Here is a 72,089-nt window from a genome sequence, read left to right on the forward strand (position 1 = left end):
CAATGGCACCTTCTCTAAACAGAGAGAGGTCACAACAAGCGGAGTGCAGCAAGGTTCAGTCCTGAGCCCCATGCTCGTTCCCATTTTTATTAATGATTTGGATGAGGAAGCACAGGGAACGCTTTTCAGAAATGCAAATGACACAAAATTGGGTGGAATAGCTAACACCCTGGAAGACAGAAACAATTCAAAGTGATCTTGATAGTGCTGGTTTGAAAACAACAGATTTAAATTTGGTAATGCACAGATCTGCACCTAAGAAAAGGATACCAAATATATAGTTACCAAATATATAGTTACCAGATAGAGGATACTTGGCTCAACAACATAAGTGAGAAGGATCTTGGAATTGTTATAGATGACAAGCTGAATGTGAACTAACTGTAATGCAGCTGCAAAAAGGCAAATGCTATATTGGGCTGTATTAATAAAAGTATCACTTCCAAATCATATCAAGTACTAATTGCTCTCTATTCAGTACTGGTTAGGCCTCATCTTGATCACTATGTCTTAAACTGGGCACCATAGTTTCAGAAAGATGCAGACAAACTTTAAAAGTTTCAGAAGAGGACAACAAGGATGATCCGGGAATGGAAACAACACTCATGAAAAGAGATTGAAAGAATTGGACATGGAAAAAAGAAGACTGAGGAGAGATATAATAGCACTCTTCAAGTGCATGAAAGGATATTCCAGAGCAGGGAGAAAGGATCTCCTTTTGATCATCCCAGAGTGCAGGACAATGAATAATAGGATCCAATTACAGGTAGCCAGATTTCTGCTCAACATGAGGAAAACAATTCCTGCCTCTTGGAGTAATGCAACAATACATTACCTGGGGAGGTCTTGGCCTTCCCACATTGGAGGCATTCAAGATGCAGCTGGCCAGCCATCTGAGAGGAATGCTTTAATTTGGAGTCCTGCACTGAACAGGAGGTTAGACCCAATAGCCAGATGGCCTCTTCCAACTCTACTATTCTATGATTCTATGACATTGAGGGTGGTGGGATAAAATATACATGAACAGAAGCTCTCAACACTGCAAAATCTTATTGCAGGTCCCATTTGACCTACCACTCCCCATTACATATTTAGCCCCCTCATTATTAATAGATATTATCTATTATGTTGCGAATTTCAACTCCCACAAGCAACAGTCAGCACGACCAGTGGTCTGGAAGGCTGTGAGGTGCAGTCCAAAGCATCTGGATGGTGCCAGATTGGGGAAAATTGGCTTAAATTGTGGATTTTCTTTGAAGGTTATAGGTGGGCCACTTTTATTTGAGAGCTTTCATTTCTGTCAAACTAGGACTGTGTGGAACCAGGTTTAAACTCAGCCATAAAGGTCATTGAGTAGGCACTATCTAAACTCAGACTTTCCCAATCTGCATCTCTCCAGATGTTTTTGGCTACAACTTTCATTATCCTTGACTGCTGACTATGCTGGCTAGGGCTGATGGAGGTTATAGTCCAAAATAGTATAGTAGGCTTAAGACTAGGACCGAGTCTTATAATTTAATGTGTTGGTGTGGTTGGCAGCTGGAGGTCAGCACTTCAGTTTGAAACTCTGTCAGACATCTAATTTAAAAAATAGAAATATTGCAGGGATCAGAATTGCACTGTGTGTCTACGGACATACTAGAGAGTGTGAAAAGGAGACTTTAGGGAGAAAATTGGTTTTGAACTGTGAAACAGAACTATGGCTTCAAAGGAGTGGGTTTGTGTTTTGTCTTTCTGTAAACTGGGCATTTGTTATTTCCTGATAACAAAAAGCACACAAATAGTTGTCACATAAAACCAGGCTGCAACATGTTCTCTGTCATCTAAGACTTTACAGTACCTGAAATAGCAGGCTTAATTTCCAGAAAGGCAGATTTTGGGTGAGCATCTGGAAAACCTTCCTAATGGACAGAGTTAATAAAACCAGCTGCCTACAGAGGTCACTGGACATATTACAGCTCTTACAGTGGTACCTTGGCTCACAAACGTAATCCGTTCCAGGACTCTGGTCGTGACCCAAATTGGTTGTGAGCCAAGTTAAATTTCCCCATAAGGTTCAATGTAAATAAGGTTAATCCGTTCTGTAACCATTTTTTAAATCAGAAAAATGTGAAGCAAAGTTACAACAACAAAAATCACAGCCATCTCCCTCCCTCCCCGCCCAGCACGACCAAGATCATGCCTGTCATCCCCACAGGCGCCCATCATCCTGGCACGTGCCCATCGTCCCGGCGTGCTGGGGGGTGGGGGGGAGAGACAAGCGTGATCGTGGGTGCACTGGGGGAGGAAGAGACGGGTGCAAATGGCGTGCTGGGGGAGGAAGAGATGGGCACGATCTCGGCCATCTCCCCCCCTCTGTCCCCAGCACGATTGTGGCCATCTCGCCATTCGGGGGTGGGGTGGGGAGATGGCCACAATCGTGCTGGTTGTGGGGGGGGGGCGGAGATGGCCGAGATTGCACCCGTCTTTCCTGCAGGAGCATGCCTCTGATCACGCACGCCTTCCCTGCACGAAAGCAACTGCGATCATGGGCATCTCCCCACTCTGGGGAGTGGGGGAGATGGCTGCGATCTTGGTTGCCACCCAATGCGGAGTTTGCGATCCACATCAAAATTTTCATGAAATTTTTGTTTGTGACCTGATTTGTTTGTGAACCAAGGTGTTCGTGAGTTGAGGTACCACTGTACTACCAGTAACCAAGACCTGGGGGAGGCATTTCAACCTTTCAGAATGGAGAGAAAAAAATCACAAAAGCTGAAGACCACCAGTATTGGGAGGGGGTATGGATTTCTGGGGAACTCCAGAGGGTCAGATTTGACCTTTAGGCTAAGGTCCTCTTTTCCTTATTCAGACATTAAACAATATTGGGGCAAATGGTATCCTGCAGAATCCATTGGAGACTTCTCAAGGAGAGTACTATTTACCCATTTTTTCCTAAAAGGAACCCAAGATGACTTACATTGTCTGCTTTATCTTCTTAAGAACCCTGTGAAATAAGTTAGGCTGAGTTCCAGTATTGGCATAAAGTTACTCAGTGAGCTTCATGACTGAAGGGGATTAGAACCACTCATTTAACTGCCTACGAAGAATAGTTCCGCATTTTTACCTTCTGAAACCCATCTCACGGGCAGAACTATAACTGCAGTAACCAACCCATGGAATCTGTCCAGGACTATAATAGAACAGAATTAATGGGTTTACACATTCCATGTCCTTTTGATAAAAGTCATCCATCAGGGTAATCATAGCTGATACTGAATAATGCAAATCTACAGAAACTTGGCTAGGTGTGCCCTGGCCTATATGTCCCAGAAGGGCTTTTTTTTTGGTCATAGAATGCACCGGAACGGCGTTCCAGCACCTTTTTTTTCAATGGATTTTACTAAGTGATTTTGAATCGCCTGTCGGCATAGCAAGTCAACAGCAAATATAATTAACATAGTGCCTGCTTTTGTGTGGTGCTGATAGTGAGATAGTGAGGGTGCTGTTTGGCTTGGGATTGGTATATGTGGTTGCGCGCGACCATTATGTTTATGTGTGTGACGTGAGTTTCGGCACTTTTTTTTTTTTTTTTACAAAAACACTGTATGTAAGTATCATTCATATTGCAATACATGCAGTCCCAGATTTACATATGAGCTGAGCAGGCTGTGGGGGCAGGGTCAGCCTCCTGCAAAAAATAATTTTAAGAATTTACCATTAATTTTATTTGATTTGTAATGAAAAAAATCTAGGGTGTACCCAGTGGAAAGATCATATTCTGGACTAAAAAGATAAGATAATGAATGATCTATAGTTAACCATGTCCCAAGATTAGTTGTCTGATTTGAGAATTCTCTGTATAAACAATTATGAATGGCAACTTACTGATTTAAATGATATAACTGAGAAAATTGCATTCAAAAAAGCTTGAAACTGTTCCGACTTTGAATATAGCGTAATGTTATAATATAGGTATAGTTGCCCTATGAATGTTCTGTGTCTTCACTAATTCCATACTTTTGTAAACTTATTAAAGGATATAAATTTATAAACAATATTTTATGCATGCTAGAATTTCAGCAATGTTCTACTTTCATTGACTAGATAAAGAAGGGAGGAAGTTTTGTTTTTCATGATCAGATGCTCTTAATTTGGGCCTCCTAAGGTCTCCTAGCCCAGGGCCTACACTTGCTTTAATGCAGGACTGAATACATGCACAGAAATTTGTAGGGATGTTGTTCCAGACATAATTAATAACCTAAGAATTAAAGCTATAATTTGAGGTTATTGCTCTATTGTTTGAAATAAATAGAGTGGTGTATGAATGAAATAAATAAAATGAGTTCTGATCCTTTCTGTTCATTTTTTAAAATAGCCACCTAACTGAATTCACCTCAAAGAAACTTTACATCTCATAAAATCTATGGCATTATAGAAGTTGACATCAAAGGCAAGAGTTGTTTGGGATGCTACTTTAGCACTTTGCAAAGTAGGTTACATTGTTTTGGATTGCTTTCAAATTTCAGTTTAGACATTGGAGGCTTTATATTGATTAACATGGGAAGATGAGTAGTGCTAACTTTTACAAACCTTTAAACTTAATTAGATGAGGATGATATTTGCAGTGTGTTAATTAGCCTATTTCCTTGGGATTATCAAGTTTGAGAAGGGTTGTTCTTTTTAAAGGGGATCCTAAATTAGTAAATCTGGATGAACTTACTTGACATCAGTGCAGTCCTCTACATGTTGACTCGAGCTGGCAAAGCCCCAGGTGAGTGAGTGAGTAGAGGAATGTAGCATAGATTTGTAGAAGCTTGTAATGTAAGTATTCTACCTGAATTATATCTCTAGAAGCCAAGGAATGTGTGGGGATTAGCAAAGACAATTGTTATTGTTTGATCTGGTTTGCCATAAATAAAACTTAATGTTAAATATTTGTTGTGTGGTGAATTTTATTCTGTTATCCAAAGAATAATATAAGCCAAAGTCCTAGTAAATTACTTTTTTAGTTCCTTTGTCTTGAAAAATAATTTTGTATCCTACAATGTGTCTCAATTTGATTATTTAATCATAATTATCTGCACTTCTCTGATGTGCTATTTATTATATTGATATTCTGCCTTTTTTGTTTCAAGGAACTCAGGATGGATAACATAATTCTCCTATCAATCTTACCCTTACAACAACAATCCTGTGAGGTAGAATGGACTGAGAGTCTGTGACTGGCCCAGTTAGCTGTGTATAAAAATTGGTTTGCAATTTTGCAAAAATTTGACCCGGTGCCATTCAGAAGGGTATTGGCCATGATAGGAAGTTGGAATTCAACACATCTGAAGGGCTCTAGGTTGGAGAAGGCTGCTCTGCATATTTATTTTAAAGACATGGTTGCTCCTATACTACCATCCTCAGTGTATGTGTATTGGAAAAAGAAAAAAATTCTACTGATTCATAAAGGAAGTTGACAAGGTACATTACTGTAGTTGCAGACATAACAGTTATGGAATAAACTTCTAATAGGTTTAATTAGTGTGCAATGCAAAAATCCTACTATTAAAGGTAATTATGCAATGACCAAAATAACATGGAATATGAAATTCAGCAGCACGTGTGAAAGCAGGTTCCCTGGTGGTCTAGTGGTTAGGATTCGGCGCTCTCACCGCCGCGGCCCGGGTTCGATTCCCGGTCAGGGAAATTTGTTTTGACATATCGGTTTAGAATGTACCTGACATTTTCTTCAATGACGAGGAAAGAGCCTTTTTTAATGAAAAAAGGGAGGAAGAGATTCTTTGTGCTTCCCTGGTGGTCTAGTGGTTAGGATTCGGCGCTCTCACCGCCGCGGCCCGGGTTCGATTCCCGGTCAGGGAAAAGGTGTTTTTCTTTCCGCATATTCAATGAATGGATAATTCTGCACTATTCAAACTGTGATTTAAAACTTTTCCTACAATACAGTGATATAACCCAAATAGTTCTAAAGGTTTTGTGCTTTACTACCAATTACTTTAATTTATGTTAGTAGACTTTATGTTAGATTACTATAAACTGTCTAGGGATTTCTGGTCCGCTAACCACAAGGGATTCAATACCCGCAAAACAAGGTATTTAATTTAAACTGTTTCATATTTCAATCGTATTACAGCATATGTTTTAAAAAGCATATGATTACCCGTTAATTTTATACACTGCTAACACTTACCCTGTTTTGTAACGTTGCATAAAAACAACACAGGGAATCTATTTTACTTTCTGTTGGGTAAAGAGGTGATAACGTAGTTAAATGTTATCTCCCAATGAGTTCCCCGTGTTAATCTGTTGCAGATTGCCGGGCTTTAGCAATTGAGAGGCGGACTAAACTGCCTTTTTTTAAAATCCATTTTCAGGTGCACACGCTGCAATTCTAAACTGCATCTTAGGGATTCTGTCTCATAACAGTTGCATGACAGGCAGGCATTCCACAGGCTGAGTGTCCTCCACCTTGGGCCTGCGCGTGGATGCCCAAGAAGCCTTTTTTGGGCCACGTGTGCTTTGAAGTGCCAGATCCCCTTCAGCTGGCAGTTTCACTGCTTTCATGGAAACGAAAGCGAGACAGTCCGTTTCCACTTTCTGAAGTATTTTTGTATTTGCTCAGCTGCAACCTCCCCTGATATCCTTTGCATTAGATAAATAGTATGGCTTGTCGATGGTGGTGATACTCTTTTTAATCATAAAGGTAGTTGCCCTTTTCTTTAATTTTGTCTTACGCAGGAGCCCTCATTTAAAACAGATTAAAAGCACTTCCGTATTCAGGTGCGACTCCTAAAACCAAGGGGTCGTTAAAACTGAGGCTGAATGGGCTTGTAGCCCCTCTTAGTCATAACTAAGTTAGTCTTAGACTCTACGTGGGTCTAACTTAAATTCCAATCATTTCCGTGGCCCTACTCTAACCAGGATTAATGCGCGACACAAGTCTTTGGCAACACACCTAATCGCTAACCGACGGGCAATTTTACGCATCCCACAGATGGGCGGAAGAGCTCCCGCTGGTGGCCACCTGGAAATGGTCGAAAAGAAAAGCAGAAATCAAGGATCTGTCGGAGCATTCTCCTTTATTTTTGGAATGAGAAATCACAGAAAAGAAAATCGTCCAAATTTACGGTTTTCATAAATGTTTTTCCTCTCCCATGCCTTTTACAGGAGCGAGAGAGACTGCTGATCATAAACTTCCAGGATTTTACTATCGCTGCAATTTTCGGTCGCAGGTGTCTTGCTTCTCCTAACCCTGACCTCATAAAATAGGGGTTAAGTAAAGATAGGAGTCTACGCTCGTCTTGGTAATCTGGTTTTATTTCTTGCAGACTTTAAAAAATGTTTAGCATTTCGAAGTGCAAGGCAACGGTGCGCAAGTTTCTGCTTCCAGCTAGGAATCCGGCTGGAACGGAGTCCGACGGGGCATTTCATGTAAATAGCGTTTCTTGCCTGGCGGGGGACGACGACGACTGTTTGGCTGGAAATGCAATCCCGCCTCATTCTCGCTTCCGGGCTACAATATTAATAGTGCAGCTAACACTGCCATATGCAAATATAAACAGGCTGGGGCATGCTGCAACGCATAGGCCTGTTTTGCTGTCTCAGCTTGCAAAGGGTTGTGACTAAAGTATATTTGCACTGGAAACAAAGGAAAGGGGACCTTCTGGCATCTTAAGGGGAAGGCTACTTATAACAGAATGGTTCTGTTTTAGATATCAAAGACGCTTCTTGGTAATTCAGGCTTGGAAGTTATAGTTGCATTACAGATAGCATCAGCTGGGTGACTTTTTAAACGATAGATGACTTCAAAAAAAAACCACACAGGACTTGGGTAGGAGCTCTTGCCTTTGCGTTACTTCTTCGGATGGTGTCCAAACACAGCTACGGTAAAATCCTGTGTTTTCCCTTTGATTTCTATGGGCAGCACGGCAGTTACTTCCTTGTCAGAGAGGTTAAAATTCTTTCCAGTGTGACTCGGAATTCATTATCCAGCAATGAGCCTGTTCTCTAATTTTTTCAATCTATGTGGAAGAGATCCTCTCGTGATAATCGCGCGAGTGCCGCGCGGTAGAGTCGCCTTTTCTGGGCCCTTTAAACCAGCCGTTGACGCAGCCACCCTAGCCGCCTGCCTTCGTTCGTTTGCCAAGCAGCCTCCTAGATGGGGAAGGCTTAGGGACTGGAGGCCACGCCGATAGGTGGATATGCACAAAGAAAGAATGACATCTGTCGGTAGGTCCTATGCAAATAAAGAGGGAGTAGACGAATGGAAGCCTTCCTCATAAAGGAAAAGAAGAAGTAGTTTTTAAGTTCCCTGGTGGTCTAGTGGTTAGGATTCGGCGCTCTCACCGCCGCGGCCCGGGTTCGATTCCCGGTCAGGGAAGTAATTTTTTTGTAAGGCGAATATTTAGCTTTTAAAATACAAAATCTTTAGTTTTGCTCGCTTAGATTTGTTCTGTTGGAAGAGAAAGTATCATACTCCGTACAACGGAAAATAGGCTCTTTTGCAGCACGTTTTTAACCCCTCCCTGGAGGTTATGGAGATTTCCTTCTGTCGCGTACGTTCTCTCACTTTGCAACGGCGATTATTAAAATAGAACAGCTGAAGTTTCCAGTACAAAGTTAGAGTTTGTGAGGAGCGAGGTAGTGTCGCCTATCTAATATTTACTTGTCTGCTTTTAAAGATGGAGAATCTGCAATAGGAAAAATAAAGTAATGAAAGCGCTCAGTGCAAAAGTATACATTGGGAAGTTATCTTTCTACTATTCATGCGAAGTACAGGTTTCCATTTACTCAGCGCTGCTTATTGGGCTCATCTGGAATATCGTATCGACCTCTGGGCACCACACTTTAAGAAAGATGCAGACAAGTGGGAAAAGGGCTCAGAGGAGGACAACAAGGATGGTCCAGGGACTGGAAACAAAGTCCTATGAGGAAAGATCGAAGAATTTATACTGATAATTTTAATCTTATATTTGTAAATCAATGTTTTTTTGTATTTTTGTATTTAATGGTAATTTATTATGTGCTATTGTATTTCAATGTATTTTATCGTGTTGTAAGCCGCCCCGAGGTTTCGGCAAGGGGCGGCATAGAAATGTTATAACAATAATATAATAATAATAATAATAATAATAATAACGTGTTCAGCCTCTAGAAGACTGCAGGGTGTTATGATAGCACTCTACTAGAAAGGCTGCCAGCAAAGAGGAATTCCACGATCTCCTCTTGATCTTCCTGGAGTGCAGGCATGACATAGAATCGTAGAACAGTAGAGTTGGAAGAGGCCATGAAGGCCATCAGGATCCAACCCCCTGCCTTAGTACGACACCGATTTACACCATCCTACTCGGATGACTGTCCAGTTTCTTTTCGAATGTCTCTAGTATGGGAGAGCCCACCACCTCTCTGGGCAGCTGGTTCCACTGTCTTATTGCTCTGACAGTGAGGAAGCTTTTCCTGATATCTAGCCTGAATCTGAGTCGTCGCAGCTTGACTTGATTATTCTGTGTCCTGCACTCTGGTATTGGTGAGAAAAATCTTGTCCTTCCTCTTTGTGATGACCTTTGAGGTACTTATAGAGGGATATCATGTCCCCCCTCAGGCTTCTCTTCTCAAGGCTGAACATGACCAGTTCTCTCAGTTGCTCCTCTTAGGGCAGTGTTTCCCTAATAATGGACTTAAGCTACAGAAAGGATTCCAGCTGGACGTCAGGAAAAAAAGGCCCAGACTATTATAGCAGTATGGCAATGGAACCAATTACCTAGGGAGGCCGTGGGCTCTCCCACACAGGAGGCAGCTGGACAACCATCTGCCTGGGTTGTTTTAACTGGAAGCCCGCATTGAGCAGGGAGTTGGACTAGATGGCTTTGCAGACCCTTTCCACTCTACTATTGTATGATTCCCCCCCCCCCCCGATATTGCAACAGTGCATACAATTGGTAAAGGCATATGCTGATGACCAAGCTGACCAGCAATTCTAACTTCAGTCATGATTGAAGCCATTAGTATTTTTGTTCCATGATGAAAAAAAAATATCAAAAACAAATGTGGAAAAAGTATCTGGAAACAAAATGTTCCAATTAGGCTGCAGTTCTCTATGCACTTGACTGAGAGTAAATATCACTAAATGCAAGGAGGCTTACTGTTGGACAGATATGTACATTTATTTATTTATAACATTTATATACTGTCCTAATACTACAGTCTCGGGACAGTCTACAATAAAACAGAATAAAATGAAGCACAACATCCGATAAGTCTAATAAAATAAAACCTGCATTAAAACCTGATCAGCCTTAAAATAATGGGCGAATAAAAAGGTTTTAGCCTGGCACCGAAAAGAGTATGGCGTCCGTGCCAGGAGGACCTCTATGGGAAGCGCATTCCATAACCCTGGAATATTGGAGTATATCTTTGGAATATTGGTGATTGCTTTTACTGGTCCAGATTCTATGGTTTTAATAGTTGAAACCTGAATATTGGTGAACTATTGGTTGACACCCATTTTAATAAACTACATGCATGCAGTCAGCACGCACATGGCTTCATTATATATTAAACGGCACTCCTGAGCAGCTGTCAAAGGAAGCCCAGTGTCAAAAGCATTGCACTGATTACTAGTGCATGGGAAACAGAGGCCCACTTTCTCTCAACCCAGAATAAGATGCACCTGGTGAATCTGAGATTTTAAGTTCCCCAAAGCAATGAATGAGACCTTTGTGATTTGTAAAGTAGAAACATAGAAACTATCAAGTATTGTGCATATTGATAGTTCTGTTCCTGTTATGTGTTGTCATCTCAATTTATGGTGATTCTATGAGTGGAGGCTCTCCAAAACGCCCTGTCCTTGGCAGCCCTGCCCAGCTCTTGCACACTCAGGGCTGTGGCCTCCTGTGCAGAATCAGTCCATCTCATGGTTGGTCTTCCTCCTCTTCTTCTGCCAATGTCTTCACTGGTGAGTCTCAACTTCTCATCACTTGCCCAAAGTATGACAGCTTCAGTTTTGTCATGTTTGCTTCCATGAAACATTCTCACTTGATTTGCTCTAGGATTAATTTGTGCATTTTCCTATCAGTGCATTTTTCTGTAGTCACAGAGCACACCTTACCTTAATGTGGTGAGGCGTTTGGAAATGTCGGAGAACAAGAGCAGAACAAGAACAAGGCCAAAATATCTCACTATGGTCCCCTAGCAGGGTCACCCAAAGTAGAGACACCAGACTAATATGCTGTTTTGCCAAAGGCAAGGGCTCTTTTTGAATCCAGAAGCAATAAGCACACAGGTACTTCCCAGAGAGGTATGCCTGCCACTGAGCCGATACTCTTTTCAGCACCAGGTCAAAACCATTTTATTTAAATGGTATTTTAAAGTCAATAGTTTTTAACGTTTAGTTGCTCTTGTTTTGTTTTGTGATTTACTGTTAATTGTTTTGTTTTATACATTTTTAATTCATTTATTGGAAATTGCTGTCTTTTAAATTGTTCTTTTAAAGCATTGTAAGCTGTCCTGAGATTCTGTATAATAGGACAGCATACAAAAGCTTTTAATAAATAAATACATACATAATGTAAGCAGAAGAATAATATGAAAAATATACAATACCAAGCAAGCTGACTTTCCTCAATCAGTTGTTGGGAGCTCCACTAGATGGCAGCAAGGATACCCCAAATCTGCAGCCGGTATGCAGCACCTTCCGGGTTAGGTCTGCATGGAAGCTCACCTTGGTGGAGCCGTGAGGCTTTTCATTGTAAATTTTGGAGTGCTGCATGCCATGGAATACTACATGCTATCCAAAACAGTTAATTAGTCATACCTGCTGTTTGCAAGTCTCACAGTAAGTTCCACTGTTTACGGTATTCTCCTGCATTCCAAGGCTGTACCATCCTAATCAGCAACCGGCTTACAATAACACATTTTTTCATGCCAGAGAGCCTCAACTGGGCCTTAAGGAGGCCTGTTCTTAAGGTCTTCCCAGGAGATATAAGAATAGAAGGAGCAATTGTGTCACACCACCCTATCTCCTCCATATACAATAGCCTTCGGCTGGTTTTTCTCTACATGTGCACCCACCATCAAGTCAGCAGAAGAGAATGATATCTGGGGCAGAGAAACTGCTGAAGGGCAGCTACTGGGCTGGAGCAGTAGTTGAAGGCAGCACTGGGAGAGGATATTTCACAAGCAATGGCAGTGATGCTCAAGCTAACGGGCTAGTACAACACAGGAGAAGGCAATGGCAAACCACTTCTGATTTTTTTTTTACCCTGTAAACCCCATGATGAAATAATTTATAGCTCCAGATTATAATACAGACTTTAAAACCTAGCATGCAGTCCTGAGCCTATTAAAGCCGAAGTGGCCTTCCAGCTACTGTGGTGTTTGCTCTCAACAGCCCTAGCCAGCACAGCCAATGTTGAGGGATGCTGGGAGTTGTGGCTCACCAAATGTTCTGCCCTGCATGTTGCCCAGCAGCGCCATCAGGGCAGAGTATACACAACCCCCTGTGGTCTCTGCTGATTCTCCTCTGTGGATCACACCACATCCCTGTGCCCCCGCAAGCTGTGCAGCTGTCCTCAGGTGCAGTGGGTGCCCTTAGCATTGATGTGCACAGTTCAACTGCCAGTCCAGTTTGCCTCTGCAGGGTGAGGACCAGATGCTGTCTTGCCTTCTGCCCAGAGCAGGCAAGTAATTCCAGTGTCAGTGGGGCTGTTTATCCTTGCAGCTTAAATGTTGAGCTTCATAGGAGCGCTCTGTGGTGTAGAACTCCACTCCCAAAATAGCTTCATTGACATGGCGCCCATTGGATCACTCTTATAAAGGTCAATGAAAAGCTGCATTGGATGAGGAGCCCCATGGACAGAAGCATTGCCCAGCTCTGTTGCCTCTTCTTCAGGCAGCAAAACTTCTTGGGCAGGCTCTGCCTGTTGTAAAGGGAGCAGGCAAGATGGGGGTAGGGGACAGAGTACGTATATATGTAATAATATTGTGGTCTACTCTGACTGGTAGTGGCTTTCCAAGATTTCGCTAGTCTAGAAGGAGAAATCTTTCCAGGTCAGTTTACATTGCAAGCCAATCGCTGCATCCTGAGAGCAGCTGGCTCTACCTTTACTGCTGAAGCATTGCCCACACTGAAAAATATTGCAGAAGAATTCCACAAGGGGGCAAACTAGTCCCATGACCCCAACTTTTACTCTTGTTTGCTCTCACCTCCCCCCACCCCCGCCAGCCCTGCAAAAAAATAATAAAAAATGAAAATCTTACTGGTTTCACTTAATATGGAAAAAAATGTGCCCAAATGAAAAAGCCAGCCTGCCCAGACTAGCTACAGGGGAGCTCTGAGATTACCATATGCTTCATGTGCTGGAGGAATTCCAGGCTGCGCTTGTTCAGTCCGGAGTGGCTCGAGATGTCATGGCTACTGTGTCAACCATGGACCTGTCCCGGTTTGTATCTGGCCTCACACAAGCAGCAAGGGGCATGCTTGATTCGGTTTTTTATACAGGTGGCCACAGTGCTCTGGGGGTGGAGAATACGTGACTCCATTGTCTAGGTCGGATTACTTCTTGTTTTGCTTTAAACTGGCAGCTGCCATACAGCCCTGCAGCAGTGGTTGACTGGTTAAAGGGTTTATATGATGGGGGTTCCTGCCTTATCTGTTGGCAATTCTGTTGAAGCCCTGGGTCATCTGTGAGATGGTCAAGGCAGTTGGCACTATTGCTCCTAAGCATCCATTCTCACCTGGGAAAAATAAGTCAGCTCTCTGTTTTGGCGGGGGGGGGGGGGGGGATGAAGTCTACAGTGCTGTGGGAGGAAAATCCCCAATAAATCTGACTGAACAGTTACTGGAATCCAATTGGATGTCTATTCCATGGCAGTGAAGGTGAGCAAGAAGGACTCCATCCCATCCGCACAGGATGGACCAGGGATGTTTTTCTGTGCTGCGTGTAGCCTTTACCAGCATGCTGGAGAAAAGGAGCCTGAATAGTCTGAAGCTCACAGTGAATAATTTGCCATATTCTTGGTAGGTAAGTTTCCTCAGATTCACCTTTACTAGGACTTGGGGTAGATCATGTGGATGTGACTTTAGCACTGGAAGACATTGGCTTGGATTTTCTTCACCTTGTGGATCTTTAGGACATGGACAAGGTGCTTAGAAACATGAAGACCACAACCTCTTTGCTTAAGCATTGCCCATACTGGCTAACTATATCAGCCAGGAGAGGACTAGCCACTTGGCTGATATAAATGATTAATACCTCTTTTGCTCTTCCCTGAAGCTGTAATAAGACTTCTGTTGAAGAAAACTTCTCTTGTTTCAACAGATTTGGGAAGTCACAGGCCAGTCTCAAATATTCTATTTGTGGTCAAAGTGATCAGGGAGAGGTGGCCTCATAGCTCCTAATGTATTTGAGTGATACTGATTTCTGTACCCATTTCAACTGGATGCTTAGCTAGGATATGGGACTGAGACTGTTTTGGTCACCTTAGGGGTTTTCTGTGCTAAGTACTTGATATGGGGAGTGCAGTTCTTCTGGATCACTCAGCAGCTTTGAGTACCATTGACTGTATTGTCCTTCTGGGCAGCCTGACAGGTCATTTCAAGAAGGTATTGCTCAGGGACTTCTGTTCAGCACTGCAGTTTTTGGCCTGCAGCCTTCTGCAGGATTCTTTCTTGTCCACCAAGTTATTTAACAAACCACCGGGAGACGTCATGCAGAAATTTGGAATGAAATGCCAGTGGTATGTTGGTGATACTTAGCTCTGTTTACCCCAGGGGTTGTAAGATGGCATGTCAGAGGTGCTCACCAAAATTGAATTTTATACACTCAGTTAAAAGCTTTTCAAAGTTCAGTTTGTTCATCTGCAGTACTCTGTGTTCAATTTGTGGTTCAAAAATTAGAAATTTGACTTCTTCATCTTCAAATGTGGCATTACTTTTGTAGGAGGTGCGAACATAAACATTTTCTAAGTATGCAGGGTATAGAAAATCTATATCAGTGCTGGGAACCACTGATATAGATAAATAATATCATTGGATTCTATATTGATTTTAACAATTAAAATACTGGGAAAATAAGGAGGTTTTGACCTGGTCCCAAAAGATATAAATAATTGGCACCAGGTGCAGCTCTCTAAGAAGCTGATTGCATAATCGGGGCACCACAGCTGAGAAGCTTCTTCATCTCTCTGCCACCTTGTATATGGGAAGAGATGTTTCTTTAGATATCCAGATCCTAAGCCATTAAGGCTTTATACATTACTATAAGCGCCTTGAAGTGGGCCCAAACTTCAAATCTGAATTTTAAAAAAATCCATTTTTTTGAAAATTTGAAAAAAAAAATTTAAAAAAAATGAAAATTTGAAGAAAAAAAATCCAAATTGGTAGCTGATAGAGGCCAGGGCTTATAAGATCAAACCTGCCTGTCCTTTTCAACAAGTGACTGCCCTATTTCATACCAATTGAAGTCTCTGCACCATTTTCAAGGGCAGCCCCACGTATAGAGCACATTATAGTCTAAACGCAAGGTTACCAGACCATGGATTTCCTTTGCTAGGTTCTGCCCATCCAGGTAGGGGCATAGTTGGTATATCAGCTGCAGTTGGTGAAATGCACTCCTGGCCACAGATGCCACTTGAAACTCCAGGCACAATTCTGAGTCCAGGAGCACCCCCACACTTGGCACTTTAGGGGCAGTGCAACCCATCCGGGACAGGGTAGATAGCCTCCTTCTGGACTAAGGTTCCACCTACCAATAACACCTCCCTCTTGACTGGATTAAATTCCAATTTGTTAGCCCTCATCTAGTCCGTTACCCTGGCCAGACATTGGCTCAGAACAGGCACTGTCACACCTGGCTTACATGTAAACTGATGACACTCTTCCAATGGCTTCATGGAGATGTTGAACAGCATGGGAAATAGGATGAAACTCAGGGCACCCTATGACGTAACTGCCAGGGGGCCATCAGTGGAAAGCCTGGATTGAGATTTCACCTGTTCTGGACAGGGCCATGATCCTTTTAAAGATCAGAGTCTGCCCTTGAGAGTGCTTGGCCTTGGTAGGAAGGAACATTTTTTGTCTACTTCCCCTAGTCCAGGGGTCGGCAACCTTTAACTCTCAAAGAGCCATTTGGACCCATTTCCCACACAAAAGAAAACACCGGGAGCCGCAAAACCCTTTTGACATCTAAAATGAAGATAGCACTGCACATATCATTTTTTACCTTAATGCTATGTATATCTTCATTATGATTTAGCTGCAGCTCTTGTTCATTCACTAAAACCTGTTATTTTTAATCTTACATTATACACTAGTAGGACTCCTTTCATGTATTTTGAATAGGAGAACAGCTTCCTGAAGAGTCAAAGTCAGTGCTAAAGGGCTGCATGCATTAAACAGCAAACCCCATAAGTTCATCAGCAGTAAAAGCAAATGAATCTACCCAGGTATCATTAAACGTTTGGTTTTCTTCAGAAACTTTTCTTCGATTTATCCATGGTTGGCCTACGGAGCGGGGGTGGGTAGCTCAGTGAATCTGCCTTTGAGATATAGGTGTGTTTAGTGACTGATTAGCAGATAAACAGTCAAGTGCTGTGAATTGTGACAAGTCTGAAGCGCAGCTTTTAACATTCAGATGAAGGAGATTACATTGGGACAAAGAGAATCCTTTCAGCAGGGTTTCGTGTAACATGAGAGCCTGCAGGAAGCTTGTTTAGCAGAGGAATGTAGTGATTTTCTTAACTAGCTGATTTACTTAACTAGCTAGTGCTGCGTTCCTGAGCTTCGAGTAGATCAGTGGCTGTGCCGGTGTGTGTTTTGAGCGATGGAGCCGCAGCAGAGGGGTTCAAGAACCACGTGTGGCTCCAGAGCCGCGGGTTGCTGACCCCTGTCCTAGTCCATCTGCTGCTCCTGAGTCAGTCTTCTCTGGTATCAGTTATCTGTGCCTTTGTTCTACCAATGCTAGATGTTCGTGATGTGCTCTCATGGGCATCTGGAAGGTTCCACTGCTCCGAAGTGTAGCAGCTAAATTACTAACTGGTGCATAACATCATCATATCACCCTGTTAGTGAAAAAACAGAATCAGTTCCTGCCTCAGCTCAAGGTGTTGGTGTGTAATCTCATGCATATTTAGATAGAGATAAATCCTCCACTTCCCAGCTGGGGATTATGGGACTTACTCCTGTCTAAACTTGCACAGGATTGCACCCTAAATGACTTAGGTATGAACCTACTTTGTTCTAAAGATCAGCAGGAGAGGCCCTTCTGGCACAGAGGCCTGTTTTGTCAAGCACATGGGTGAGGATTTTCTTTTCCGTTCCTCCTAGTTGCTGGAATATACTCCTGCTGGAATTGCAGTTTGCTCCCAAACTCTTTAGTCACATCTTTTAAATGTGACTTTTAAAATTGCTTTGGCTTGTAAGGTTTTTAAAATGTTTTACTGTGTTTGTATTTATTGTTCTTGTCTGAATTCTTGTAAAATGTCTTGGCTAGTTACAGAAAAGCAGAATGCAAATTCAGTAAACAGATGTAGTTTTTCAGCATACATCTGTGGATAAAATTGCATAAATCCAGTGGGTTGAATCTGCAATTTAAGAATTGCACCACTGAAGTCAATTGGATTAAACACACACATACTGTTCGTACCACCTATTTTTGTTACATTTTAATTGAGAATTTGTTTTTAATCTTATTTTATTGTTAGATGTCTTGAGTACTATTTTTTGTGGACAGCTGAAATTAAAAACAATCACATCCATGCTGGAAGCTAGACCGGTAAAGATCTTTAAGCACTTGGAAGTGCCTTATTTCAGGAGGTAGGATAAACTTTCCCAACCTGATGGCCACCAGAGGGTCCAAGGAACAAGTATGCTAAGTAGGCATTCTGGGAATTGTAGTCTAACACTAGCTTGGGAAGGCTGCACAGAGCAATGCTTGTGCCTTATTTAGACAGCCTTTTTCCCATGGTGTAATTTCCTTTTCAAGAAGAATTTCCGGAAGTTGCTATTCTGAAGCTTTAGGGAAGGGCCCTTAGCTACTTAGCTGACCATGTACTTGACATGCAAGAAACGACTGAGTCAGGCTGTAGCATCTCCAGTTGAAAGATCAGGGAACAGCTGATGAGCAAATCCCCTGCCCAAGAAGTTTTAGTGAGCTTTGTGTGTGGGGGGGGAGGGGTTGGGGGGGAGCAAATAAAATCTTTGTTAGACCTTCCTCAATCCAGTTTTAAAATCCCACAGGGCTTAGAAGCTGCAGTAGTTTCCAGTCCCTTCACAGCAGCAGGATCCTTGGGTTTTGGGAACACTGTGTCCCAACAGTGCCTTCAGTTTTGCAAGAATTCCCAAGAGGCTGCATCTTAGGAACATTCATAACTAGCAGAGATCCCATATATGAGATTCACTATTGTCAGACGAGTCAAAGCAGGAGCTCCATTTTTAAAGTGGGATTTAGAAAGGATTACCATTTTCTTTGGGGACTGGTAACTATACAGGTAGAGTCTAGAACAGTTTCCAGCCAGAAGGCAATTTTAAAGCCCTTTAAAAACTTACTTTAAAAACAGCTGTTTTCTATTGCCAGTGGGAAGTCTCCAGACTTTCCATGTCTCCAAGGTAAAAGAATCTGAGGAACAAGTACAAAAGTAAGGGAATCCTTAGGAGAAATAAGATCCCCCTCCACAGAACCCTCAAGGGTCATGTTGAACCATTTCTGCCATTTTGAAATCCCAATCTAGCCCTCCTGGGTTTCTCCACTTTCTATTCTGAAAGGTTGAATTGCTCTCCTGTGGCTTGCTTACTTGCAACAAATTTTCTTGAGTCTTTCTTTAGTTTTGCAGAATTATGAATGTTATTTATTTATGCTATCTTCTATCCTGGCCCCACCCACCCATGGACCAATGGAATGTAGACTCTGAGAACCCCAAATCTGGGCTGAAAGAAGTTCCCCAGCACTGTTGCAGATCATTTATGTATCTCATTTATTATCTCTTGATAATTCACACAAAGGGGATTTCCCACTGTGCAAACAGGCTGGCTCTTTGAGACTTCTTACTTCCTTAATTTCCATAGGATTGCCACAGGATCATTTCTTCCTAAGGAGATTGAACTGTAGGTTCTGGAATCTTTGTAATATCTGATTGTTTAACACGTTGAACAGAGGAGAATAAGGAAGCACGCAGACAAGACTGTTCCAGAAAGCATCAGACCGCCAAGCACAAACGTCATGCAACAGCACAATTGCCCCAAGTTCACAAGGCTGCCACTCGCAGTCAGCTGCCAAAACCCAGACTTCTGTTTCATTTGCTGGCAGCATTTCAAACCCAAACTCTTTCCCTCCAGGCCCCAAGCAAGGCAGCCTGGATATCCTGTAGCTAGCAGCCACCAGCCATTACGCAGCATCGGTGCTCGTTTCAAAGTATTATTTATTGTCTATAAAAGTAGAAGACGGCCATTCAAAACATGATGATTTCCCCTTACTCTGCTAGAACCTTCATAAGTACATTAAAAAAGATGTTTCCGTGTATGTTTTCAAGCATGCATTGGATGTGTGCAGCAAAGGGGATTGTGTCCCTGTCAGCCATGTGTTTGGCATTGTGAAAAGGGCCTGGTATACTGATGCACTCCTAGAATCCATCTTCACATCAGCGTCCACAGAACCTGTGAAGGTGCTTAGACTCTCCTAGATGTGGCTCTGTAGGCACGTAAGGCCAGTTCCCGGGGAGGGGCCCCTGTTGGCTGCCTCAGCTTCTGCCGAACCACTAACTACATCCATGTTTCCAGGATGGCAAGGAAGCTGGGTTCTGGCATGGCATCTGCTTCTCAGCACTGTCTCCAGAATAAGGGCTGCTTCCTGTGTGATGCATTCCCTCCCCCAAAAATGTCTCTGTGTAGATGTGTGTGAAGAACACCCACATAGCATGCAAACATCCTTGTACTTAGCTGCATTATGCGTGAAAGGTAGAGCAGGAGACACAGTGTGCCTCTACAGTGAATATCCAGCAAGATCCAGAGACATTAAGCCCTTCAGAAGTGTTGTGGTTATTTTCAATGAGGGAGTTAAGTAGGTGTGTAAATTTCTCCCTCTATCATCCATAGGACTTAACAGTGCTTAACTTTTGGTAGGATTATAAACAATATTGATATTACATATACAAGTACAGCAACAGCTTTTGCTTTACAATAATTGGTCAATTCCATGGAACAGGACGAAATGATCCAGACTGCAACGATTACTTGGAAAGCAGGCTTTGCATATTTCAACTGAATTAACTTTTTCTTATTATTTATTTGCGTATGGCTCCCACTACTGCTTTTGGGCATCTCTGAGCTTTGATGGTCACATCAAAAGAGCTGTTGTGGCGTGAGAACTGGTCAATTTTGAGCCAGATAATGCCTGGATTTATTGCAGAGGTCGGTTCCCATGATTGTCAGTGGACAGCAGGCACCGGGTGTCGTAATCCTCATTCTCTTGGAAAAGCACATTGTGGGCTGAATAGTGATTTACTAATGTGACTCATTCTTGCAGGTTTACCGGGTCCTGGAGGAGGACATAGTGGCACTTAAAGGTCATGCTCCTTGCAGTAGCCAAATATGCTTTTTCTTTATGATTGCTGCTCCCTGCTGTATTTTTTTCTGGAATCAGTTGTTGTGGCGTAATCCAAAAAATAAATACATGTTATTCATCTAAGGGATCTGTCATTTGGAAGGCTTTATTAAAGAAAGCATTAGATAACAATTAGGGATATTGGGCATTTATTGAAAAATAAATGTTCTGTGAATGTCTTTAGAAAAATTGTTTGTAAACTCGGAGTAAAAATATTTCAACATTTTATCCAGTAAGTTTACATACATGTCTAGATGACATATTTCTGGACAGGAATGGTAGTGAAGGAAAATTAACTGCCCACATTTTTTTTTTTACTGAGCACATCAGCATGGTCAACTCAAGTCTGGGATGCTAGATTAATATGGTGACAAAATGCTTCCTTCCACTTAAGCTGTTGGGTTCAGCCATCTTTGCATGCCTCCAGATAAGTCTTTGATGTCCCTATACTGCCCTGATTCAGTCATGGAATTCGATGGAAGGCCCAGATGTTGCTGTTTTCCATTGGCAGCTTTTCCATGTTTTATTACTACCGCTTCTGACATTTGTTCTGATAGGCTGTTAGAATAACAGCACAATGCCTTCTGACGGTTAGTGCTCCATCTGGAAGCACCCCATTTTTTCAGAATCCACGTCTGCTCCCTGAACTGTCATTAATGTAAGTGAGAGAAGGAGGATTCCTTTCTGTAAAAGTGGTTTAACTCATCCATGTCATGTTCATTCAGCACTCAGGTGTAATAACTGCTGTAAATAAAGCTTTCAGGAGCATTTTCTTACCTGTGCCCACACACTGGCTGTTTTTGCTGGCCTAGGGTCACTTGGTACCAACAGCTCAAGTAAGACTGCCTGTATATCTACCATTTCATCACAGCTGCTCTGAAGTTAGCAATGATCCCTGAATCCTTCTTGGGAACATGTTCTTCCTGGAAGCAGTGGTTGACCAGCGGCTGTCTATGGGCACATGTGTGTTTGAGTACCTTCGTGAGGAGATAGGTCTGAGCTTTATTAATGACCAACTGTTCCAAGCCATATCTGCAGTGATCCTTATAATCTTTAGTGCAGTCTTCCAGGTAAAACTTTAGAGATAGGATTAATGAGATACATGCTGCTTTCTGCTGTGTGGGGAAACATAAAATGTGGTATACATTCAAACTAAAGATGCTGTTCTCTAACCTCTCTCAGTGGAAACATAGTGGTCTTCCTTGACCACTCCTAGAGAATTTAAATGAGCCAAGAACCAGAGTGCTAATCCATGACAGGAGAAAACTGTGTGCTTACTTTGCTAGCATAGAGCCAACAGAATATAGGTGCTGGCACAGGAGCCAACAGAACAAGGGTTATTTAAGTTTCTATGTCTTTGCAACCTTCTATCTCCAGAAGACCTCTAGCCCAGCACCCTGCACCATCTTTCCCTTTTGATTGGCTTATTCTCACTTGAAATACAAATGTGAGGACTGCAAATCAGCTCCTTTATTTTTCATCATGGTTGCCTTTTTGGAAACTGTTTATTGAGAATCAAACTGAACAACTGCAGTTAATCAGCCTCATCTTTTTATCAAGAACAACTATCAGCAAACAATTTGACCCAACATTCTGTCTCACAAATGGGATATAAGCATTGGTTTTAGTTTATCAAACAGTAACTTTGGATGAGGTCAGGACTGGGACCCCAAAGGGGACGGAGAGGACATTAACCCTTCCAAAACCCTGATCCAGATGCAGCTGTGTGTGCAAAATTCATACTGCTAGGCACTTCCTACCAAGGCAAGCAATAGTCAGGGGTGGATGCGGAAGGGATAATTGGGACCGGTGGACCTAAATCCATTTCTTCCCCAACTCTATGGACCCGATCCAGATTGGCATCCCTGTAGCTGCTGTTTAGTACACAAGAAATGGAACGAAGCATACAAGCACTAATCCTGTATTTATCAACTCTAGTTTGGTCTCAAGTTAGGCCAGGGTTTGGGCATGGGCACTGAATTTTTAAACAAGGGGCACACATCCCACCATGGCAGTTGTGTAATATGCTACACGCACGTACAATAAGCAATCCCTATATGGGCTCCGCTTAAGGTTCAACACATTCTGACTTTTCACATTTGCTTCCAGTCGGCATGCCAAAACAAACAATCTCTAAAATCAGTCAAAAAGGACTTCATTTAATTAGTGATATGTAAAGACTTTTGCATAGAAAAAAAAGGTTAACAAAATAATGAACAATTTCCCCCCTTCCAACTAGGAACAGTATTTTTAAACAAATATTTTAAAAGTATATTTTGCATAATGTTTAACATTCTCAATGTTTATTGCTTTCTCCACACAGCAGAGAAATGAAGTGCATAATAATACATGCTGTGCTTTTCTTTGACTTGCCCCGCCAACATAAACTCTCTAGCCTTTGAGTCAATGAATTAAAATACTTGTTATTTCATAATAATTAAAAAAGCAAAACTTTTTTTTAGCATTTCTGGTCTGGGTAGTAAGAAAATAACTTATATTTTCAGGAAGTTTGTTTGCGTTGGAAATCAAACCCATACAGAAACACGGCCAGTTGCCTATCTTATAGCTATTCATCCATGTCTATTCCTGACAGTGACCATGTAGAGAGGAAAGAACTTATATTCTGCTAGAAAGAAGCTGCGCTTTAGCTTGAAACAGAACCAAAACAAGTCATCAGTGACTACAGCCAAATCCATATTCTCTTCATATAGAACTGTCCTGATGTCCATACATGAACATACTTAAATAATGTCCATCATTTTAAGCCCTTTGTTTTAAAGAAAGGGCCAGGAGGCTTGACGTTTCTTAAAACAAGCACTGAACAGACCTGTGTTTTCAGCATTATGCTGCATGTCATCAGCATTGGACAAGTAAACAATTAAAGTAAATGATGTGAGATTAGATTAGCACATATAGCCTTGAAACCTGTTTGGTTATTCCTAGCCTGCAATTCCATACACAGTTTGCTTGGATCTGACTGATGTTAAAGGTCTGAAGCCGTACAGTGTGCATTTTGTTCAGGAATTCTAGTCTTACTCTGGATCTCATCACATGATTCTCAATCGCCACTCTTTTCTCTCCAGTATAATTTCCATACTTGTACAGTATTATTTACCTTTGAAAGGAAAAGGCATACCCATGCACACAAACACACCACACATTGGGAAGAGGGCAGGCACTTGTGCATTTTGGACTTAGTGTTCACCTTTCATGAAAGCATTTTTAAGCTATGATCCATCACTCCTCTGACAAAATAAAAATGCATAGCAAGAGGATTAATTCTACAGTCTATGTTTTTCAGAAGAGGCCTTTCTGGAAACACGAGAGTCACCATTTTGAAGATCACGGCTGTCTAGCATGGTGCCTAATTCAAACAAAGACGAGATACCTTATTTCTGCTTTGACCAGTCTTAAGGCAGCATTAGTTAACTCCTCCCCATCTGTCTTTTAGGAATGCACAGGGCTACTTGACCAGTTCATGAGCTATGCTTTGTGTGAACTTCCGTGGCAACTGCAAAAGTCCAAGGAAGGCTGGTGAGGAGGAAATTTAGAAAGCTCCAACTTCAGTCCCCCAAGGCCGGTAAGGCTTACTGTTTCCATTACCACTGGACTGCTGAGGGCTGGCAGTGGCAGATACTGACAAAGGTGGACTGATTGCTGTTGCGGCTGCCACGGCTGCTGCTGCAGCTGCACTGGGTGGGAGCATCGGGAATGCCCCGGCAAAAGACAGAGGAAAACTCTGAGCAGCTGCTGCGGCTGCGGCATGCACAGTAGCTGAGAGCGAGAGAAGAGAGGTAGAAAGTGGCGGGATGCAGGGAGCAACACTGCCAGCAGAGGGCACTCTAAGTGTGGAATCGGCGTGAGCAAATGTCGCCGTGAGAAGAGCAGATCCGTGGGGAGGCACCTCTGAGGCTGTTGAAAGTCTGCAAGGAGAGATGTCGGAGGAGTGGAGTCCATTTTGCTGCAGCAAAGCCGTAGGGAGATGGTGGAAAGCTGCTGCCCAGTGGTGAGGATGCAAAGGATGGTGGTGGTGTGCCATCGACGAGGTCATTGCAGCAGCTTCCCTCTGAGAAGCACAGGAACTAAGGTGGGAGACTAATCTAACTCTCAGAGGATCGGATGTGTCCAGACCTTCCACCGAGCTCAGGTATCTTGCAACTTCAGCTAAACATTCTCGGAACCCAATGCTGATGAAATCCATGGCAAGGGCATGAGCATCGAAGTAACCTGCAACACAGCAAGACATTAAAGCAATGATTAGATGGTCACTTGGCTCATCTTGAAAAGGGCACAGCTAGTATCATAGGCATTTCTGGATTTAGAATCACAAAACATTAACAGCTTGTGTACTTTGTATGGTAGGCTGCAGTCATACTTAAGACTAGAACTATTGTATGATCGCTACATATGACAACAAAGTCAGGATCTGATTCAACTCATCCCCCTCATCAATTATTATGATTAGCATACATGGACTGACGAGAATGCAGTGTCCTAAATTTGTCCTTGTAATCAGGTATCACAATAGAAAAGAGGCCAGGCCAAAATCTTTTTATTCACCCAGTATTTTAATGGCTGAATGGTTTTTACAGTATGTTTTTATATATTGAAAACTGTGTTTTATTTTACTGACTTCTATCAAACTTGGGACTCTTTTTATTATTGGCTAGAGAAATGGGACTTCGCACAGATTTAAATATGTTTTTAAGTTATCATAAATGGAAAAAGAAGGGTGTGGGGGCTGACCCAGCGGGCTCGATGTTTTTGATGATGGATGTTTTTAGTTTTTTTTAAAGATTATAATTTCAAATAAAATGTATTCAAAAAAAGAAAAAAAATCATGTTTTATTTAAGTGCTGTTTTGGTTTTCATCTTTTGTAAGCCATCTCAAGATCCATCTAGGATAGAAGATGGGACAAAAATGTTTTAAATAATAAATGAGTCAGTGTCAGACATGTTAAAATTATCTATTGTTTAAGACTGAAATGCTATTGCAAGATTTTCCTCAGCATCTGTGTCATACACATATGTGCAGAATAATCGGCTGAATTCAAAGACCTGGCTGTGAAATCCTTCACCTTTTACAGTGTCAGTTAAATAAATTACCTAGAGTATTTTGGATTTGCTCCCAACTAGATTAATGATGTCCTTAGTTTTGTTTCATTTTTCAATCACAAGATTAAAACAAATTTGATGCAGTCCACCAATAATTTGCCTTAAGCAAGGCTCAGTTAGATTATTGAAACCTGGTGCAGCAATACACCAAATTTCCTTAGACAAGTGTGGTCCATTTAACCAGAACTTGTAGAGGAGAAGCACGTGCAACGCACTGTGTCTTTTTGTTAACAACACGATTGTCTGAACAGAGAAACACAAGCAGCTTTCATTTAGTTATGGCTTACTTCAAGTCCATATGAAAATTGTGGTGAAATATTAAGTGAAAATACAAATCTACTCATAGTGATCTCGGACATCTAAATATGGAAGATTTTAAGAGATATGGATTCAACATACTGTAGCCTGGAATGGTAACATCCTGATCTTGTAGTTTTTATTAGTCTAGGAGCCATGACAACCATGTTATATGCTATAATCAAGCCGCGTTCCTGTCCATCAGGAAATGGCAGTTCCAGCATGTGGGATTAATCCAGCCTGTGAGGTTGCCCATTCTTGCCAGGGGAAGCTGTGGCAGACCCCATGGGTCCCACCTGTCACCCCAGTTCTCACACCCTGTCCTTGAAAGAGGAATCTCTGATCTAAAGTACAGTCCCCTTTTTACATCTCTGACCAGAGACAACAAGGGTGCGGCCCCACACTTGGTTGGCTTATAGGATACATACATGCATAGCTAGATTAATCCCTACAGAAGATAATAAGGCTTACTTCTGGATAAATATGTATATGACACAACTGTTAACGAATATCTGGGAGCGAAAGAAACAGTGGTTTCTTATTTTAAAGGAGTGAAGCGTGGTTTTGCTTATTTGAGGACAAATTCCAGACGAACAGACATTCTAGTCTGTTGTAGCACAAAAATATACAAAATGTCAGCATCTCAATTACTGCCAAGAAAGTGACAATTAGAAATAAAGCCTCAGAGGAACATTTTAAAAAGCCATCACCAGAGGTCATTTTGAAAAAGTGACCTTGCATTCTTGCTAAAAAAAGAAACAAAAGGTTCTTGGTGGCTTTCCTTCACAAACCACAAACTCCTGTAGGTAAGCCCAGTTCTCTCTCTAGGCAGCATCCAACAGGGCACTGCACCCCCATCAGTTCTGTCCCAGAAACAAGACCTCAGCACGATGGAGATGTAGTGCTTTCCAGAGTAACCAGGAACAAGAAGCAATACTAGTTTGTGCAGTGGGGCATGTCAGCCGACCTCGCCTAAGAGAGTAATTCTGCTCCTTTAGTAGTATCGGTAAATCTCCATTGGACATGCAGTGCTTTCCCCTTACATAAGGGAACCAGCAGGAGGCACCACTTATGCAACAGCTCTATTGCTCCAAGTCACACAGTCTAGCCGCTCTGGCTGTACAGCACTGAACGAACAGCCTAATTGCCTTTTATGGCACTGGCAACCCAAGTATTATCTATCATCAATTGGACTATTTAAGATTTCGTAACTGCAGGTAGTATGTTCCACTGCAGAAAAGATGGCTGTCAAATATCATCCATCATGATACGGGCTCTTACTAACTCTGGTAAAACTAATGTAAAACGCCTCTCCCCTTCATCACTGCAAAAGTATAGCACACATTCATATACAGAAATAAACCCATTCATCTCAATGGGACTTACTCCCCGGCCAGTCAGTAGTGATGGATTGTGGGAGCTATGGTCCAAAAGAACAGGAAGGCCACATCTTGCCCACCCCTGAAATGTGGAATTACAGCAGAAATACTGAAGTCAATGTTTGTTTTGTTGGCTCAGTAGTAAATGGACCTGGCTTGGCAGGGGGCAGTGGGGCTGGCTAGGCTGCAGAGAAACCTGTCCAGCTGTTGTGCTCACTTGAGAAGAGTTAGGCCATGCTCACTGGCAACCTGGGCACAGCTCATCTGCCGAGATGCTTCTCTAATTCCCTGAGGGAGGATGGCCCACAGCAGGGAATACGCTATCCTTGCAGCCACTCCTTGCTGAATTCAAACTGTATGGACTGCAAGGCTAAGTGTGGGTTAAGATGTTTGCCACTTAGTGAACCACAGTGGTATGGCAGGCTTGGTTGGAAGGAAGGTTTGTTGAATTAAATGGAATTTAAGGCAAACTTTGCATGGGATTACGCTTCAAGAAATGTCTTGCCCTATTATAGGCTAGCACGGGAAGCATTGCATCTCAAGAAAATGGCCCTAAGGATGTTACATTGCAGTAAGAGAATAAATGGTGAGGGGCAACAATAATGCAAAATCTTCAATAGCCATTATTTCCACAGACTGTGCTTCAAGTTGAAAATGGCCGTGTGGCTCCCAAGGTTCAAATAAACAATTTTCTCCCCCAAACAAACTATAGTGTAAAAACACATTCCTAGCACTACTTTTGGTGGCCGGGGCTGGGGGAAAGAACCACAATTCTTGTGGCCAGCTTTCGCTGAAGGTATTTTTTGAAAAATCCCACAAGAGCCAGTAGTGAGAGATCTAGTCCCTCCCCGGCCATGAATCTCACTAGGTGGCTCTGGTCCAATCACAGACTCTCAACCTAGCCTACCTCACAAGGTTGTTGTCAGAATAAAATGGAGAGAAGGATTGTGTGCAGTGCCCTGGGTTGCTTTCAGGAAAAAAGGAGGGCTATACATACAATAATTACAATGAATTATATGATCACTCAAGAGACAATTCTATTCTTCACAGAGTATACCTTATATGAACTGTCACAGAGATATTCAATATACCTCACTTACATACAATATTTTGATTTCTGAACAATTTGGAATAGTTTGGCAAGGACTCTTCTGGCAGAAAGTCAGGCAAGAATAAGGCCGTCATTTTTAGCATCCCAGTAACTCTACAAGATAGGTTGGACTAAAAAGATGGCATCTTGCACAAGAACAGGGAGAGCCAACTTTGTTTGGCCCATTCCCTGATCATTATGTGTCACCACATGCATTATCTCAGGAAATCTCATTGCAGCCCTTAAGGTCAAGGCTGAGTGACAGTGGTCAGTGAAGTCATACCCAAGGAGATACTTAAACTTGGGAATCCCCAGTATACATTACAACAGCATGCAATTAAGCTTTCTCCCCTCTAACTAGTGCATACAACTCGTGGTCTTAAATCACCAGGCACCTATTCTTTTGTTGCCAAAACCAAAAATGGCACCATCCACACAGAAGAGGGAGTGCTCAGAAGGCTTGGGTGGACACCAAGGTTAGCAGAAGCATGACCGATATAGGGGGAAGGAAAGCCAAAGAGCCCAGTGTTTCTGCCCAGTGACCATGGAATGTGGATTGATTAACTGGGGTGGAAGGAAAAATAGGGGAGAGGAAGACTGGAATAAAATGCTTTGGCAAAGTGCATGGTGAACTGAGGAGCTTGACTTCATCATATTTTGTTGCTGGTCCAACGTGTATCTTTATTCACATCATAAAACAAGGTATAGTTACCAATTCAAGTAATAAAAATTAATAGGACAAGAATTAAAGCAATCCACTACAGTATTTCAAAATAACCTTTTGGCTTTTGAACAGCCCCTTGGTATACTCTCCTCAGTATGCACTGTAGTTTCTCTAAACCAATGAGAGCAAAATCCTTTCTTTAAGGTAAGAGAACAGAAATCACATTCTGTACTAGATTCTCAATTCCACACGCAAACATACAGGCACACAAGATAAACACACACTGTGGATACTTCTTTTCCTAGTAGTATTGGGTTTCCTCTTAACTATCCAATACCCATAAGATCCAAGCTTAGATGTCCTGGTAAATGAATGGCACAGACTAATTTTGCAGGGAAAACATTCTTTCTAGAACAAAGGGCAATACATAAACAATAAGGAAAGCTTCCTCTAGATCTACTTCCCGTGGTATAGCAGCTGCATAATGAATTTTAACTTTGGTTTTGTTTCATGCTGCACAATTGTTGCCGCAGCCCTCCCTGTTTATGTTTGGATGTTTGGGGTATTTGTTTTGTCTCCCTTGTGCCGATTTCAGTGCTCTTTGGAAACCCCAACAAATCTCTGACTGGGCTGCCTGTGAATGAAGCCTTTACTCTCCCACAGTGTTATGAAAGCAAACACAAGCCCAGGGTCAAGTGCTTCTTTTGTCCCAGTAGTTCTTTCCCACGAGTTCGGCCCTGCCTTTAGCACTGATTTGCACTCCTTTAATCTAGAACTGCCTATCCCAGCTTGTCAAAAGGAGCATTTGCTAAGGTTTCGCTTGCTAATATTAGAAACAGTCCAAAAATCAATTCCTTACCTTTCCCGCCTGTTGCCTGGAGCATCTTCAAATGATCCACTGTCATTTGCAGGATTTCTGCTTTTTCTAATTTGGCAGATCCCTTTGAGATAAGAAGCACAAACAATAAAGGCTTAAAAGTATTGCATGCTTTGATTTGGTATACTCTCTTTTGAGCTGCATCTTCTGGTTTTAATTTTCCCAACCATTAGAGCATTCTCAGCTTAATTCTTCCATTGTGCATCTGCATCCCAGACTTTATTTTACACACTACTACTATATCACAGTGTCTAGTAGGACATAAATTGTATGTGCACACTTCTTATGGAAAGCAGAACAGCATAAACAAGGGTAACATGTATAGTAAATATAGATGTGTACGGCCTTTAAAAACAGTTTTTGAAATAGCAGCATACAACGAAAAACATCAAAGGGCACAGTTGTCTGGTGTTCTTGCAATCCTAGTGAAATAAATGAGAGCTACAGAAAAGCATGTAGCTCTTCCTACAGAGCAATTTATGCAGGGAAACTTCTCAGTAAACTTTGCTCATTCATCAGTACAACAGCAGTGCCTAAAGAATAGCGGGGTTTTTAATCATCTGTGGCTAAAGAAAATGATAGGCAATTAAGTTTTGGTTTAATTATAACTTTTGTTTAATAAATTGATATCCTTTTGACCACAGGATGCCTCTTGCAAAGCCCACAAGAAGGGTCTAAGGATTATAATCCTTTCCGGTTCCTGTGCGCCAGCCACTGGTATTCGTGGCACTTCTGTTAGCCTGGAAAAAGCATGTCGCCATTATGACTTGTTACCATTGGTTGCTTTCCCCTCCATGAATTTATTTATCTCAGTTTTATACCACCCAACAGCCAGAAGGTTCTCTGGGCAATTTACAGCTTTAAAAACATATAAACAATGGAACAGAAAAACTAAGTCAGAGTAACACCATAAATCTACCAAACAGTAAGACAGTCATAATAATGGCAGCAAACCCACAGCAGCTGTGGCCAGATTAATATATAGAGCAGCAGCAAAAATGGTCAAAAGCAGTATTAACACCGAAATTAATTATCAGAATGCCTGGAGAATAAAAAGGGCTTCACTTGGCACTGGAAAAGAAAAAGAGTAGGCACCCAGGCATACGTCTTTGGAAGCTTACTCCAAAGACAAGAATTTGTCTTTTAAAGAAGTCTAAGAAGATGCAGTGTAAGTTGTCACTGATATTCTTAACACAATTATGTGCAGCCGAGAAAGAAAGCAACTTAAGAGAGTTGTGTTTTTAGCACTGAGAATTGCCATGTGCAGAGTCATTTTCAGTACAGTAGGAATGCCGTGCCATTTTGAATGGTGCCATATTCAACTGCCACGGACAAATAATGAATGAGGGTCTTAAATCTCCTTTGGGATTATTGCAGCACAAGGGCACTGAAGAGATAACTACTTTGTAAAAAAAAAAAAAACCCCTAACTGTGGCCAACTCATAGATGCCAAGCCAATGACATTCCATAGAAGGATACATTGTTAGACCCTTTTTTCCTAAATGCTTATCTATTCTATAGCTACAGTCTTGCCTCAAAAATGGGACAACCAAATCTGATGAGTTAGTTTTATTGCTGTGGCTATAAAAAGCTTTTCTCCTAAAAAATAAGTAAAAATTAGAAACATAAAACATTGCAATTATTATCAGAAGATGTTTCTTCTGGAACTGACAGAGCGCACATACATTATCCTGACCTTTAAGCTTTAAATCATAGGGAAATTATGTGAAAGAAAGCGAGTATCCTGGCATTAACTGAATATTATTATTGTTATTGTTATTATTATTATTGAAAGGGGCACATAGAGGTTTGTGGGTTGTAGCCAACAGTGTCATTCCACTGCTGGAAGCAGTTCCATAAGCTGAAGCAACTGAGAGGGGTCCCACTCTTCTCTGCAGTGCCCTGTGCACCCTCAAAATTTGATCCAGAGGGCTGGGGAAATTTCTGGAGCAGACTCTCAGGCTGCACAGAGCATTGCAGGGGCAAGAATAAGAAAGCTCTGCCACATTCTCTGATAGCGCGCACTGCACTGGATTTGACCCTCAAGGCATGACTGGTTCAAGAATTAGGTTAGATTAGACTGGTCATTATCATGTGTGCTTCCTGATAGTTGCTCACCAATGTTGAATTCATTTAATTAGCATGAGAAAAAGTCTCATCAGGAAAGAGGGTGAAGGGTATGTGGGGGGGTGTGTGGGGGGCAGCTGCATGAGACATGAGGCACTCCCTTGCTTCCCCACATGCTTTGTTTGCTCTCATAGGCTGGGTCCAAGCAGGACAACAGCCCATAACCCAACCACTCAAGGGTTGAGATGGGTTGTGGTTGAAGCATGGGTTGTGGCTAAAACATGGGTTATCATAGTGTTCAAAGCCATCCCCAATAACCACAGTTTGTTAACATGAACAACCCGCAGCTTGCAACTCAACAAACCTGAAATTTTCTTCATAGGTTGCTGTGTTGACAAACTGGTTTGTTAGCCTGGCTGGCTTCAGACAACACTATAATCCATGTTTCAACAACAGCACATATTTCAGCCACAGCCCACACTCAACCCTTGAGTATGGCTTATATTGGCCAGTCGTTCTCTGCTTAATATATAATTGAGTTTAAACAAATAGGCCTGCCACTGCCAATGTATTTGTTTGAGCCTTAGAAACTCTAAGGCCAAAATACTACATTTCCATCTATACATTCATTCACATCCATCCACACATTTAGCCACAAATTAAGTGTGCAGTCATCAAGTGATGCACATACATGTGTGAACCAACCTGTATCAAATAGCTGCCTCTGTTCTAGTTCTAATTCTGATCTGGAAGGAAAAATTTGTTCTGAGTAAACAAGGCTTTCCTGGAAATCTTAATAGTTATTTTTTATACTTTATGGATAAATTTATCAGTACCCATACAGCTATTAGTATTTCCTTGTATGTTTGTGGGATGTTCAAAAAGCAGCACAGATTACTTCTTATTTAAGTGCAAAACATTTAGAATTGTATAAAGCTGCTGTATACCGCATGCTATTTATCTATCTAGGTCATTATCATTCCACGATTTGGAGTGATGACTTTCTTTTCTAAGACAGAGAGTGGCCTATGAATTTAATAAATAAATAGGCCCGGCTGGCAGTGGCATTCTGTGGCTGCATTCCATGACATCTTTCACATCACCTGCTACATGAAGATTTCAACTAGAAATAACTTGTATTTTATGCATACAAAACACAGGTTGCAACACTGAGCAATTAATGAAAATCTGTAGTATAGTATCTAGAATGTTGAATTTGAACACGTTCATGTTCAAATCCCTGCTCCATTTTGAATCTTCCTGAATGTACTTTCTCTTGGCTTATACCTTACTTGTGGAATTGACATAGGAAATGAGCCAAAAACTGAATATTGCACACTGAAAAATATCCTAGGCACCGTTAAAGAGTACAATTAAATTTGGTAATCATCTTGTTCCAAACAGACTATTCTCTGTATTGATGGGACCGAGGACATGCTATTTTAATACTCTTCCACAAACTTCTATTTCTGCCAAAACATAACTCTGAATGTTTTAAGTGACTGCAATACAGTTCATCTTCATAAAAGTTTAACCAGAAATATTTGTTTCTTTTGAAGAGTCAGTGGAATGAATCTAGCAGTCACTGAAGTTTGCTAAAGTATATCCAACTTAGCATATTGAGTAAAAAGAAAGGACTAACAGCTTTCCTTTGGGAGACTCGGAATACATCAAATCAGGATACCGATTCTTTTTTTACCTAGACATTTTAGGGACTTGATCAAGAATAAATAATATGTCATATGGCCCAGCAGGTCTATTTAGGATTAATTTCAAATGGCTGTCTTTGCATTTCGTATTGTTCCTACATGTCACATTTTGTATACCTGGGGGTATCTTAGATTGCTTACTAAATTTTTCCTTTCCTTCTACCCACTCCCCCTGAATTACAACTTGTACTTTTTTGGTGCTAATCTCTTCCATAGACCCAGTACAAGCAGTTTCAGTGAGGAGTGAGTAATAGCTGCCCGCTGCTGGGTGATTTCCAAGAGCTCTGGAAGCCTTGTTTTATAGTGTTTGTGGTTTTCAAGAAGTAAACAATGCAACAGGACAAACAACTGTTGTCTCTTGCCCCAGTTTCTTTGACTAGCTGAAAATACCTCCATTCTCCCATGCAGTCAAAGCCTAATAAATAGGGCTCCTTTGCAAGTTGCTCATGGTATGGTGTGGGCAGCATGAATGGTGCTTTGCCTGTTCCTTGTCAACCCTCTACATCTGCTTCACGATTAGCTTTGTGTCCGCATTAAAGGTAGGACATACAGTATCTGCTCTACCATATAAAATATACACCATCGTTTTTCTTCACTGAGAAGGCAAGTTTAAGTCCTTAGAGAACTACATATGGCCTAATCTGCAAAAGCTTGTTCTCTTGCACAGAGTATGACCTTAACGTCTTAAAGGAGCACCACTCCTTTCATTACTGGACAAAGGGCTGCATGCCAACAGAAATAGTGCCAAAATTGGGGCAGTGAAAAACAAGAGGAAAGTATCCACAAGCTGGAGAGAATCCCAAAAGCTGAAGATTATTTTTAAGAAACAAACGCTACCAACAGAAAATAAGGACTGAGAATGCCCAGCAACCGTGGAACAATAGACATCAGCCAGAAAAGAAACCTGGACAATTGGAGGTGGTATTAAACAGAATATTTTGAAGCAAGGCATGATGGAAGTGGCTGGAACCTTTAAGTGAGGTAGTCCAATTATAAGTTCAGGATGCACTGGAACACTTTGTTGAAGGTTCCATTTGTATTTATTTTATATTATACTTGCTTAATGAAGTACATGAGAACAAGCGGTTAGAAAAGTGAAACACACAATTCTTATTTACTTTATGTATTCCCAGGCACCCTAAAAAATTGTTGAAGAAAAGGGCACGAATCCCTAAAACAAAACACTGTCTCATTGTTTCCAAAAGGTAAATTATGTACGTAACTTAATATGCATGTTATGACATTACATTCATACTTATTTATGCATAAGCAAGATATCTTCAAAACACACCAAAACAGTTGCAAAGTGTTCCTATTAAACTGGTTCAAATTAAGGTTGAAACCCTATACACGCTTACGTTCTTTTCAAAAGGACCAACTTCAAGACTGAGATAATATTTCCAGATTTTTTTTCCTTTAAGACCAATCCACCTCCCAAACCCAAACCTTTCCTCCAAAAGCATATAACAAACTCTCTCCCTTATCCAGGTCTGGCACCGGACATGAACACAACTGGATGTAAGTTAACTAAAAATTGAGGTTTAAAAACTTAAAATCTTAACTGATAGGTTCTCTTTTTATGTTGATCCAGCTACTGTATCTGTAAAACAAAAAGTACTCCAGCTTGCAAAAGCCAGGAGTTTTAATGTTCTATTCGACACACTGCATAATTCACTTGTACCACCTAGAATGTTTCCTCTATCTTAGAAGGTTTGTCCTAGTATGGTGTATTCAGTCAGTCTGGCTCTCAGCTTTTGGCATGCTGTGATCAAGATGCTAAAGGCCAAAGATTTAATAGGACAGCTAAAATGCAGGACCTGCCTGCAAATGGACTAAGGTCCCATTCATCCCCTATAGAGGCAGAAGAAATTTTCTTCCAGATGAAGTGTTATTTTTCATCTCATGCTCCAGCACCACATGTTTTCCTAGGAATCAATATTCCTGAACGTGATTCTCTGCAATAAGCACATCATTCTTTCGTGAATTGCCTTGTTTCATTATTTAAAGGTGAGATATAATGTGCCAATGAAGAAAATAACATTTCCCAATTTCTGTACGATTCTGGAATGATGTTACATACACTTTATACCAAAATATTTCCTTTGCAGAACTTTTGCAAGTGGAATATATGTACCCATTACAATCACCCTTGGAAACTTGCATTGAAAATACTGCGTTTCAACACAGATCACTTCAAAGTGGCATAGAATGACACAGTAACTATTATAGCAATCATGTCTTTGTATTTACAGGTTGTTTTAATGGCTCTCTTTTTAGAGAACTAAACCAATTATGCTACATTAACATGGCAGATTAAACATATAATTTAAATAATACATCAGAAGAAAAAGACATTGCTTTTAAAATGTTTATCCAGAAAGGCATTAGGCCTATTTTTAAACTATAAGGAATAAAGCACTTTAAAAACAAAAGCAAAAGCCTAAAACCACTACTGGAATTCATAGAAAGAACAGAGACAATATGGGTTGCTATTGCCCTTAAGGGAACACCAAAAACACAGAATGGAAATGTTTTTCAGCTTTCTGGAAGATTTAGCTTTTAATAGTTTTGCCACAACAAAGCATTTTATTGATGTGCCTGCTCTGTGCCAGATCAGGATACATCAGGTCTTATTTTAATGAGCTTCATGAAAGATCCAGCATGACCAGATGAGATGAGATACAGAATATTTTTATTAGTTTTGCTTACTTGTTTTTCAAAAGCAGTTGGCACAAGTCGCCTCAGTTCAGACAAACTGTTATTTATACGGTCACGACGCCTTTTCTCTATAATCTGTTTGCAAAACAAAACCAATATAGATGTTTTATATCTGAGCTGGAAAGGTAAAGAAAATGTACATACTACACAATGAATGCAACTGTTACATGAAAAACACGAGTGGAAAACCCTTACCCCTCTTCTTTTTTTTCTGGCCATAATCTGAGATGTCGTCGTAGGAGAATTTGATCGGATCACAGAACTGGCACTGTGCCTGAGGAACAATTGAAAAGGCATGTCAGGTGCTATATCCCACTGCATTGTTTCTTAGAGAGGTTTTGATTCCCTCCCCCACCCATATATTCATGAAGCCTTTAAATACTCAGGAAGGATTGTACATAGTGAAAGGAGAACTTCACATATTCTCCCCCCACCCCCTGATGGTTTCACTGAAACCCCCGTGGGACTTGGGGCCGCACTACATGTGCACAGGTGTAAATTAACAGACGTAGACATGATTACTCTTTTGTTGTTTCTGTGGGAAACCTCTGATGCCCATCATTCAATAAAACTATAAGGTTTTTAACTTTCAATGCATCAAGCACTTCTGTTGTGCAATCTCCATTCATTTCAACAGGGCAGTCTCAGTTAGTGTCTCTACCAGATGACAGTATCTTAATGTACTAGACTGCTTTGAACCCAAGTCTACCCATCATCTTTACATGAATTATCACATTGTGTTAGTTAACTCAGCATTTACAGCTGGCTGCAATGAGAGCAAGTTAGCAGTTTCACTTAATATTCACTACATCACGTCCTTTACTTTAAAACAATACTTGCTATTACGTAATACAAATACATTATCTAGATACCAACAAAGAGAATACTTGTCTGTACTGATTTGCCATATATTTAAAATACTAGAGACTCTACAGCCTGCTTTTAACACACACACACACACACACACACACAGAGAGAGAGAGAGAGAGAGAGAGAGAGAGAGAGAAAGCTAGACTAGTATGTTCTTCCTCTACATTTAATACAGCTACATTTTAGTTTTTATTCAATGATATTAATTGAAATTACTTCTTCCAATTAAGACCCCCAATCCACTTAACTCTAAGGGAACATACTGACTTTAAGAAGAAGGCAACTGTACAGTAAGTGACTTAGGACTAAACTTTAATTGGGATCAGGCTTATAGCTGGCATATAATTTTCATAAAATTCAGATTTAGTTAAGATGAATTATCCAGCACTAGCCAGCTTAATTGGGAGCAGGCTGAATTACTATCCTATACTGGAAATATAAATTAAACGTGTAAATATTAAATGCTACTAATGTACAGTTGCTCAAAGCAAGCTATTTAATGTGGGTTAATTTAAAAGGGATTATTAAAAGTGATCGGATTAATTGCATCATGTGACTAACACCTCTTTACATTCTCAGATCATACCCTGTCCTAGTAAATCCAGAAAAAAGAAACTGAGTTTTACAACTCAAAGGGACTTCATAATTGGCTTTAAAGTATTCCGCTGCTCTGTGTTTTTCAGCTTCTCTGTTGACTAAGATCTGAGGATTTTATAATGCTCTTTAACCAATCAATGAACTAAAATTCTTTGGTTCAATGACAGCCTTCTTGTGAATACATCTTGATTTGTTTTGACAGCTACTTTTCTTCAATCACATCACATATCCCTGTTTGAGGATCATTAGATAAGCAGTGAAACAATGTACAGCAGTAGATGGGCTGAAGTTGCTCAATTTATCTCAACAATGCCTCACCTATTAATCTGAAGCAACATATAATTGAGATTGATTAAAATACTGTGGAAGCTCTTCCCTCTCCCCCTCAAATGCCTTACCACCCTTTCCAGCAGATGAACCCAGAGCATCTGCTGGGAAGAGGATTTCCAGGGGCTCCTCTTTCTACTGAAGGACACAGGACAACACACACCTAGAAGGGGGCTAGCAACACATAGCCACGGTTAAGAGGATACAGTACAGACTTCCCATAAAAGCGTGCCAGACTGGGCTGTCTGACATCACCTATTACTAGGGCTATCACAGATTTTAAAGTCTACTGTAAGACATTACAATTCCATATTTGCATAGGATTCTCTAGTTTTCCTATCACTACTGCGACTGCTTAACGCATTAATTGCCAACAGCAGGCAGGGCATCAATGCAACACTACCCCTTCCTGTCCCCCTCCCCCGTTTGTGCTTTCCATCCACCCCAGAAGTACAATTCTAGTGAACCCAAAAGCTTGCACATGATCAAATTATTTTATAGTTGCGATAAAGGTATTATAATATGCCATTGTTTGGATGTTCTCTCTCTCTTCTCTCAGGATCCAGTTTACCAACGTACACAGAATATATATAAACAATCTTTCTTTAAACTGCCGAGGTCCTGCTGAAACAGGTATCCAAGATCAATTTTACAAAGTCAGCAACATAGGGCAAGGGCGAGTGGAAAGTAGGGAAATTCGATATAGGAATCCTGAAGTCCGAGTAATGTAGCCAGCAGTCCAGTACATCTGAGGCTGCCTTAATCACAGCTTAGACATGTCAAAGAATATTCCCTCCAAGCTCCATAAGACTGTACAAGAGCATTCGTCAGCTGGTTGGCATATACATCTAATTAAGTATATACATCTGAGTTCAGTACACGGACCTCGGGTACCACGAGTGAGTCTGATAAACTGATATTTCTAGCATGCAAGGCGCTTTTCAATAATCTCTTCCATCTCTCCATCCAACAGGAAAGAGGAGTTAGATCCTAATTAAGTCATACTCAGTCTCGTCGAAATTTATAATTTAAATTTACTGCCAAAAGGCTTTCCTAGGCGGCTTACAAATCAGGGTAGTTCAAGTTAGCCATCGACTTCAATGGGTCTACACTGAGTATGGGTAACTTCGAGCCAACTGAGGCGTACCACACAATCTGAAAAACGGACACCTTTCCTTACCCCGAGTAATTATTTTCACTCCCCACGTCTATAGTCTCGTCCATATCGCTGTCTGAGGTAGTGTCCTCGCAGGGCCGCTTCATCGTGGCCAAAAGCGCCAGTCCAGCTTGCAAATCAGGAGCAAACAGCGAGAACTCGGGCTTTTTGCGCGTCTTCTTTCCGCTCCAATTTTCCTTCTTGGCTAGGCTCCGCAGTACACCCGCCCGTCCTTCCCCAGCCGGCGCCAACCAACCGAATGGATTTTTTAAGCTCTTTCCCACGGTGCAGCTCAGCCTCAAGCCCCAGGCCCCGCCCCCTGCCGCGCAGGCCCCGCCCCTCCCTCCGGGGAGAGCCGCTGGACTGGGAAGCGGAGGAGTGAGCGACGGGCCTCCTTGCCAAGCGCTCCTGTGCTCCTCTCCATTGGCCAAAGCGCGGCAGCAGTCTCCGCGCCAAGCACTCCCGGGTGCCTGGGAAGCGTGGGAAACCCCGAGCGCCTCTCGCGCTCCAGGGACACTGCAGCGAAGGGGGAAGGCGGGCGGGTGCGCGCGCACGAGTGCGCGGCTGGCCGGGAGGCACTTCGGCTCTTCAGAGGAGCCTGGCTTAGACGCGGGCGGCCCGCGCCTCCTTGAGCAGGAGCGGCCCGGAACGGTTGCTTTGGTGAGCCGGTCCGTGCAAATGCGAGAGCGGCGCGCGGTGCAGCCTGCGAAGCAAACCGCAAAACGCTGCGATCACTCAATGAGTGGCGCGCTTGCAGTCCTCGACACTGAAAAGATGACACCGAAAAGAAAGGGGATGGGGGGAGCGTAGGTGGCTCTTCTTTATAAGCAAGCATCTGTTTATGGAGAAACGGGAGGGGAGATGGCCCTGGAGGAACAATTTCTGGAAGGGAGAAACGTCCTAGATTTCTGAGATTGCCCCCTTGCACCTTCAGAAACCGCCTCTAGAACTGGAAGCTGACTTGGGTCACTGCATGTAGCTCTGCTTTGATTTTTAATGAGCACCTCCCACTCTCATGCAGACACACTCGCCCCACACACCTCTCAAAGCGTGCAAAGGAGATGAAGCCCACAAGGTCTTTTATGTTTTATATCGTATTTTATATATAAAGCAGGAGGTCACGTTCAGAATACTGAATTACAGAAGTCTGCGGAGTTCTTGAAAGAATCCAGAAGATCTTGAAGTGACGCAGATCGAGTGGCAGATCAAGTGACTGAGTGGCGTGTTCCAGAAGCACGTCCACGTGTTATTGGAGCTCGCAATTACCCTACAACGGGATCCAGGAGAGAGTTGTTCAGATGAGTCTCACAGTGAGACTCAAAGGAGGCAATAATGCCAGGCTGCATTTGCTTAATCTGACGTGTAGTGTATTTCAGTGAAGTAGTTAAACTAGGGCTCACCTTCCCGCCCCACTTCTATAAATGCTTGGTGTGTGCAACATTTGAGATCATCCTCACCTTTTGCTGGAAGTCTCCCATTTCTGTTGCTGGAAGCCTCTCCTACTTCTTGCGGGAGCCTTCCTGTACTCTTGCAGTTCATGCTTGGCTTGTAGTTCAACTCACAACTCGGTTTTGTTTCTTAAGAAACAGAAGGAAAGATCGTGAAGTTCCTATGTTATCCTACAAGAACCTACAGAAGTCCAGCTGGTTGTTGGGAAGGGGGGCTTAAAAGAAGCGTGGCTGAAATGAATTCCCTTCTCTGAACGAATAAAGTCTGCTTGGATCTCATTAACCGGTGGAGACTAGCAGGCGTAAATTCATCGTAGCTACGGGTATCAACAGCAACAAGATCTCAGGGCATAGGGGTGAGAAGGGATGGAGGCAAGAACGAGAAAAGGCAGAAAGGTCTGCCACCGCTTGCTGCTTTTCATGCCACTACCGCCGACAATGGGAAAGGTGCTTTTAATAGTCGTATCATTGCTTATTGTCATAACCCTCCTGGAACTCCTCGGAGCTACGCTGAAGTCTAAACACGCACTCCTATGCAAGTTTAAAAAGAAAAAAGGCCTACAGTTCTCAGCCTTCCAATGTTCCCAGCCTGCGATTCCTAGTTGGGGGCTTGCTGGAAGTTGTAGGCTTTCCCGCCTTGGTTACGTACATAAAGTAAATACTGCGAAGTTTTTGAGTCTTCACGTACAGAAAGGAAAGGAAAGGAAAGGAAAGGAAAGGAAAGGAAAGGAAAGGCGAAAGGAAAGGGGCACAGAAGTGAAACAGCAAGGATGGGGGTGGGGAAGATTTCTACATAGTAAGCAAGCAGGAAATGGAGGGAACGGGGGAGTGTGGGAAGAGATCGCCGAGCGGAGCTTTAGCCACGTCGAAGGCAGAGCTGACCAAGAAGCATGGATGTGATGGACGAGCGCAGGCAGTGTCGGGGAGAGAGCCAGGACAGAGCCCGGCCGGGTGCAGAGGCGTGAAGGGGGCGCAGGGAGAGGGCAGCGGCTGTCCCGGGTCGCCCGTCCGCGAGGCTGGCGGCGGCGCGGCGGCCTCCCCGTGTGAACAGAAACCTGACCCCGTTGCAGCTTGGATGGCTTTTGAAATGCAACCTGCCCCGCACAATCACCCGGCAGTCTGTCTGTCACTCCCCAGGCCTGTCTCCAGATCGGCGATGCCGCCTCTCGCCCTCTCTCTCTCCCCCTCTCCGTATGTTTGTAGGTCGCCTGCTTCCCTTGCGTGCCAGTCAAGCCCTCGCGACGGCAGCGCCTCCGTCCGCGCCAAGGAAGAGCGGCTGGATGCCGCTCGGCTGAGCGGACGCCCGCGGCAAGAATCCCCAGCTCTGAGCGTGGAGCTGGGAGCGGGAATGTGGCGGGGACGGAAATAGCGGAGGGGTCTTGGCTGCCCTCCTGAATGGAAATGCGTTGCATGCAAGCAGCTGGGGCTGAACTCCGAGCCCGGAGCCGACAAATGCCCCTCTTCTGCCCTTCGTTTTGCTGTAAGCCACTTGAGGGGAAGCGCTGTTCTCCTTCCCCTTGCCTATCCTTCGCCCTTCTTCCTTATGCTCTCCACTCACTAAAAGCTGAAATACAGAGCGTGGGATCTAAGTTTTGCTCATAATACCTGGAACTTGAGCAAGTTAAACATCGGGGAAAAGCAGCGGGAATACGAACTGGGGTCATGGCAGGCTCAGCTGTGTCACCAGCCGTCGAGACGGAAGCCTCGGCGGGAGGGAGAGACCCATTCCAGGCCCTTTCACCCTCGCCTACCTCACAGGGCTGGCAGGGGAATAACATGCGGGCAAGGAGCATACGGACGTTTGCCTAAACCGGCTCAGAGAACGGGACGTCAGTACCTTTCTCAAGCCCAGTGCAACGTTAAACATCTCCTGCATCAAAGGTAATGAACGGTATGGGACGTGTGTCCTTAATGTCCGTGATGATCTTAGCAGATTTCGAAGCAACTTTCAAAACTGGGAGGGCGTCCTGCAGCCGATGCGCGGCAGACAGAGCACGGGCGCCAGCTGAGCGAGCCCAGCGCCTCGCTTCCCTGCGGCCACTTTCGGGGCGGCGGCGGCTTTTCTCTGGTGGATTCGGTTACTGCAGGGCCGGGCTGGGGGTGCGCGCGAACACGTGCAGCCAGAGCAAGAAAGAAAGGGCATTTCTATCCCACCCAAGTTCGCCTGGGCGCGCGCACGCGCACCGGGGGCCTGCAAGCCCAGGACGCCGCGGGGGGCGCGCAGGGAGGCCAGAATGGCGCTCACAGCAGATGAAGGAAAAAGCAGCCTCGCGGGTCACCAGGGGAGGGAAAGAGAGCGCACGTGAGAGCGCGCACGCGAGACGTTGTGCGAAGCGAGCAACTCGCCGGGGGCAAACGCGTGCAGCAAAAGCGGGCAGACCATATGGTGTGCAATGGGGTCAAATGGAAAAAAAAGAAAAAGATTGGGTGTGTGGCGGCGGAGCTCGTGTGTATGCGCGGTGGCACGTGGCGGTTGTTAAAGTTGGAAAAAGTGCGTGAAATGATTAAAAAGTGTTAGTGTGTGCGTGCGGGGAAGGGGGGAAGAACCCCATGCGTATTTGTGGGCAATAAATTAGAAGCGAAAGGAGCGTGTGTGAGTGTGTGAGCGCGCGCAAGACGTTAGGAAAGAAAGCCTTACCAGTTCCTCTTTCACCAACGCCCCAGGCTGTGTAATTATATATAGTGACATGTTGCATGTTGCTCTTTCATGTGGCTGTTGTTACTGCGTAAAGGAACTGTGGGATTTCATGCCTCATTGCCTCTACGGGGACATCCTTTTCATGCTAATGTTTGCAGAGTTACTAAAAACTGCGCCGCTGCGCAGACACAACAAAAGCAACCGTTCGCCTTCCCCCCTCAGCAAAAACAAGCGGTATTTCTCAGGGTTTAAAAAAAAAACGTTCCCCACAATGGACTGATTTAGGAAGTGCTCTCTCTGCTACAGTATGGAGGCTGAAGGAAAGGAGTTTGCATTTGAGGAGGAAAGCTATTCAAAATACTGGAATGACCATTCTTCAAAATACAGGTGGCCAGCTTTTCATTTTAGGTTTTGGTTGTTGAAAGCAAACCTTACAATAATCCCGATGCTTTGAGAAGAAGAATTTAGGAACTATTCCCATCTTTTGAAAAATCACTTTTAGTTCTGCCAACTAAACATGCCTACCTGGGTATAATTCCCATAGGACTCAATGGGACTTACTTGCAAAGAGGCACGCTTGGAATTTATTTATTCTTCTTCACTGCCCATCAACTCAAAGGCCTCAGTGGTTTACAAAAATTCCTGTATTAATTGTGTTAGACTGTATTATTACCATTCCAATGGCTTCCTCTTTGCTGCATTCAGATTCATCCAAGTTAATACAGTATTTCCCCACATAAATATGATAAATTAGTGCTAATTTTGGATGTATTAAAAAACTTCAAAATAGTAAAATGATCTTATTTCAAAAGCATATTAATCTCATATTTATTTCTTAGAAATACATCCCTATTTCAGTAAGAATGACTTTTGGCACAAATGTGTTTAGAAGAGGGAGGTTAAAGTTCAAACCCTTCTTTTGCTATGACTTCTCTGAAGGTTTTATCACTATTACCACATAGCGAATTTGGGCAAATTATTCAATACTAATTAACCTAAATTCTCTAATCAAATTGAAATAAGTTGTAGAAAGCACTAACAAAATAATAGCAATCAAATAGTGTGCAAAAAGTGAAGTTTTGTATTAGTTATTAATCAGAACAGTAAAGCTAAACATATTTTTCACATTTAGGAGCCTTTGGAAGCAACATGGAAGAGTGGCTCCAGATATGTTCCAAAATAGTGTCTATGAATTTAAGCTGTATAACATTTATTAATCCCATCAAACCTCACATAGGACTAAATTTTATCATTCCATTTTTATTAAATAAACATGAGGTTTCATGAATTCAGGACTTCAGCACATTACCTAAGGGTGAAATAGGATGCATATTTATTTGGAATGAAATGCCACTGAAATAAATTGTTTCTGGGTAAATATGAGTAGGACTGAGTTATGAGTCCAAGAGCATTGATTTACAAGTAGAAATCTATATGTAGCCTAAGCATATATACTTAGAAGTCGGAATAAACAGAACTGCTTCCAAATAAATGTAGTTAAGATTTGGCTTTATGTTTCACTAAAATTAATGGAAAATAAGTGTGTTTAGGATAGGAATGGCAGCCTAATTGTATAGGTTATCCAGGAACCAAAAATACTTGGATTTGAGCCATTTTACTATTCACCCAAATTATAAACATTTAGATGGGCAGAATCGGGAAATTAAGAGTTGGGAATGGAGTGTGCAGTGTGGGTGAACTAATGGCAGAGGAGATTTTGAAGGGCCAAACCTCTTTCAACAAGAGAGCCTTTAGACAGGGAGTCAACACTTTACATTTTCTTGTTCAGTTCCAGTTAATATTCAGCTATGATGACACTGTTAGTGGGGCCTAGAACAGACCAACAATGGTCCATGACAAGCCTAACGACTGAAAATGACATGCAGTTAATGGGAGAGGGCACTTTTACCTTCAAGTATTGCAGGAATATTTATTAAATTAATTCAAATAGTTAGCTTATTTTTTTACAATTTTGTGGAATTTGTGTGAAAGTGGACCATTTATTGCTCTGCAATGGGAGAAATGCATATGATGTCTTATATGAACATAGGAATTGCCTTTAAACTGAGTCATGATTGGTCCATAATCCTGGATTAATTATCTGCAGCAAGAACTTAGGTAGAGGATTTTCTCAGCCTGAAGTGAAGTGCTTAAGGTACTGCAGGTGTCAAAGAGTGAACCTGGAACTTGTGGTGTGCAAAGCATGGCCAGTGCAATTGAGTTAGCAGCATTGCCTTCTGTCGGTTCAAGTTGAAGGCAAGCCTAAAATCCTTCTCTCTTATGTCCATTTGTCTGTGTGGCCACAGATCTTTGGATGGAGTCACGAGAGCTTGCAGTTGCAGTCTGTACCTCAGTGAAAATTAAGTCTGGAGAGTATCCAGTGCTGCCTGTTCACAAGCAGGACCCACTGCTTCCACCATTCTGTGAGCAATCCATTGCACACCAGCACCTACTGCTTGCACAACCAAGACAGCGTGCACCCGGAGGCATTTCCTGAAACAAACAGAAACACTTATTTCTGGAATCAGACATTTCTGCAAGCTGCCCCCATTCCAGGAATGTGTGTTTATGGTCGTTGTGGATCTTCCCCAGAAGAGTTCTGTGCCAAGCAGTAGGTGCCACTTGCAGAAAGAAGTTGACAAGCGTGGCTATGCATGGGTGCCCGCCTTTGTATGCTGCCCTCTGAGACTGGGACAATTGATTGCATATAAGCACATTCCTAAAATAATAACCCTCCTCTGCCTCCCACTCCATCCTTTCCCCACTGAAATCTGGCTTTTAAAAGCCTCTACTTCCCCAATGGAGTTTAAAAAAAAGCTTGATGGCAAGAAGGGGTGATGATAGAATGTGTGCATGGAGGGGTGGTATGTGAGCAAGTGTATGAAAAATGAATTTCTCTGTATGTGGGTATGAACGTGTGGGTGCATATATGAGTGAGGGACTGCATGAATGCATGCTGGCATTGGGGTTCCTACTAGTGGCAGGTATCTCGCAAATGCTTTCCCAGAATCAATTTGACCCCTGTCCTATAGTTTGAGGAAAAAGGGGGAAAGGATGTGCTTATCCTCCCATAAGCAGTTGTTAATAGCATACATCATAGAGGTGGAATTGGTTAAAAATTGCAACATTTCAGGAATGTGTGCCAGTTTTTGCATAAGAGGACTCTTCAAATTGCATGAAGGGAGTGATTATATCCTCTCCTAGCATAATTGTTGGGGGGAATGTTTCGTTTTGATTTTTACACTTTGTGTAAAATTCACACAGATTACAGAGGCACTCCTATGCAGTAAACCTGTACAATTTCAGAAGCATAGATACAGGGACTAGCAGGTAATGATAAAAGAAAACATAGTTTAAAAAGTGGGTGTTCTGCTCAGTTGTCATCAAAGTAACAGAAAGTGCAACAGGACAGAAATGGATGCCTAGCACACAGTAGCAGAGTACAAGAATTGTACCCACAATTTTTCAAGCAAGCACCCAGTGCTACATCTTCCTATATGTAGGTATCATAGACTTCATCTACCCTCTTGTATAATTCCTGCTCTTGGGAGAGAGAACTAGCAAAGAGTACTGATTTCTGGAATAATTCTGCAATATATTGCTTCAAAAGCCCTACTCCAAAGCATGGGATGGAAGAGCTCTGTTTAAGCCATTCATATTATTAGAAACTATACCTTTCATTCACAAAAGTTAACCCCTCTCCTTCCTGCATGCTCAGTCCACCTTGCTGTTTTCCTTATGTGGAAAGGGAGGGGAAGAAATGTATTGAGTTTCGTGTTTTTGTGTCCCTCTGAACCCAACTTACTAGCAATCCTTCAGGAGGGTCAAAAGTTGAATTTGCTCTGCTTCAGAAGAGCCTTGCTTTGATTTGGACATCTCCCAAATCTGTCTGAATCAGCTCAATTTGGGATGAAATGCAGCTGATTCTGAAACACATCCCAAAATATGACATCTAATTTGGCCGTAAGTTGGCTGCTTTGCAAATATTTCTCTTTCCTCTGTTGGTTCTGAACTCTACGTACTACTGGAAAGTTCTTGAGTTTGCATTGGACACAGGAACCAGTAAAGCAGGGCAAATACATTTAGAGCTTAGGTACCAGTTTGTTCATTTTTTAAATCCAGTATTGTGCCTAAACTTGGTCTTGAATGAGGCAGTGAATACATTTTGAAGGTAGTGTTTAAATCCAAATGTTGCAACATTTAATTGTATTTCCTCAATATAGAAAAGTCCCCTGGGTTAGGCAAAATGGGAATTCTTTGTATAGCCTCATTAAATACTTCACTTAAATATATTGAATGAGGATAGAAAGCTAGTTGAGAGATGACAAATTCCATCTAAAATGTATCCTTCATACTTATTTTAAATACCAATGCAACAGTGGTTATATTAGTATCGGTACCACCAATGATTTCCAAACAAACAAAAATCTGGTGAAATAATTCAAGATGAAAAACAAGTTTGTGTGGAGTTTTGCCAGAAATACCAAACAAAGTTGTTGCTTTTTCAAAGTCCATTCTTCTTTCAGCATCACAAAAAAGAGTATAGAAATGAAAAGTGTCACAGTTCAGAATTAAAATCAGATTCCTAAATATTGTTCTCGCAAGTCACATTAAATACATTTTTCTGCCTTTCTCTTCTTGCCATAACCCGCATCCACCAAAACTATGTGAGACAGCTATGAAGACCAAACCCCTGCATTAGGGGTGAGGAGCCCTATGTCTCTTTTATTAAAATTAGTCACTGTGTGTTCTTAAGTAGACATTCATTACTATGATCTATGAAGTCTGAACATAGTTACATTAATGAATTACATCACCTGCTTTTCTGGAAATACCCTTTGAACCTTCACAATAGCAGGCAGCCAGGTCCTACAATGTAAACAGCCATGCAAGTTGTTCATGCCAAATCCTGGATATTTTTTTTAATTTACCTTCTAAGCAAAAAGAAATATGGGAATTATTGTTGGCTCCTGTGCAGTGACTGAAAATGAGACTCATGATCTTGCTGAATAAACAAAGGAAAATGCCAGAATACAGCTAAGTGACATGATGGTGGTGAAAATATAGGCAAAACAATAGAGCAGTCTTTCCATTCAGAAGAGTTATACTACAATTCCCATCATCTGAAGTCAGCATGACCAGTGGCGCTAGGCTGAGGGAACGCTTCAGTAGAGATGCAAATTCTACAAAACATACCCAATATGGGTGTGTGTGTGTGTGTGTGTGTAGGGCATATACATAACGATCTTGGTGCTATAACAATAAGCTCCCAGGCCAGGATGGGCTTTCAGGAGGTGGGCCATGTTGGGTGAGCTTGGATTCAGGAAGAAGGGCCTATCCTGGGCTAGGCAGTGTGAGATAAGAATGAATGGTCAGTAATGAATACCAGAAAACTTCTGGAGAAGCAGCCAGGCTTTCCCCTCAAAGAGATTAGGCAAACCGGTCCTGCAAGGAGGACACCCCATTGTCCCCTAGAAATCACCCCATCGATAGCAGCTGGCAGAAACAGCCCAAGACTCAGCAAATAGACATGGTCGTGGTCAGGGCAGCACAGACAGCAACAGAGAAGGTCCTTGAGAGCAATCAAGCCCATCCAACAATTAGCAACAAGCCTGGGAAACTCAACCTTCCCATAGATACAGAAAAAGATCCAGGGCTTAAGAAAGGGGAAGAGCAAGCTCAACACAAAGTGGAGGCCTGTCCCGACACAGGCCTGGCACCCTTCCTGCCCACGCAAGGGACTGCTGTCAAAGGTCTACCCTGGAAGACGGTCAATGGACTCTTCCCTTCCTCTCTTTGTCTGTTAGCTTCTCTCTGTGTTAGGTACAAAAATATACTCGCTTTCTAAAATTCTAAATTTCTCTTCAGAAATATAAAGTAAGTTGAGTCTGCTCTATGTTTTCTGCAGAATAAACTTTCTAAGTGTTGTGTATGTATGTGAATGTAAAACCAGGGTGTGTTCTCCCTTTGGGAGGGAGCATTAGACCCCATCAAAACTGCCCAAAACTTTTGAGGCAATCTGGTGAGCAAGCATCAGTTTTTGAGGGGCATTGCTCCCCAAGATTACCTGGCATAGCACATGCTCCCACTGACACACACACACACCATGATGTTTCAGTAATTAGTTTGTACTCATTATGTAACACTGAATAGTGTTGTGCCATGTGGTTCTGGTAGGTGAAACTTTGATCTGTGTTAGAAGAAATGTACAGTGAGATGAATGCAGGGCTAGGGTAGCCATGATAGAAAAAGTGTGTGACTGGAGAAGCCAATTATGTGCTAATTAATAGCAGCGATACATTCACATAAATTAAGTCAATTCTTCCTTGAAGCAAGGAAGCCTCCAAAGGCTGGCAAATTACACCAAAATGAAAAGTATTCTGGGAATCAAATGGACAAGCTCAGAAAGCAGAAATTGTAGCTTCTATTGTGGGTTATAGCACTCCTTATACTACCATGTATTTCCCCCTTTGTAATCTGCAAATGAACAAATAAACATGTTTGCACAAAGTTGTCATGAAATTCAAGGGAGTTGCCAGTTCTGAAGGATGCGTGTTTTATATGACTTTAAATTGACCATCACATTTTGTATTAAGTCGTTTGATGTCCTGATATGAATCTGCATGTCAAGAAAACTCCCCCAGCTTACTTCAGCCTCCTTCACTTATTCCTGTGGTTTGATCACTTATCGTCATCCTTGTTAAATTAAATTGTTGTGTAGAGTTCCCCTAACTTTTAATTCAAAACTCTGTAAGACATTCAGAACCCTTGATGAGCCTTCTCCTGCACTCTCTCCACAACTACCTTGCTCCAGGTCATAGCAGTGCCGCATGCCAATCTCGCCAGCAGGACCAGTTTGCAGGCCAAAGCTTCCACTGCTCATCCCATCCATCTTCTAGACTATATCTACATTGTCACAAAGCAGTGATTTGTTGAACTATCCAGTCAGTATTAGCTTGGTAAATTTATATGTCTTGGGTAATTCAGTGTCAACACCACACTACAATAATAGCAATATTTTACATCATGTAGCACATTTCACGTATTCAAAGCATTCTTACATGATCCCTGCAGTTATCCTCTTCTATCTCCTCTTGTGAAGATAGGGGAACCAGACTGAAACTAGTGATTTGTTTCAGTCAAATGATGTGGGATATGCATGATTAGTTCTCTCAGTTGGATATGGTTTGTTCTTTTTGTTCAGGGGAAGAATGCTCAGCATTTGATCAGAACAGCAGTGCAGGATCCCCGCATTGCTATCTCAATCGAAATTGAGCTCCTGAAGTTGCTATCAGCCCTGTAGGGAGAAGTGAAGAACACCATCACTTATAGGGCTTGTGAAATTGTGGCATGCTATACTTTCATGTAAGAGCAATGCTGGATCTGACTAAGGGCCCATCTAGTCCGATTCTGTTCACACAGTGACCAACCAACCACCTGCCCACAAGATCACACAACCAGGGCATAAGTGTGACAGTACTCTCTGACCCATGGTGCCCAACAGCTGATGTACACAGGCAAACTGCTTGTCATACTCTAGACGGTACTAGCAGCCATTGATACCTTTATCCTCCACAAATTTCTTCAATCCCCTCTTAAAGCGATCCAGAGTGGTGTCTGTTACTACATCTTGTGGAAGTGATTCCATAGTTTATCCATGCACTGTGTTAAGAAGTTCTTCTGTTACCTGAATCACCCACCAATTAGTTTCATGAGAGGAACCAGAATTCTAGTATTACAGAAGAGGAAGAAAAATACCTCCCAGTCTAATTTCTCCACATCATGCATAATTCTGTACAACTCTATCATGTTCCTGATAAGCCATCTGTTTTCTAACCTAAACAACCTCAGTGGTTGCCCAAAGGTTCCCTATCTTCAATATGTTCAGGAGTCCCCTGAGTCTCCTCCTGTTCTTTTTCCACACCAACAAATACTACTATAGTCACACCTAAAGTCCTCTCTTCCCCCATGGTGCAAAAGCAACTAAGGGGTTAGAAACTGAGATCAGAGACACTGCTGAATCTTTCTCCAGTGCCACAGCTCTTACCAAATTTTGAGCATCCTCTGCCCATTTTTTGTGGTTTTAAAAGCGCTCCAATTATATATAGTGAGTAGAAACCCCACCTCCCACTTTTTGTGATGTCTGCTTTACATACAGTTTCGATATGGGGTCTGGAGACAGTAGGCATTGCAGTCCAGCACATACAGTAGACACCAGAATTGAGAGGTCAGCCTTGGACTTTCTACGTACAGGTGATAGATAATAATTTTGGAAGCTGCTAACACAATGTACTCCGATCTTCCAGTAGTTTCCTAAACAAATATATGTGTAATGGAGATATTTTGCAGCTGGGCTGGTATGGGATGGATATATTCTGTGTTTTCTCGTTTGCCGAAATAAATACGACCAAATAATGTTCATGTATATTAATAACAATGTTTTCAGAATAAATTATTATTTGCCTGTGTAACATCAGCATCTGGGATCTATTTGCTCAGCTGGAAACAGAAAGGGGGCCCCTCAGACTTGGGGGACAAATCGAGCCCACTTGGGATTCCAAGGCAGCACTCTGAGGTTCCCTAGATGGACACATGCCTCCCTGGGCCCCAACTCTGTCCCACAACTGCCAAGCAAGTGGCGCTTTCCTAGCTTTTGTGCAGTCCCCACCCCCCGCATTCTCAAAGGTTTCCTGCATCCTCTCCTAAGCTTTAGTTACAGGCAGTAACAGCTTCAAGCTGCAATATGCTGGTGCTTCCTACATCCTTGACTCTACTGCTGTGCTCTCTGGGCCCCTTACATACAATGGATGAGCCACGCTGCCAGAACTGGATGGGATCATGTGCAGGACCAGTGTAGAAGACAGGTATGGCTGGGCTTGTGCTGGGGACACACCTCCCACCAGAAGCCCATGCACTTATGAGTGTCATCCAGTCTTTTTTCTCCACTGTTGCAACCTGCTTGTTGACTTTCGTCCCAGTGGATATCCATGGTAAGGAGCAAGGGACAGTAGATGCCACAGCCTCCCTACTCACCAGCTGTCTTCTTGTCAAGCAAGAAGGAAATGCTACGATGAGAAAGAGGATGAGGAGCCCTAGCAGCAGGTGGCAATAAGAAGATAGACTCACTGAGAGGGGGTGGCCATTGAGGGTGTCTTGTCCAGGGGCCCCATAAAGGACAGAGGTGATTAGGTGAACCCAGTCATATAGTCTTGGCCACTGAGAATTCATGAGGCATTTCCTTAGCCTACCTTAAAGGCTGTACATGCGCTTGATTCTCCTGCCAGTACAAATGAGCCAGAATTTGCCAGTATGTTGAAATGTGCAGCCAGAACCAATTTCTGTGGCTTTACTGCACTTGCATGAGCTGTACCAGTAACACTCTCTTAGACAAGTTAGGTTTAGCTCCAATACTATACTCCAGTTTTACAAAGTGTCTCTCTGATCACCAAATATTTGCAGGTGGGCTTGAATACGTTTTACATACTCCTAGGTTTTATTAGGAAATGAATCCATGTGTGTTTCCTGACTGACCTCTCACCTCAGAGTCACCTCTTTTTTCGTTAATCAGGCATGTTATATTTGCGGAGTTACCACAGGGTGCCAGATTTGGGGTGTGACATTTTAGTGAAGTGCTTCTTAGTCATTCGGGTTCTTGTGTGCGTTTGTTTTTTTCAAAGCGCAATCAGTGGTGATTTTGTTTTCTTGATAGGTGGATTCCAAGCATTAGACAAAGCTCTTTTCATTTTGTCACCCAAGGGGTGACAGGAACAGTCTACAGCATCCTACCTGTTACTGCGCTTTTCACAGTAGTCCTTCTGTTACTGTCGGCAAGAAAAGGGGTAAGGCCAATTCTAGCATTTTCATTTCTGCTTCTTTAATTGGTACATAAAGGTAGTTTACAGACTGCGGTAGCAATGCTTTGATGGTAATACCAGCGTTTTGAAAAACTAGAAGACATGCTTTCTTGTCTTCCAAGGACAAACAAAAACAGTTGTTCTATTATGTATTCCACAACAGGGTAGAATACTTGAATCTGGCATGGAAAGAAACAGCTGTCTCCATGAATGTTTTTAAAGAGATAGCTCTTTCTGTTGGTGTCAAAGTCAATGTTCCGTCCTGCTGAGGCTGCCCGTTCATAGAATGCTTGTGCTTATCCACTTGGAAAATGCATAGAGTTCCTAAACTGTTCCATCTTGTGCTCACCATTATGTTATGAGCTGTCCGTATGTAGACCCTCACTCTGCAGTTCAGGCATTTTTTGCTGCATGCCATTGCAATTAGGGACACAAATCTGTCATTTTCGGTTTTCTCTCAGTTAAGATCTTTCCAGTCAGTTTGGACTGTGCTTTTTAAAGTTACCATGAAAATTCATATGCATTTCTGTGCATATTTATCAAAACGTGCATTTTTGTTTCCAATTTTATATATAATTTTATATATTGTTAATATAATGAATTTTAAAACACTATTTTCAGTCATAAATTGAATTGGATTTTAGAGATTCCTAGCAACCAGGGTGTCTCTGATAACACATGTATTTCTGGTTTTTGAGTTGTGTGGATGTACTTTAGCCATTTTGGATCACACCTGAATGAGGCTCAACCCTCTGTCTGCTATGCATAGAAAGAGCAGGACCAAGTGGGCTAACTCTGCCTAAAGATGCAGGCACTTGGAAAGCATTTTTGTGTTTAGCAATGGCAAATGAAGGTAGGAGGCATGACTTGCCCCCATAGACTTTATTGAATACGTCTCTGTGCGTGGATGGATAGATCATGTGAAGCTCCTTTCAACACCCTCCCCACCCCACACACATATCGAGAGACCGATGTACAAAGGTTCTTTTCTCAGATTTTCTTGCAATAGGACACACAAACCCCAAATTTCATCTGTCTAAGAGTAACAACATGCATAAAGAGATTAGACTAGTGGGGTTGTTATGGAAGTACCTTTACTGCATTCAGTCCAAATGTTTCTTCTTCAGGGTCACATTCTGAAGAAAACAGTTTAATGTTTGAAGTAGAAGCCATCTGTGTGTGACACTGATTAGCTGCTCCCACCCTCCCTGGTGGTTCTGCAAAAACTACTCTCCCGTGACCTCAGAACAGTTTTGCACTTGAAAAATGTTTATCCTTTTTAAATTAACAAATACATGTTTGAACACATGAACATTCATGTGGTGCTTTTAAGAACAGGTAGAAAGAAGCAGAAATTGCACTTGAAACATGGGAGAGGGCAAAAATGACAGCTGGTATTCCTGTGCGTCATTTTAGCCGTAAGGATTCAGAGAAAGCAAGGTTTGTCTTACCGCTGTGTAATGTGCTGGGAACACTCGGCTTTAAGTCATATGGAAGTGTAGTATAAGATAGAGAAGGCCAAACAGCTAAATATCTGTAATTATTTTAAAAACACAATTCTTGCTTCCAGAAATGCACAATCACTAAGAAAGATGCACGTGAGGTTACAGAGATGGGTCACTACCAAGACAGGATATGTTCACAAGTGAATTCATATGAAATTGTGAATTTAGGCTAATTAAGGTTGGACCCTACAGATATTGGAAGTAAGTCCCATCAGACTCAGTGGCACTTACAAGTCAGATGAATTCTCACCTAAACTTCAGTGGTGTTATTTTTATCCTTTCCTGTTACTACTTAGGTTCTTATAGCTTTGTGCTGATACTTTTGCGCACCAACTTGGATAATACGAGAGGTCTTCAAAAAGTTTCTGCACTTTTATATTTTGTAAATATATTTTATATTTTTTTTGCTGATGGCATTAAAAAGTTGGTACAATGCTAAAATGCATTTCAAAGGAAGGCGACTATGTAGAAAAGTTATTTTTTTGTTTTTGAAATTCTTAATAAATAGAATTTTAAAAAGTGTGGAAACTTTTTGATGAACCCTCATATTTTGATGTTGCTGATTGTAAGACACATCCTGCAATAATTTCTGACCTTTTAAAAAAGTAATTTCCATTTTTAAAGCAATTTCTAGAACAAACTTGTTTCTGGGCCCTCATATAGCCCTTTAACATGAATTAAAAGATAATTAATTCAGATAAGGTTGCAGTCTTCTCCAGCGCCAATATCCTGCCATCTCAGAACAACCTCCTCCTCTTCTACTTCTTCTCAATTTGAAGATTCCTGAAAGCGCAACCACAACTGGCCTGATTCTCCAGCCCTTGTTCCACTGAATGTCCTTTTTGAGTGCCACATCAAAATGGGCTGCAGAATGAGGTTGTCAACAACTGACAATTTTGATTGTGAGTTAGTTGTGACGATTGGAAACATTGGATGTGTTTCAATTCTGGTTAGTACAGTTAGGGGCATCACAAGGTCACCGAAAGGAACGCCAGCCTGTAAATAAGTAAATAGATAAATAAAGCCCAAGTCTGTTACAGCTGCAGTCCTAAATGCTCTTACTAGGAAGTACATCTCCTTGAAATTAATAGGACTTACATCTGTCCAAACATGCTCAGGTGTGTGTATAACTGCAAACTAAAAATAAAAAGGACCCTTCTTGGAGCACAGGAAAACACACATGCCCCTAGACGCTTGTTTAAGTGTCCTGAAAAGAGAAAGCTTGTCCCCGATTCTTTTGTGACCTCCTTTATTCTTCAGTATCGCAAAGAATGAGTGATGGCTGTCTTCACCTCCTACAATGCAGGGATGTGTGCTGCACAGTCAAAGGGCTGGGGTCAAAGAGGAGTGAAGGAGGCAGGGTAAGGGTCACTGGCATACATGGGGGCGTCTTTGTGTGCAGGACCAAACCTGCTGTTTGATTGCGAAGACCCAGCCGGAGGAGAAAAACAAAAGATGTTCCCACAGTGGTTTAAGTGTTACAGGTCATGGTGGGTACACTGAGAAACCAGAATTCACTCGGCTTCCACCAGAAGCTTCTTTATCAGCAACCTTTTTAAGGAACAGTGTGCCAATTAACAGCTCACAATGTCAGCTGCAATGTATTTGTTGAGTCGCATTAGGGTCTACCTGCACTTGAGGCAAATAGTGATGTGATGAGCAATTACGTCCTTTTGAAGAAAATATGAAATAGCAGGAACTATAGTCATCAGCACCACAGCAAATAGGGAGAAGACACTTAAGCCTCCCCCTTATAGCCACAGTTTCAATAAAAATCCCACACCTAGCCTGACAATTAGCATTAGGAGGGAAATTCTCACTGGTGCTAGTGGGAGCCATTTAAAAATGCTGAGGGCCATAGTGGACGTCCGGTGGTTGAGATCTTAAATCTTCCCTCCCTGTGCTGTGTAGAGATGATAGCAGCTCCCACCATCATCTCATGGCTGGCCTTTAAATTTTATAAAATAAAAAAGTGTTTATTGACTGCATCATTTGCATCATATGCAAACCCATTACAGGGCAATATTTGCATGTGCAACTCTATGGCTGCATTCTGTAGAAAAGCTAGCATCCACCATGCAAGTCAGATGCCGTGACATGGAACTAAGTGGGGATATAGAACTGAAAGTTGGGTTTAAAGGCGGGAGGGCCATAGGTTTGCTCCCAAACTGCTGCATACATTGCATTTCTTACATCTGTCTTCCCTTGTCTGGTGTAGTCCAGATGCTTTGGACTACAGCTCACTGCATCCCTGACAATTGCTCATGCTGTCTGAGGCTGATTGGAGTTGTAGTCCAAGACATCTGTAGGACAGCAGGTTGGTTGGGAAAGTTGCTCAATTTATCTATTATATTTTATATTCCACCTTTTTTCCTTTCAAGGAATGCAAAGCAGCTTACATGATTTCCTTCCTCCCCTCACTCTTATCCCACAACAACAGCTCTGAGCAGTAGGTTGGACTGAGAGTGTCTGATGGTCCAGAGGCACACAGGTAGCTGAATGGGACCAGAACCCAGATCCTGAGTCCCGGTCGGGCACTCTTAACCACTACACCACACTGGTTCTCCAACACTACACTAACCCGAGACAGGATATATTGAATAATGCCAAAAACAAAGGTATACTAGCCTCCTAAAATATTCTCAAAGCCCTAGTGATGGCTAACACACAATATTAGAAATTAACTGCTTTTGAACAACAACATTATAATTTACTTTCACATGCATACACATGCACACATATAAAAATTACCTGGATTTTCTTCTTTATTTTTTGGAAAACAGCACATTAATTAATACACAGTGTTATTTTAAGTAATGAATGAATAAGAAACCCAATGGCATCAGCATGATGAACATCACATTCAAAAGCAATAGGGGTAACAATTCAGTTTTTCTATAAGGCGCTTCAGCCAGCCATTTTCCATGGATAAAATTAAAATCTGTGATCTTTGTTCAACAGAATGATTGAAAAGCAGGGCTTGGGCCCAAGTAAAGTTATCATGAGCAGCAGAATCCAATAAGAAGTAATTTATGGACTGAACTGTGCTGCACAGATAATCCCTTGGAATTTTCCTTTGATTCGTGCAACTTCCATCCCAGCAAATCTCTCAGCAACACAAACCACATGAACTGGATATCACTTAGAATTAAAGATGAAAAAACAAGCCCATGTTGGCTGAGATACCAGTTAATTCAACAAATTCAACATGAAGGCTCTCTTCCTGTTTTAAGCTTCAGATCTGGAAAATAAAGTAAAATTTAAAAAATCCCTTAACACAACTCTAAATACAGTGAGTTGTAATATGGCATTGATGGATTCACTCAAAGGGTGAGTTAAGAATAGTAACAGGAGTTTGGTGCTTTAACTGGAGGCCTGAACTGAGCAGGGGGTTGCACTTGATAACCTTATGCGTCCCTTCTAGTTATTTTTCTAAGTTTTATCACAAGGAGGGGTGTTCTTCAGTTCCATGTATTTCATAGCCATCCAGCCAGTGGCTTGGATTCAGCTGAGTAGAACCATGCTTGCCCAACAGGCCTTTCCTGGCTTTGCCCATTCTCCCAGCCCAATCCCTTGCACCTCCACCAAAACCGTTGCTGAAGATCAAGTGATCCTTTTGGCTGGTCCACAATACGGTCTGGGATTACACAGGGAACTTGGGAGTCTATCCTTTCTGCTCAAACAAGACAACTCTGAATCCGAGCCGCTTTTCTGAGATCTTGACTCCTCTCCTTTGTTCTATCCTCCCTTTTATTACACTGCTATGCTATCACATCTATACCTCTTCTCCAATGCAAGCCATGCACCTTGATCCCATGCCTTGAATGGTTGCTTTTTAGAAGCAAGCTCCTTGGGGATGGGTCATGGAATGTCTTTTTGCCAGTATATGGTGTCCGTCCCACTCACAGCTGTATTGCAGCAGTGCGAATAGTATGACATACTCTCAAAGGATCTGCTGGTGGATTCATATTGAGGCTGACCCTAAATTATTCAAGGTGATGAAAACCAGAAGGGAGAGCTCTAAAAGAATTTCTCCAAAACAGGCAACTGGAAAAGCAAAATGGCAAATGAGATTCTGTGTATGTGTAAAATCATGCACACTTGGCCAAATGTATCTTAACTTCACATGCACACTGATAGGCTCCGAATAGGCAGTGGTTAACCAAGTTGCGTCAGTGGATACCTCAGTCAAAAAATCAACTCTGTGTGGAGCAGTTGCGAAAGGCTGGCTCCTTTGGAAACAGGATGCTGGACTAGATGGACCTTTGGCTGATCAACTGGGCTGAGTTATGTTTTTTGTGAAGTATTTAGTGTATCTCAATCTCGTGTCACACCTGCTTTTTAAATCAGTTCAGAGTTCAGTAAAAATGAATTACTTGGACATGCTGGTTTGGCCAGTTGAAGAGTACATGGCCAGAAACGACCTGTTTGGGCTATGACACATGAGGCAAGCAAGGCAAAACTGGACAGCTCCAAACACCATGCCTCTAAGAGCAAAGAGGCATCCCCTTGCTACAGCTTGCAGTAATTACAAGACTGACTACAACTGGCAGCTCTGGGCATATTCTGCAGATGAGGCACGGGAGGCTGGTTCCCTGCACTGGTTCAAAATTGGCTTTGTTGATTGCAAAAGGAATTCAGTAACTGGGCTAAGATCAGAGCACACTCTTTTCCTCCTTGGAAATTATCCGCAGTTATCTTTTAAAATGTCATTCACTCAGCAGCCTCACATGGCTTTTACTTAAATGAACACCACATTCCAGATCAGGTTCTTAATGACAGCAACAGAGTTGGATACATGAGAATGGGCCAAATGAAATGGCGCCATGAGTTTCCCTGATTCTTTTTACTTTCATATTCAGATTGTTTGTCAGTTTATTTGTAACACTGTAACTTAACGGAAAATTGGTATTTTGGAATGAAATACATATGCTCAAGACACAAATAGTTTTGTGTTCAAATAGGAGTTTGATCCATTTATAAATGGGAAGGGAGGAAGAATACAAAATAGAGTGAGGTAGTTTTGTATCTGAAGAATGACTCTCTTTGATATGGAAAATGCATAGCAACATGATGTCTCCATGCAAGTTAAAATACTAGAATGAAAAATGGTGTGCGTTTCCAGAACACTGTTCTTCAGTTCAAGTGTGAAGCCCACACCAACCTGCAAAATACAAAACACACTGGTGTGAGTTCTCTGGCTTGAAGAATGAGATTTTACAATTAAATTGACTTCTGCTTACATTTTTCCATTTAAAATCTGCAAGCTATCCCAACTTCCACTCATTTGCTAAAGGAGAATGCACTATTTGGGCATAAATACATATTTTATATTTTTCATCCCACTTTTGCAAATTAGCTGGAAAGGTTTGTGTACGAAAGATATATGGGCACACATACAGCTGTCTCTCCTGGTCTCGCAGTTGATGTGATGGTCTAGATGCCATGCTTGGTTTTCTGAAAGGAAGAAGCAGGAAGTTCTGCAAGTGGACTCACAGGCTGGCTGATGGTGATCAGCTGTTCTGTTGCTTTATCATGCAACAGAGCTGAAACCAAGTGCCCACTTCTAAAAGGGTCAGGATCAAATAATGCCTCTCCGACCCTATGCTTAATTAATTTTCCTTATCGGTAAAATGGTTTGTATTAATGCCTTTGTAAGCTTTGGACTGGAAAGTTTCATTCTTACTAGCTGGGAAATCCAACAGTAGGTCTTTGTGAATTTTCTTAGTTTTGTGCTAGGGCACATGGAGGGAATTCTAGCTTGTGGCCTTGTACAGTTTCTCTATTATTTGTGTTAACAAAATGCAAAATGTCTTAGGAAAGCAGAGTGTGCGAATGAATGTGTAGTGAGACAAAAGCGGTGGCCCCAAACCTGCTCTGCAGTACCATGTGGCTCTGGAAGAATTCCAAGGAGGGAGTGCAACCTTCAGGCTGAAAAGGTCTCCCCACCTTGTGTTAGGGAGCGGAGACAAGCGGAAGAGAGAGAGGGAGAGCTGTAAAGCAGCACAACAGCAAGGCAAAGAAGGAGATGCTGGATCCACTATGGGTACAGTTATTTTTAAGCTTACATACACATATGAAGTGTGGCTAATGGGGTGGGTTAGAAATCTAATAAATAAACGCACAAACAAACACTGTACCTTTCATCAAAGTAGGATGCAACCTGTTAAATATATTAAGTGAAATTAAATTGGTTAAGAGTTTAAATTTGTCCCTGACAAAACATTGCATTAGTCAAATTCCCTTCTTTCATTCGAATAGTTGAGCTCAGACTTTTTCCTAAACTGCCAAAATGTTGACAGGAAAAATAAGCAAGTTAAAATAATGTCCTGCATTTCCACTGGATGGGAAAAGGGTTTCTTTTCTTCTCTCATGTAAAACACTAGACGGTTAACAAAGGAGGAGACATGTCTAGTAAAAATGGGAAAAAAATAAAAATGCAGAAATAAGTCAAGTTAATTAAGGCGCTCCCACTGCCCTCCTTTTGTCTTCTTCATGAAAGTCGCAGTGCTTTTGAAACACTGGAGATGGTTTCAGTGCGAATTTGTGAGGTTAGGAATACAGCTGGGATGCTGAGTCTGTGGGCTGAGTGGAATGAGCAGAATGTGTTTGATCAGCCTTCCCACTTGCATTAGGCAGAAATGACATGAAAGGAGTATGGTAGGAATAGGCAAGAAGGATGAGCAGGTTCTGTGGGACAATTTCTGAAGAATCTGGTTTTCTGAGATGATTTTTGTTCTTCATCTGCATGCTCTTTTGCTCCACGCATTTCCAATAAACGGCTTCTTCTTTTATTTTTGGATGGGCTCGCATATTTCTGAATTTTCTCTAATCGAGTGACTAACTCAGACAATATTGCAGCATATGCATTGCCCATGTTTTCAGCAGCTCTCTGCTTTGAGATCACAAATATAGAAGTTGTACCAACATAGCAGACATTAATATCCAGAGGACAGCATGATTTCCATTGCAACAGCGATGTGCATAGCTTTGGTTATTATTCATCTGTTTTCTTAGGGACAATTCTTCTAGTGCAGGAATAACATACTTGTGTCCCCATAGCACTGCTGATACTGTTCCAGTACGCTTGTGGGGGAAGTAACCGCACCATCAACCCTTCCCCTAATGTTCTCAGTCATGTCCACTATAATCTTAATCATGGTAATGTCAGTAGAGTGGTATTGCACAGAGTTATGACAGAGCAGCATTCATACCAGTCCTGTAATGGAAGGAGTGGTCTTTAATGGGGGAAAAGAAAAACATGAAAGGAGCACCCAGAGGGAGCGTTCCTGCTGCTAAACATCAACAGGCAGCCAGCTATTCAGCAAGATGTGCAGCCGGCTATTCCACAAGATGGAAGAAATGGTGAGGGGAAAATGGAAGGGCTATGAACAAAAGATGAGATCTTCAAGACTCCCTTAAACATCCCCCGAATGAGGGAGTGCAGGGGCACATTAAAAGCCTCATCTGGAAGTGCTTCATATTAAATAAATCAGCTTTGACTCAGATCTTTCCTATCTTGGTAAAATATATCTGATTTAAAAGGATCTTTACCAACATAGCAGAAGGAGTTGTCTTATAATGAGTTAGATCTTTGGTCCATCCAGGGCAGAGGAGGCTACCTCAGCATTTCCCCCCTTTTAAAAAATAAAATTATCTTGCAACTCCCCCACTCACATGCTGTATTCAGAAACTGATCCAAAGGGGTTTTTTTTTTAAACACCTTATGTGGATTTTGCAAGGAAAATCAGAAGTTAATAATGCAATCCAGTGCACATCTAATCAGATGTGAGACTCACTGAGTTCACCAGTGCTTATTCCCAGGTAACCATACCAAATCAGTAAAACGCTTTGAAGAAATAACTTTGAGGGAGGGGCCATTTCATGAAATTGTTTCATCTTGAATTCCTGGGTCAATTAATTTCATAACCTTGGGGTCAAATCAGTTTCTCCCCACTAGAATTTGTATTGCATATCTGTTTATAGAATTTTATTGTGCTTGTTTTGCACTTTTTTATCTTGAGAGGTTCTATCCTTAAGGATAGTCTAGAAAGCAGTTAAAAATAAATAAAAAATACATGGTGGTTGCCAAGGAAGTATAAACCTTCATTTCCCTGAAGTGTGACTGTTTTTCCTTTTATGCTGCACTTTACAATAAGCAGCAGTTTTAAGCCGTAATATTTATTATTAGGTTATTTTAATTCACTACCTAAGCAGTGCTTTGAATTCATTATTGGAAGCTAATATTTCATGTCTTACACTCGTATTCTACTTTGTACTTTTAAAAATGATAGCATTAATCTGGGATACACTTTTGGTTTTCCAAATGTTTCATATCTCAGAGAATGGCTACAGCAGAGCAGTATGTGTGAGCCCTCTCTCTCTCTCTCTCTCTCTCTCTCTCTCTCTCTCTCTCTCTCTCTACCACCAATAAACCAAAGCTTATCAACCCACATTGCCTGTAGAGAAGGGTGGGAAATGAACTGCATGATGAACAGACTTCATTGTTTCAGCCAAAGGCTGTCACAAGCTAGAGTTCAAATAAAAATCAAAGCAGGTGGACTGATGTTAAAAAATATACGATCAGGAATGTTAAAATGCTGCCAATCATTAGCTTTTTATTGTGAATATACAACTTTTCTCCATAAATATGGTGGGCGGGGGCCACCATATGCCTCCTACTATATGTACCTACTCAGACCCTGTGGTGATCTTCAAGGGTCCTTCTCTGGGAGCCCCTTCCGAAGGCAGTGAGGCAGGTGGCAACCAGGAGCAGGGCCTCTTTGGTTGTGGCACTCTGGCTTCAGAATGAGCTCCCCAAAGAGGTGTACCTGGGATCTACTTTGTATTCTTTTCAGTGCCTGGTGAAGAGCTTTTTAAAAAAAATTCCCCCTATTTTAATAGTTTAATTTTTAACTTTGCTTTTATATTTCCATTTTATTCTGTACCATACTATGCTTCCATGTTGAATCATAGCAATTGCAATGGCTATTATGGTTTTATTCTTTTAAATTGATTTTGTGTGTCTTTTTAATGCTTGTTTAATTTTAACTTCTGTTAACTGTGCAAGAGCCTCAACTACTGGGCGATATAAAAGTTAAATTAATTAATAAACTAGAGATGTGTGCACCAGAAAAATGTACTGAAGGTTAATGAATCCCAGACTGAAACTTGTTCCAACCCATGTCCATATTAGATCGCAAGCTTTGATTTTTGTTCCAGTTTGCACAAAACTGTATGTGTATTTCAGTGAATACAGTGGTGTGTGGTGAAAGATACCTATATTTCTCCCATTGATTGAGGTGTGTTTGTGTGAAGTTTTCAAAAGTACACAATTTTCTCACATGCATTTTTGAAATGCATGCATTTGAAAACACACTTTTCTTCGGTTCCCAAATTGCCATTGCCGCAAATATCAGAACAATTTACAAATCAGTGAAAAACTAATTGCCTTTTATAACTGACAAGTATGGCTTGAGTTTGAGTCTATGTCGCAAACTGGGTAAAATCTGGTCTAAAATGAACTGAAACTAACTTCTCATATAACCTTAGTCTAAGCTTGTGGTAGATTACATAAGGTGCTCTTCCCTTCCTGTTTTATTTATTTGGTTTATTTTATTTTTCAGAGGGACGATGTGGTGATACACAGTGTGAGGGAAAAAGGACTGGGCAAATGGGTCAACAGGCAGGAAAGGAGCAGTGGGACAGGGAAGAAGAAAGTTTGCTGCCTGTGAAATACGAGGGTTAGGCTAGATATTGTTTTACTCCTGAATATTTTTCAATCAAGTGTTCAGTTACTCGTGTGTGTGTGTGTGTGTGTGTGTGTGTGTGTGTGTGTGTAAACATTTATATGCTAACTTTATTCATTCTGCAAGAAAACCAAGGCTGCTTACATGGTTCTCCTCTCCATTTTATCCTCACAACCACAATGCAGTAGGTAGGTCAGGTGGAGAGGCTGCCTCAAAATCACCCTGGGGGCTTCATGGCAGAGTGCTGGCTGGAATCCCAAACTCCTCAGTCCCAGTCCAACCAACACTCTAACCACCCCATACTGGCTCTCTATACTTGCCTCCTATTCTATATTTATCTTTACTGTTCCCCTGCTGCCAGCCTGGCAGCTCCCAACTCCATGTGCTATCAGGAAATACATTTATTTCAGGCAGCGCTTGTCAGTTTTGAAAGGGAAACCGTTTCATTCATACTGGTTTCCAAAGGGCCTCAATGCACTAACCATCCACAATTTTATGTGTTATGCTATGTTACTATATCTTACACAGTTATATGCATACAACGGCAAACATCCAAACCGGTCGCTTAAGAACCTCGGATTTTACTTGGGCTCAGGCTGCCAGAAATATGTTTGTTTTAACTACATTTGTATAAAATAGCAACACTATTGAGAGCTTTGTTAAATCAACCACAGGACCAGTATGGATTTCCTATGTCTTTCTTAGGGAAGTCCCAGCAGCCCGCTTCCTGCCAAAATATAGCATTGTAAAATATTGCAGCACTGGAGTAGCTGCAGTGTACAATCCACAGTTTCTGAAGCCACTGGCAGACTCCTAGAATCTGATGTGGATAAGAGCAATTAAGGATTAATATAACAATTCTGGAATGTATGCTGGGTGTAATACCAACCCTCTGTCAGCTCTCTAGGGACACACTTGACATTTGAATATATTGACCAGGATGTAACTATTTAAATGTGGTTTGTTGCTACGGGAGTTCTGGAGGGTCCAGCAGAGTGTTTAGGGCTCTTGGGGTTTGGGTTTATATATGTGTGTGCAGAAACCATGTAGTCCTATCTTTAATCTCAATGTTTTCATTCAGCAGAATATGAGACATTTTTAATTTTGCATTTGATGCATCTGAGTTCTCTTTGGAATGGCTTGCTTAGTTCAGTAACAACTGAGAAAGATTCAGACTGTGTGCATTCCTGTAGTAGGTATGAAATTGTAATATGTGCATTTTCTTCAGCATTTTGTTACCAACCACAGCAGACATAAAAATGCAGGCATTTGCTTGCTTTCATTTCCTCCCAGTATGAGGTCACATTTTACTGGGGGCTCTGCCCTGCTGCACAGACCACACTGACCAGGGCTTGGGTGGCAGAGCAAAAATTCTCATGCTGTAGCACTGAGTGTGAAGCCAACATGGAAGTTCAGTGGCAGCCCCACTGTTATATACAAGAGGCATCCCTGAGTACAAGACATAATGGAGAGTTCTTAGCTGAGCATAAATTGAAACAATCCTATCACTGCAAAGCCAACGGCACAGGACCGCTACAGTCTCAATATTGCTATCAATTTCCTAAAGGAGTTCTATGGATAGAAATAACCGTGTGAAAGCTCTTAAGAGCTGGCTGGTGGATGCTTGTAGTGGTCAAGTGATGAGTAGTAGAGGAAGATGGAGCCCAAGAAGGAGGTGATGCAGTTTTGGATTGCACTGGAAGTGGCACATAAATTTGTCCTCCACGAGAATGCTAGGAAACTAGTGCTTCCAGCTAGCTCTGGATTTTTGAGGACCCTTGGGCAAGACACCCTCAGTGGGTCCATTCCTTGGTGAGTCTGTCTTTTCATTTTCACTGTCACCAGCTGCCACTGTTTCTCTTCTCATTATTGCTAGCACTTCTTTGCTTGGCAGGCAGTGAGCTCGTAAGAAAGTCAGCAGGACATCTGCTGCTGCTCCATTTCACCATCACTGTTGTCCAAGCCAAAGGGAGACAGCCAAACAAGCGGGCTGTAATAATGAAGAGGAGGAGCAATTCCAGGGGTTCTTATCAGGAGATCCCCGATAGTGTGCAGGCCCTTGATATTCTGGATTATTTTCCTAGAAATCTGATAGAGGAGCATGAAATCTTGGCATGATGATGTTGTGAAACTGTAGCCTCAATCTATTTGTTTGCAAAAAAATATGTCCATATGAATAGGGGCCAAATAAATAACAGACGTTCTCATAAAATCTTGTGAAAAGGAAACCAACCCCAGGATCTTCTGGGGAACATCAGTGCTCAGAGAATTGGCCCAGGGTTGGGCAGCTCATGCCCCACCAATCACTGTATAAATTCAACAATATCTGTCTGTGAATGCATGATTGACCCTTGACCTCAGTTTAAATCCAGCCTTATCTGAGGAAGTTTATTTAAAAAAATATATACACCACCCTTCGTTATCAAATAAGTGCACAGAATTCATTAAAATAAGGGAAATAGTAACATGTTCCTCTTCTTTACAAAGGCTAAATTAGTAATTAACTGGAATGAATGAATCAATTATTTTCCGTACTTAAAAATACTGCCATGTTTGCTACATTTATATGATGCTCAATGATGAAGCCAATTTTCTAGCCAGTTCAAAGCACATGGAAAGGAATAAAATACTCTATTAATCCTATTATATTGAAGGCAGGATAAAAACAGTACAAGCAGTTTCAGAGTCTGTTCCAAGGCTGAGGTGCCACCAGCCCACACCAAGAAGCTCATCTCCCTAGTAAACTTCCTTCAGGGCACTCAGTCTCAAGCCTGTGAAAAGAATCATAAGAATTAGGTAGGCATATACTGGAGAAGATCATTTTTCATGTAGCCTGGCCCATTTGAGGACATTGAGGCTCCACTAGATTTGTACAACTAAATGCAAAATTCTGTACCAACCAAGGGTTCAAACCAGCAGTTTAAACTGGCCCCAAAAAACAGTGATGTTAACTTTGGAGTATTTATAAATACAGTGTTTAGGGTCACAGGGATGCACTGCAGGATTTGTTTCCCAATTTTCTTTGTAGGAATGTGCAGTACATTCTAACACTGAGAGGAATGAACAGAAATACAGACTTATTGCATAGGTTATATTGTGCAGTTTATTTTCAATTGACTCTAAACATTTCCAAGGATAAATACTCATAATCTGTTCCTTCCGCTAATTTAGGGAAATGCTAAATATTTCTCTGAACTATAATACAAAATATAGTGCAAAATATTAGTATAGCTCAATGGGCTAAGAGCTACTACCCACTATTTATATATTTAAAACATTTGTATGTGCCCAGTTGTGCCACAGAACCGCTGGGCAGCTCACAACGCAAGATAAAAACACAATAAAACATAATAAAAGCCACAACATATTATATATTAAAAACAACAATAAAATACAGTAAAACCTAAAACTATTGTATTTTATATTGCACTTGCATAGAGAAACACTACATTTTAGCTAATTGATAAATAAATTATCTTAGAGATTGGCTACACTGTGTTGTTTAAAATACATGCATTCACTCCATATGTACCATGAATAAAACATATTGGAGTTCCTGGGGAAATCTTTCTGTTCTCAACATTAAATCAAAAGAAGGCATTCATACCTATGTTCAGGTATTAACTTCTGCATTCCTGAAAATAAAGGAAAAATCCCTTTGTCTATCTAATTCTAAGGAACAGTTTTCTTATTATACATAATTAGGAAAGAATATACTGATGGAGCTGCAACAAACGTTTGAAAATTGAAAACAATTTTCATTTGTTTTCGTTCTCTATCTTGTAAATCTTAAATGCTATTAATAGTAAATAGTATATTTCTGAAAGTCTGAAAAGTATGTGTTTGATCATTGACATGGGGGAAAGAAAAAAATGCGCTGAAGCAAATGTTATTGGCTTCACTCTGCATTCTGTAAGGAATAACTGGGGACCTCCCAGTAATAAATCATCTCAATTATCTCTGCAGTGTTAAACAACATTTCATGACAACATTTCAGTTGTATGGACAAACAGAGGATAACCTGTGGTGGGAAAGTACTTTAGACAAAAGCAAACAATAATAAATAATTGTGCTATTTCTATACCAATAAGTTCTGAAAGAAGATTAGGCATTCTTGGAATTACATTAGATGGGAAGGTTTTTAGGAGATGCATACAAACAGGACGGTGGATTTATGGCTCTTTCTATTCATATCTTTCCAGCAAAACTGACACGGATTTTGTGTTCTGATGTAACATTGTTTATGGTTAGAATAACTAAGGGATGGACTAACTTTCTATGAAGCAATCATGTATATGCATGTTTGGCATTGCAACCAGCAACTAAGGCAAAATACGTCTTCTCTCATGACTTTGAAGTGACGGTTTGAATTGGGATGGGGGGGAAAGTCCTAGGAGATACATTTTTCTGAACTAATTTCTATTGGTATAAGAAGTATGTGAGCTCCGAGTGACACAGAATTCATCACAGGGGGAAATAATAAAGGGTTTTAAGTAACAATTGTTCTTCTCCATGAATATGCTTTACTGTCTGCATCTCCCTTAAATGGATGTTGATTAATATGCCAGCCTGTTAGAAACATAGAAACAGAGCGAGTCAGAAGGGGTCTCCCGGGCCATCTAGTCTGACCCCCAGCTCCAGCCGACTCCGCTCACGACATGCCTGCCATATGCATGTCCAGCCTATCCTTGAAAACCCTCTCCGATGGGGCCTCAACGACCTCTCGTGGAAGCCCATTCCACACCCTTGGGGTCCTAACTGTCAGGAAGTGCTTCCTGGCATCCAAATGGAACCTTGGCTCCCTGAGCTTTGCTCCGTTGGAGCTCGTCTTGCCTTCCTCTGCAGGAGAGAACAGGTCTCTACCCATCTCCATGTGACATCCCTCACATACCTGTATGTTGCCAGCATATCCCCTCTGAGACTCCTCCAGGCTGAAGAGACCCAGTTCCCTCAGTCTCGCCTCATACCCCATCCCCTGCAAACCGGCCACCATCCTTGTGGCTCTACGCTGCACTGCCTCTAACCTGATTATATCCTTTCTGTAATGAGGGGCCCAAAACTGAGCACAATACTCTAGTTGCGGGCACACCAGAGTTGTATAGAGTGGCAGTAATACCTCTATCTAGAAGCCATACTTCTGGCTATGCAACCAAGGGTGGCGTTTGCCCTCTTGTCCACCGCATCACACTGCTGACTCATGTTTAGCCTGCAGTCAACCAGTACCCCGAGGTCCCTTTCACAAGTGCTGTTCTCCAGCCACTTGTCACCTAACCTGTACTTATGACCCTTATTCCTATGCCCCAAGTGCAAGACCTTGCACTTATCCACATTGAACGCCATCCTGTTGTCTCCTGCCCACTTCCATAGCCTGTCCAGATCCTTTTGGATCTGGAGTACCTGCTCCTCAGTAGTGGCCACTGCTCCAGTTTTAGTATCATCTGCGAATTTGATCAACACTCCTTGTTCCATGTCATTTATGAAAAGATTAAACAGGATTGCCCCAGGACAGAGTCCTGGGGGACCCTGCTTGTCACTGGCCACCATCCTGATGATTCCCCACTAATGGTTACCCTCTGCTTTCGGTCAGTCAACCATGCCCTAATGCAGCGGACAGTGCTTTGGTGTATCCCAAAACTCCTCAGTTTCTCCACCAGGATATCATGGGGCACTTTGTCAAAGGCCTTGCTGAAATCCAGGTAAACCACATCTACTGCATCCCCTCCATCTGGCCATCTTGAAACCTTGTCATAGAATTCCACAAGGTTTGTCTGGCAGGACCTGTTTTTGCTGAAACTGTGTTGTGTGGCTGTCAGCCTCCCTTCCCTATCTAGCATCACTAGATCTCTCTCTATTATGAGCCTTTCCATTGTTTTTCCTACAATGGACGTAAGGCTAACAGGTCTGTAACTCCCCATGTCCCTTCTACTACCCTTTTTGAAATTTGGGACCACTGATGCCACCCTCCAGTCCTCTGGAACTTCACCCGTTCTCCACGAGGCCTCAAAAATGAAGGCCAGCGGGCATGAGAGAACCCCCTGCCAACTCTCTAAGTACTCTCGGTGTGTAACCCGTCAGGGCCTGGTGCCTTTGCAATGTCCACTGCCCTGAGGAGCCCCTCGACTTCTAGGGGGTGACTCTAATCTGTGCCCCTAAGTCCCCAGCCTCATCTAATCTCCTATGCAGATCTCTCCCATCCTGCTTTGGGGAGAACACAGAGGCAAAATAGTCATTCAGCATCTGTGCCTGTTCCCTCATATCAGTCACTGGATCTCCTTCCTCCTTATTTAGTGGTCCCACCACTTGTCTCCCTTCCTCTTCCTATTTACATGCTGCAAGAAGCCCTTTTTGTTGCTCTTGATATTCTTGGCAAGTCTCAGCTCGTAATCAGCCTTAGCCTTGCGAAGAAGCCTTCTGCAACGGGCCTCCTCCTCCTGGTATACCCTTTTGTCTATTTGCCCCAGTACCCATTTCCTATGGAGGCTCCTCTTTCGTCTAATCCCTCTAACCACCTCCTTTTGCATCCATGGCAGCGCTCTCCTCCGCCTCCCCACCTTGCTAACTAGAGGTATCGTCAAGGCTTGCGCCTCCAAAACCTCCCTTTTGAGTGCCATCCAGCCCTCCTCAACTCGCTTACCTTCCAGTAACCTATCCCAGAAGACTTTGGCCAAAGTTGGCCCTCTTGAAGTCTAGCTTCTAGTGCTCGACCTGCTGCACATCCCCATGCTCTCAAAGCAAAGGATGGAGTGCTCACTCGCATCCAGAGCTCCCCTAATCTGTACTTCATCTGTCAGCTCCTCTCTATTGGTCGAGACCAAATCAAGGATGTTTCCCCTCGTTGCCTCAGACCCTCTGTGTGAAAAACCCTTGCTCTATAGCTTCTAGGAAGCAATGTGACCTGGCTGTCACCGCTGATGAGTCTCCCAACTAATATCTGGGAGACATAATTACTGTGTCTCTCCCCCAAAATATTCTTAGAATATGGTCTGTCAGGACATCATCCAGGGTCTCAAGTTGACCTGGAGGGCGATAATATACCCCCACTGTCAGGTCTCTTTCCCTGTCAAAACCCTTAAGTTTCACCCAGACTGCCTCTGCCGAATCCCCATCTATGCTGCATTCTATCTCACTGCATCCTATCCCTTCCCTGACGTATAAAGCCATGCCCCCAGCCCTCTTTCCCTTCCTGTCCTTTCTAAACACGTGATACCCCTCTATGTTCACATTCCAGTCTTGCCTTTCATCCCACCAAGTTTCTGTGATTCCCACCAGATCATACCCTCCTATTCCCAGGAGAGCTTCAAGCTCTTCCTGCTTATTATGCATGCTCCCAGCATTAGTGTACATGCACCTCAACTCCTTCCCATCACTTCCTTTCCTTGGAGTTCCCAGCCTCCTCCTTCATCCCATCCTCCCTGATACCTGGACTCTCTCTGTAGGAGTCCTGTCAGTC

General features: G+C 42.1%; 1 protein-coding gene, 1 long non-coding RNA gene and 3 other non-coding genes across 7 annotated transcripts; 3 read left to right on the top strand and 2 right to left on the bottom strand.

Annotated features, from left to right (window-relative positions):
- The first annotated feature begins 5,601 nt into the window (after window positions 1–5,601).
- On the top strand, window positions 5,602–5,673 carry TRNAE-CUC. The gene has a single exon. It is a non-coding gene; the product is annotated as a tRNA-Glu (tRNA).
- A 102-nt stretch (window positions 5,674–5,775) lies between these two features.
- TRNAE-CUC lies at window positions 5,776–5,847 on the top strand. Its single transcript has one exon. It is a non-coding gene; the product is annotated as a tRNA-Glu (tRNA).
- A 2,446-nt stretch (window positions 5,848–8,293) lies between these two features.
- On the top strand, window positions 8,294–8,365 carry TRNAE-CUC. Its single transcript has one exon. It is a non-coding gene; the product is annotated as a tRNA-Glu (tRNA).
- A 15,761-nt stretch (window positions 8,366–24,126) lies between these two features.
- Window positions 24,127–39,696, bottom strand: HEY2 (hes related family bHLH transcription factor with YRPW motif 2). The gene is made up of 5 exons (XM_044425153.1): window positions 39,470–39,696; window positions 36,691–36,769; window positions 36,487–36,570; window positions 29,984–30,065; window positions 24,127–24,806 (listed from the first exon to the last, which is right to left on the bottom strand). Exons 1-5 carry the CDS (start codon window positions 39,550–39,552, stop codon window positions 24,127–24,129), a joined length of 1,008 nt encoding a protein of 335 aa, XP_044281088.1. The 5' UTR covers window positions 39,553–39,696.
- Window positions 39,697–40,528: 832 nt separating this feature from the next.
- On the bottom strand, window positions 40,529–43,653 carry LOC123034506. Of its 3 annotated transcripts, none has more exons than XR_006416830.1 (3): window positions 43,532–43,653; window positions 40,903–41,022; window positions 40,529–40,712 (listed from the first exon to the last, which is right to left on the bottom strand). It is a non-coding gene; the product is annotated as an uncharacterized LOC123034506 (long non-coding RNA). The 3 variants fall into 3 exon arrangements; XR_006416894.1 differs by lacking the exon at window positions 43,532–43,653 and adding an exon at window positions 42,731–42,881; XR_006416864.1 differs by lacking the exon at window positions 43,532–43,653 and adding an exon at window positions 42,005–42,083.
- Between the last annotated feature and the right edge of the window lie 28,436 nt (window positions 43,654–72,089).

This window comes from Varanus komodoensis, unplaced genomic scaffold (genome assembly GCF_004798865.1).
Source record: "Varanus komodoensis strain SLA01 unplaced genomic scaffold, ASM479886v1 scaffold1, whole genome shotgun sequence".
NCBI lineage: Eukaryota > Metazoa > Chordata > Lepidosauria > Squamata > Varanidae > Varanus > Varanus komodoensis.

What these genes read in the sequence shown, in the direction of transcription:
- HEY2 (XM_044425153.1), bottom strand. Translation starts at nt 39,552, where the DNA reads ATGAAGCGGCCCTGCGAGGACACTACCTCAGACAGCGATATGGACGAG. An exon ending in CAACTGCTTTTGAAAAACAA is followed by an intron (nt 30,066 to 36,486) that starts GTAAGCAAAACT and finishes CTTATCTCAAAG; the next exon opens with GGATCTGCCAAATTAGAAAA. An exon ending in CCAGGCAACAGGCGGGAAAG is followed by an intron (nt 24,807 to 29,983) that starts GTAAGGAATTGA and finishes GCTGTGTTGCAG; the next exon opens with GTTACTTCGATGCTCATGCC.